The sequence below is a fragment of the Medicago sativa genome, chromosome 4, assembly GCF_051527215.1.
Source record: "Medicago sativa cultivar Bolivia chromosome 4, Bolivia_mono, whole genome shotgun sequence".
NCBI classification, from domain to species: Eukaryota; Viridiplantae; Streptophyta; class Magnoliopsida; order Fabales; family Fabaceae; genus Medicago; species Medicago sativa.
In genome coordinates this window covers 59,289,267-59,361,355 of record NC_140752.1, presented here as the reverse complement: position 1 = coordinate 59,361,355, position 72,089 = coordinate 59,289,267, and the positions used below count along the sequence as shown (strand labels likewise).

The window sequence follows — 72,089 nt, the reverse complement described above, 5'->3', positions numbered from 1 at the left end:
CCAACCTCCTCGAAAAAGCCCAGGGGTAGGCCAATTGGCTCCAAGAACAGAGCCAAAGCACCCATCATTGTCAAGGAAAACACTGACAACCTCATGGAATTGATTGTCATTGAGATCCCTAAGGGCAATGATGTTGTGGAAACTCTAATCAATTTGTCTTTGTATCGTCAAGCTGGAATCACAGTGTTAAGTGCTTCTGGTCTTGTTTCGAATGTCACATTTTTGCACCCGATATTACGTACACCTAATTTTCCAACTGAAGGAACATACAAAATGACATCCTTGTTTGGAACTTACATGAATGCGACATATGGTCGTGTTCCTCCCCAATTAATAGTTGGGCCAGCATGTTCCTCCTTTTCTATTTATGTGAATTCCAATTGTGGCAATTACGTGTTTGGTGGAATCGTTGGGGGTAAGGTCAAGGCTGCCGGTACTGTTTTCATTACAGCCGCTCTTTTGAAAAATCCAGAGTTTCATAGGGTGGCTGTGTTCAATGGAATATATCAGGAAATTGAAGATGAGAACACAAGATGTGTTGGTGGTGTCAACCTAACCGCTGAAGATTTTGCGCCAAATTTTGGTGTCATGGGTGTTGATTTGGCTCACCTGAATCAACAAATGCCCCCTCTTCCAACTGATGTGATTGGCATGCAGTGGGATATCTCCCCTAGCACTTAGGTGTTCGTCATCGTATTTTTTTGAGTCTTTTTAATATTTGAATAAATGAACTATGTGTTTCACATCGTAATTTTTAGGTCTTTTTCATGTTTAAATAAATGAACAAAATTTCAGTTATGTCTCATTTAAAAAGAGACTAATAATTGAAATTGTTCTGTCACCATTGCATGTTTTCATCATGCTGTTTAATCTTCATTTTATTTCTTGTCTATTTTCTTTTTGTTTTCGTGTTTTTGATAGTGATATACTAAATATTTTAAATATTTTTCATAGTTGTTGTTGATTTTTTTTTGAAACAATGGTTCTTGTTGATTTCTGTATTCTTGAATTAATATTTTTCTAAATAAATTTAAAATATGTATCCCACATTGGTATATTGTAACACTCAAACTTTTAAAAAAAGGATGAACAATAAAATTTGAGTTTAAAAAAATCAAAATTTAATTAAACTTTATATTATTTACGTATTTTGATACAAGCAGTGTCGTTCCTAATGTTTTAGAGGTTTTAGCATAATATGATAAAAGTGCCCCTTATATAATTCATCATAAAAGTAGATTGGAATTTTAACACTCGAGAAAAATAGTGCAAAAAAAAGGAGAAATTGTTGTATCAATATATTTTCGATTACACCAGTTTCTAAATATCATTATGGTACATGAGATCAATAATTGAAATACATAACATGAGAACAAATCAACAAAACTAAAAGCGCCTGAGAAGAACAATAATTGCACCTGAGAACAATAGGCAACCGAAATCAGCAAGTTAAACAAACCGAAATCAACAAATCAAAATACCGTACTGTACGAAGAGAAAAATGTTTTGTCTTTTCAGTTACGTTTTTGGCTTTTCAATTGAAGAGAAAAATGTCACAAAGAGTTATTTTTTAAAGAGAAAAGGCCAGAATGTACATCATGGGCCAAGAGAAGGGTTTGAATTTGGGCCCATTTATACGATTTAATAGATGCATCCCATTTATAAAAAAAACAATTATTTTGAAACCGTAAAAGTTGTACATTGATATATGTGAAGATGTTGACTGCGACATGTATTTTGAAACAGAGAGAGTAGTTGTGTAAAAACTCAATTTAGTTAGTTAGTAAAAAAAAAACAATTATATCGTTTTGCCAAAAAAAAAATCTTTAGTTAAATTGTAAATGACATTTTTTTCCCCATGCATTTAAGTAGTTTTGTAAAATGGATATTGAGTTTTGGGAAATGGTAACGAGTTTTTAAGGACTTTATATGACAAGTTTTTTTTTTTTTTTAGAAAATTGTGTATTCAATATATTGAAAATTTAAATATTCGACTTTTTTAAAAAATAACTTCACAATTTGAAAATTTTAAAGAGTGACCCGGAACACTCGTTGAGTTTTTGGTTAAAAGTAAGTGGAAGTAAGTTAACATCACACACACACACAGACATACATACATACATACATGCATGCATGCATGCATACATCCATCCATACATACATACATACATACATACATATATTGACACCTGGTGTAAGTCTAAAAGACTTGCACCAAATCTGACTTTACACACACACATGCACGTGTTCCTTAAAAAGGTACTCCCTCCAGTCATTATTATAAGCAAAATTCTACTTTTTAGATACATTGAATAATTTATGTATCTGGTCTTTATTATCGGCTAGATACATTAATTATTCAATGTATCTAAAAAGTAGAGTTTTGCTTATAATAGTGACCGGAGAGAGTACTAATTAGTTGTACTATCTGTTTTGAAAAAACAATTATCTAAAATAGCATATATGACTTATCAAATACTTTTGGCTTCACTTCAAATTTTTTTTTTTGGCTAATTAAATTAAAATTAGCTTATTAGTGTCCAATACTTTTTTATTGTAGTTGTGTTGTTACTATTTGAATGTTATTTATTGTAGTTGTGTTGTTACTATTTGAATGTGAGTTAACTATATTTTAATTCCTTAACAAAACTATATTTTAATTAATAATTAAAATTCTTTTTTTTATTTGATAAAGAATAAAAGTTTAAATTCATATTGCAGTGGTGTTGTGCCTATTTTAATGAGATTCAACTTATTTTTAATTAATAATTTAAATAATGTTATAATAAAAAGAATACGACCAAAAGAACGTTTTTGTCTCATCTCCAGCAACCCTCAACAAATTGTCATTAAACCATCTCCCAATCGCGTACCCATCACCCCTACGAATTTCTCCCATCTGCCTCCACCAAACTTATCATAACCGTCCGCCTTCTCTAATACAATTCCCATTCGCCCTATACTTCGTTTCGAGCACCTTAACCCATAAACTATCCCTATCAACATACAACGTTCAACACCTAATAATGACAAGTTGAATTCCCAAATCATCTAAACCTTCAATCCTCCGTTCTCCTTTTCTAAGCAAACAATTTCTCATTTAGTCCAATGTATTTTCCTAATTTTCTCCCCTGCAAAAAAAAAATTAAAAATAGATTCAATAGAAGAGATGATACATGTGGAAGCCTTGCAGAAGGAAAGAAAATAGAGGGATAGAGAAGACAATGCAAACTTCAAGAGAACCAGACGATCTTCCATTGATAAATAGCGAGTTGTCCATCCTAAAAGCAATTCTTTAACTCAGCCAAGCAAAGGGCACAAAAACTATAAACGACGAAAATCTCCCCAAATCGTCAAGTCTAAATACATAAAATGGCATGTTTCCCAGTTCTGCAGTTCAACACCAAAGCTGCCTAATTTAACCACGACTCAGAAACATTTACCTCCACCAACATACTTGTATGGAAGTTAACTTTCAACCTCGATATTACTTCAAACATATTAAGAACCTCTTTTAGAGTTCTAAAATCTTGTGTGTTTTAAGAAAAAGAATCATACACATGTTTTTGTAATATTTTTTCGTACTTGTGCAATCTTACACATAATCTTTATTAGTTTTTTTTTTGTTAATCCTTCAATTCACAAGAATCATAATCGGGTTCTCTTAAACTATTCATCGTAAGGGAAGCTCATTAACCACTTGAGTTCCATTAGTTGGTTAATTTTTTATTGGTTTTAATATAAATTTAAAAGACAAAAGGACATCACCTGTTTCAATTTGCTTGAACAATAAGTGAGTGGCTCTGCTATGGTGAAGGTTGAAGTTGTAACTTCAAGTTCATCTTATTTTTAAAGGCCAAATACCTCCCTGGGTCCTTTAAGTTTCACGTTTGTAACAGATAGGTCCTTTAAGTTTCAAAGGTTACAGATAGGTCCTTTAAGTTTCTAAGGTTTCAGATAGGTCCTTTAAGTTTCGAGTTTGTTTCAGATAGGTTCTTTCTATCAACCTCTGTTAAAGGACCTATCTGTTACAAACGTGAAACTTAAAGGACCCAGGGAGGTATTTGGCCTATTTTTAAAAGTTCACTTAAGGTGGTTTCAAATACTTACAAAGAAGTGGGTTTATTTACAATATATTACCACTGCACTAATAGAAAACAATAAACCAATAGCTTGCAAATTGTATTGCTCAAGTAATAACTAGAATATCATTAAAATTGAGTAAGTTTTTTTTTTTTGAAGGAAAAATTGAGTAAGTTATACAGTAGTGAATTAAATGGAAGGATGCTGCACAAAAAATAAAGTGAAATTCATAAGGGATAATACTCTTCTGGTCTCAAATTAAGTGTCATTTTTTAGTTTTACATGGTTATTTAGAAAATAATTAGTAATGTTGATTTTAAGTAAATTGTGTTTCATTTATTGAAACACCTTTTATTTTGTGTTAACATTTGATTTTTAGGTGATTGGAACTCTAGTAATTCAACAGTTTGGTTTGAAGGTAAATAAAGTCCAACAAAAAAATTGTTCAACCTTAAAATTGAATTTAGGTTCCCCTGAATAATTTTGTCTTTAGGTAAAACTTATTAACCACTTGAACCCAATTGACCTTGTTTTTAATTCCGATACTTTTAAATTACTTTAAAATAAAAATACTCTTAAATGACTAGCTGGGTTTTCTTAAACTCGATATCCTTTTTGATCACTTAATCGTCCAGTTTAAGTGTCATATTTAACTTGCTTATAAAACATGTTATTATTAACTAAAACATTAATTAATTTTAGAATAGCAGCAATGCAAAAAGTAAATAGATTTAATATGATATATAATATTTTAAAACATATTTGAAATCATCGAAAAATTTATAAAAAGATGGATGGAGGCAATAGATAACATTCAAAATTGTAATAAAGAAAAGTTTTTATTTATTTTTGACGAATATGAAGAAAAGCAAAAAAAAGTGAAAATTTGGGAATCACTTTTAATTTCACTTGTTAATTTGAACCGTTGTATCGGATAAAAGGACACTGAAATATTTGAAATTTAGCTTCGAACAACACAACGGTTACTTTATTTATATTCTTTTCTTTTCTTTTCTTTTCTTTTCCTTTGCTTCCTCTTCACTCCTTCTCTCTCAATTCGTAACTTATTATTTTCTTTTCTTCGCACTCTGTTGAAACAAACAACTTAACAAGTGTTGAATTTACAGTTACAACTTATAACGGTACTAACTAACATGCCGACGGAGAATCAGAAAATGGCGAAGAAATCAATTGGAAACTTAATGCGAAAAAGACTTTCGGATATCACAAATTCTTCTTACTCGTCTCAACAAGAAAATAATAACAACTACAACACACTCTCACTCGATAATGATTCCATTCAACAACTCCTCAAGGTAACAATAGCATACATTAATACATTACTATATAACACTTTCTCTTCTTTTTCTCTCTCTCATTTTTCTGTTGTTGAATTTCGTTACAGGAACGAGCGAATTTAATCAACCTCCTTGCAGACAGAAAGTATCCTTCATTAATAATGCGAGACTTTCGTTATTTTAAGTTGAAATTGCGTGTACTCGTTGTTACAGTCTAGTGGTTTGACTCAGGATATTTTATGTGCAATCTCAGTTTCGAACCTGAGTCACTACATTTTCCACTCCGTGTTTGTTTATTTGAGTATGTGTTGGTCACTGAGAAATAAAAATATTGAAATTGCGTTGTGGTCCTTGTGTAATTGAGTTTCTGTTTCATGAAGGGAAAAAAGTTATTAGTTTTTGTTTGTGAAGGAGAAATATATATATATATATATATATATATATATATATATATATATATATATATATTTTGATTCCTTGATTTAGTTTGAACAGTAAAATGATAGAAAGGAGTGGAGCTGAATTGCAGAGATTGAGAGCTGATATGAAGAAGTTGCAAATGCAAAACTGGAATCTTGCTCAGTCCAATAGTCTCATGTTAGCAGTAAGTTTTTTAAGCACCTGCTTAAATGAAGCACCGAGACTTCTTATGAAAGGCGTGTCTGGTGTCTGACAATTCTCAATGTCCGACACCGACACATTTGATGACATTGAATCATGCCAACTTCTCTATTATTATCATCAGTGTCGGTGTTTGTGTCCGTGCTTCATAGGCTTTTAGTCCCTGTAATCATCTTCAATTTTGTTTTTAGTTCTTCTATACCCGTCTTTCGGTCCTACAACTTACAAAATTGTATTGTTTTAGTTCTATGTAGGGATTAAAAGCATATAGTTTTGTAATATATATACTAAAAGTGGATATAAATTTGACAAATATGTTAGGGACTCTGGACTAAGTAGTAGAGATAGTGATAATTGAGGGGCTGAATGGGGAGTATACTTGATTAATATTGAATATATCATATTGACTTTGAGGGTGAGGATAGTGATTTTATGTTTCTTGCGGTTGATTTTGCAGGAGCTTAACTTGGGGAGGGATAAAGTGAGTTCATTCCTCCAAATTTCTTTTTCTTTTCCCTTTTGAACTTGAATTGGTTATCTCACTGAAGATTTTTTTTTTTTTTAATTTGATTTTAACGGTACTCGTGTTTCAGATAAAAACGCTGCAGCATGAACTTTTGTGGAGAGCTGCTTTGATTAATGGAAACAGCTTCAAAATGCAGGTGTGTTTTTCAGCCTGATTTTTGGTTAAAAGTGTGTTTTAGGTTATGCATGACAAAAATCACGTTTGGAGGTAAAAGCAATTAATTTTGATAGCAAAAATAACTCAATTTATTAATCTCCAAACATATTCAAATCAATTTTATATTTCTAATAGATGAACTTCAATAATGGGAAGTTTATGTGCTATTGTGTAAGAAGTAGTGTTTGGGAAGAAAATGTGTAGAAAGTTTGTCTCTTGGACTAAATATTCTTGTCCTTGTTTTGATTGCTGCACTGCTTAAGGAAAATTTGAAGAAAAAGTATATCTATTATTTTCCCTTCTTTATGGAAAGATTAACCGCCAAGTTATTTTAAATTATGATTCAATAAGCATTGAAGAGTGTTTGTCCTCAGCTGAAGAGTGTTGCTGTTTAATGTATCTTTCAATGGTCTTTTTATATGTTCTTATGAAGTTTACCAATGCGGTCATTCTATGTACAAACGACCTAGGAGCCGTTTTAGATTGAGTACTATGATCCAAATTCAATGTATCGATGTGGTATAAAACACTCACCTGCAATGTGCAATATAGGCCTAAAACAACGGTCTCCCTTCGCTATTTTTGGCCGTCTTCTAACAACCCGTTTTTGCAGGAAAAAGTGGAGATAGACACTGAAAAAGTGGAGATAGACACTGAAAAGAATGCATCATTATCACAATTACAGGTGCCTGATCTATAAACCCTTCACCAATATTTCTCATATTGGAGGCATTGATGGATGGTATTCCTCATTTTTTCTTTGTTGTATAATTTGGTTGGCTCAAGGAAGAAGATGAAAAAGAAGTACAGCAATCCCCTAGAGTTAGCAATGATGATGAAAAACAATGTTGTTTAACCAGGAGACGCGTTAGGAGTAGATGTAAGTGCTAGGACTTTACCTTCTTCATTAACATATTTTGCTCACATTTTCTTAATTCTGCTTAACTTTGTTATGGAACTTTGCAGCTATTGGTTCTTCTACTGCTTCCAGAAAGAATAAAAGCAAAGAAAAGGTTAAAGACAATAGGTTAGTTCTTACGCTCATTGGATACCTTAGCATAGCTCATTGAACGAAGCACCTAAATATAGTTTTGATGAGTGCTCGAAATTAATTACATCCATGGGATTCCAGAGTTCCAAAATAATAATCTAATATGAAAAATTGCTGTGTGAATAAACATTAGTAGAAACTAGTATAATAGTCAAAATAGTCCTTGAATTGTGAACCAGCAAATATGTATGTGTGGCACATAAAATTCATGCATTTCATATCAACTATAAGGCTGCTACATCGCGCGATTCAAACATGTTAAATAATTTTTACCTCGTAAGTTTCTTATGCAATTTAGTCCCTAGTAATGTAACATCGACAGTAGGTTTCATGTGGAAGGCTACATGTTCATTTGGCACCTCTACGTGTAACGTCATAAATTAATCTCTAGCAGAAGAAGTTAACTGAGACCATTTTGACTGACACGCTGCAACTTTAGGGATGTATTTTCTAGTTCATAAAATTCAGCGACTATTTTGATCGATGTTCGCAATTTAGAGGAACGATTGACTAATAGCTCTAAAATTTCACTGTGATAAGTTCCTGCCTTTTTGTTGGTACACAGGAGAAGTTTGAGGAGACATTCTGCGGTGTCAAAGGTCCATGTACACGAACCTCTAGAAAACTTGTTTGAGATAGAGGATGCTCAATATGCTATCACTCAATCTGGACATAACAAGCTGAGTACTCCGTCTGTGAAAACTGAACGAAGAGAAAGCTCTGGTTTAAGAAATGAAGCACCAAGGCATTCTTTTGGAAGACCGTTGCGAAGGGCAGCTGAGAAGGTTCCATCCTACAAAGAGGTTCCTCTAAATATCAAGATGAGAAGGCTAGCATAAACTAAATATAGTAGGAATATATTCTTCCTTTAGCCATTTCTGATTTTGTATCATACATTGATGTTGATCTATGCATGTTGTATGTATCTTATGTTGTCATTTGTGTGTTAAGTTTTCATTCATGAAGTTTATACACCATTGTATTTTTTATGAAATGAAAATAGTTGACACATTAGATAAGTTTTACTATTTTTTATGGTTTGAATTATGTTTTTTTTTTTTTTTTTATGTTTTACTAATCAGTTTTTTAATACAGAAACGGATCAGAATCACAGGCCCAATGTGAAACACACCCATCTTATCTTATTATAAAAAAAAAAGATTATTGCTTTAAGCGAGCTTCTTTTCCCACCCCTTGTGATTCTTAAAAACCACCATCGTGCGGATAAAAGCAAAACAATACCGTTTTCTTTTTCCGGATTTATCCATCCGGACGTGAGAAAAAACGGTGTTTTTACCTCGTCTGGATTGGTGAATCTGGAGGGACATGGTTTTTAAAAAATCACCGGAAGGTAAAAGTAGCTCTCTTAGTTTAAACAAAAAATTTTTTGGGGTTACGGAATTAGAGGGTCACTTACTGGTAAAATTTCTGTTTATAAGGTTGATGTTTTTTTTTTTTTTTGAGCAAAATAAGGTTGATGTTAAATGTTACAAGTTTTGTATAAGGATATATTTGAGCCTTAAGCAGTCCAATTTTTAGGCTCAATTCTGTTGAAATTCCACTTGCAACTCAAATTTTAATCCTAAGCTAGAGTCCAAATCTGAGTTATTTAAATTTTACCATAAAGAAGTTGGTCCCAAATTTAAAATCAAAAAGTAAACAAAACATTAAATTAAAGAAAATGACACAAGATATAATTTTCAGCTTTAAGGTCTTAAAGCCATGATAACTTTTTCTTGACAAGGATTTCTCACCAAATCGAAATTGTGCAACCATGTGACACTAGACTTATAGTCAATAATTCCACAATTCTTTGGTACTTTGTGTGAGTAATATCATCCATGTTCTTCCAAGAATCAAAACCCTTTATAGAGAAACCGTGTGGGGCCTACTATTGGTCGTTTTTCTTTCCATTTTTATGCATAATTACAATAGTAATCGTTTTCTTTAGGTGTTTCTACAGAAAATGATGATGTGCATCGTATTATATTATTATAATTTTCAAAGCTCTTGATCACTGTCTTTATGATGGATTACTTTATCTATAAGAATCAGAATTCACCTGAATTTTCATATGCTTTTTCCCCCACTAGTCTATTACAAAATTAGAAATCAAATATAAACTTGTTGGATGAGATGACTTAGTAAAAATGTGTTCATGAATGATTTTGTATGGTTTTTTTTTTTTAGGGAATTTTGTATGGTTGAATTGTAAGTTCAACCCAAATTTTAAGATGCTATTTAAGCTAATTTAAGATCGGCTGAGTCGTCTGATATTGATCTATTTGTGTCACGGCCCATATATTCAATCATGCATATATTCAATCACGTATACGAGGGAAAGTGTGTTGAAAACCGAACATTAGATAAAATATGAAATTAAAATGTATTTATAAGTGGAAGCGACAAGATGTATAAAGGGCGGGTTATGTCGGGTTGTATGTGAGCCAAATATGATCCTCACATTAGATCGGGTCAATTTTTGAACCCGACCAAACCTGATGCGGTTAAGGTCCAGCAAGGATGGGACAATACGAAGACAAAATCGGGTTGGTTCCAAGACAAGTCACCGATACATACATTTTTGTTTGAAAAAAGAATTAATCAACATTTTTTTTAATTATAGGAAACAACAACATAATCAAAAGTAGCAGTCTTACAAACTAACTGAAAGAAGTTGAAACACTGTGTTATAAATTAATTAACAGATTGTATTTTATATAACCCAAATAAAAGGTGAATAAGTTAATAGTGGGAGGAGGGTGGAGATGGTTGGGTGTGGAGGCGTCGTTTACTGGCGTGGGAGGAGGATAGTGTGAGGGAGTGTGTCATTCTGTTAAATAACATTGTTTTGCAGGAAAATATTCAGGACCAGTGGAGGTGGTTACTTGATCCGATTCACGGCTATACGGTTAAGGGGACATATTGTTTCCTAACTAATTTAGAGGCTCAGGTAAATGGTGGCACTGATCTTGAGGTGTGGCACAATTTGGTTCCTTCAAAGGTTTCGGTGTTTGCTTGGCGTCTTCTCCAAGATAGAGTTCCAACTAGAGTTAATTTGGTGCGTCGACAAGTTATTCTACCCACTGACAACTTATGTGTTAGCGAATGCGGCTTCCCTGAGACGGTGGATCATCTATGTATTGGGTGTAATCTTTATGGGAGTGTTTGGTACCGGGTATGTTGTTGGCTTGGCGTCCCTTGTGTTTTTTTAGGATCGGTTAAACAACATTTTGTTCAGTTTATTCATCTGGCAGGTATGCCGCGTGCTTCTCATGTTTACTTCAAGGTTATTTGGATGGCTTGTATTTGGGCAATATGGAAGGAGAGAAATAACTGTGTTTTTAATAATGTGGTTAGCGATCCTCTCAGTATTGTGGAAAAAGTGAAGCTAAACTCTTTCCTTTGGCTTTCTTCAAATGTTGTCCCTATTTCTTTTGGTTTTCATGACTGGTGGAGATATCCTCTTTTGTGTATGGGTATCATGTAATTTTTCTTCTTTTTTTTTTTTGGTGCGGGCACCGTTGTTAGGTGCTCGTTGTGTGTATCAGACTTTGGGTGGTTCATCACTTTAGCACACCTTGTGCGGAGTGAATCACCTTGCTTTTGAGCAATTTAATCCATTTTGATTTGTTCAAAAAAAAATTTTAAATAGTACAATTGTCACTCAATTTTTTTAATAGTTTATGGCAATTGTCACTCAATTTTCTTAGAAATTCATTTATAGAAAAAGAAAAAATTGGGGAGAAGGGGGAAAATAAAGCTATCCCAGTAAAAGAAAAAAGGCAAGAAAAATAAATAAATCCTCATATTACATAAGGATTTCATTTCTATATCCTCAAATATGAATTAGCATTTTCTCCATTTAACACTTATTTTTATAAATAAAAAGGATCTTTATACTCATATGATAACACATACCACAATCCCTAGGTAGAAATACCCTCTTTTCTCTTTTGATTGTTGGTTTGGAAATCAAATTGGGCCATGAGGCACACGAGGCAGTATCTAAGCAACACTCTTTTTTTATTGTTCTAACAACAGTTTTTTTTGTCGGTATTTTAGAAAAAAGTTGTTTTACTATTTGATTATATATAATTTTTAGATTTTAATATTACATTAAGTTATCATATTATTTATTTTCTATTTTTTTGTTAACTATGTGGTTCTTAGGTAAATGAAACTCTGATAATTCGGAGTTCGACCGTGACATAACTAACTATAATTTAATCAAAAATTGTTTCATCCAAAAATCATACATGAATTCTTCCAAACGATCACCGTTTAGTGAAACTCATTAATCATTTGAATTTAATTACTTAGTTATTTTAATTTCTAATTTTTTTTATTTCAAAACGTGTTGGATATTAAAAATCTTCAAATCTTGATTTTCTATAATACTATTACAAGAGTTGGGTCACTTCTGCTAAATCAAACATACATCATTCGGTCGTTATTATAAACAAAAATCAACATTTTAGATTTATTTGTTAAATGATGTATATGGTTTACGAAAAAAACCATACACATTTTGTCAAAAAAAAAGACCATACACATCATTAATTGAATAAACTTAAAATATAATTTTTATTTATAATAGTGATCGAAGTGTGCATGTTGATAATCAAATTAATTTTTAATTTATTTAAATTATTTTGTTCACATGCAAAGAACATTCGGACAAAGGGGGCGGTCGTTTTATTGGTGAGTTCACATCAATGTTAGAATAAGTGTAATAAGTGTAACCAAAAAGAAAAATATAAGTGTAAAATTACAATTGTCGATTGCTTTTTAGAATTGTTTTGTGAAAAAAGTTATAGAATTATTAAACTTAACAAATTTTTTGACAAGTTAAAATTAACAATTATAACTAAACTATATTTATGTTTGATTTTCAAGTATATTATTTGTTTACTAAACAATATTGACTTAAACAAAATATTGACTTGAAGGGGATCTACGGACTATTTATGTTAGTTCTAATGATCGAATTCAAGACCTTCTTCAAGGTCATTTTCCTCCCTAACCAAACTACATACACGAGGTTGTTTACCACTTACTCCAAAAAAACAAACAAAAGAATGTCTACTTAGCTCTTACACCCATCATGAGTTATTTAGTAGTATTTTTACATAAATTATGAAATGAAAAATTAATTATTAATAATGGTTACACTAATAAATTATGTCCTTGAAATTACAAAATCAAATTGTTATTAGAAAACTGACATATTGAAAAATTTGAACGTGTCTCTCCAATTATTTAATAATTGATTTAAAGTTCTTCCTAATGCAGACACTTTTTAAACATTTAAATTAAATAATTATTTTTTTAACATAATGGATAATTTTAATTTTCAATACATTGAATATACCAACTTTTATAAAAATTTACCTTTTAAAGTCTTTAAAAAGTGTTCCGATAATACTCGTTAACATTTTCCTTGATTTAACTGTGCTATAAAAAAAATATATGAGTTGATTTAATTTAATGATAACATTAGTTAGTAGGCCCTCATTTTTGGTTTTGACGACTGCTTGGGATTCCAAAGATCAGCAAAACACGAAATGATTGGTGATGCAATTGATGACCAACCAAAAGACTTTAAATAAATAAATAATAAATAAAGATTTTGGCTTTTTTTTATGGGTCAGGTTAACTTGTGCCCTTATGGTACAAGTTAAGGAGCCTAAAATGGAAATTAAAAATAATTTTTATATTGAAAATATAACTTATGAAACTTTTAAGACATTGAATGCACAATTTCCAAGCAAAAACTTTTATATTTGTCTTCTTAACTTATGCCCAAAGGCACAAGTTAACATTTCTCTTTTTTTATTAATTAATTTTCTACCTGATCTTATTTTCTTTGATTTAATGGAGGCCACACGGTTTAAACAAAGTTGGCAGCCATGATTCTCTAGGGTTCCTCACCCGACAGTTATTAACCGTTAGGGACCCTACACATGGAGGACTAAGTACCCCTCTTTACGTTTTTTTTTTTGTTTGAGGGAACCCCTCTTTACGTTATTACTGGATGGTTAATGCCTTTGAGAATAAAAAATATTGGTATTTTTTTTTTAATAAATTGAAGAATAAATTTGAAAAGTAAGTGTAGCAGAGATGAGGATGTTGCGATGGATGAGTGGTAAGACTATACATGATAGGATTAGAAATGACACCATTAGAGAGGGAGTGGGGGTAGCACCTATAGTAGAAAAGTTGGTAGAAAATAGGCTTAGATGGTTTGGACATGTAGAGAGAAGACTCGTAGATGCCGTTGTAAGAAAAGTAGATCAAATGGAAGAGAGTCAAGTTAAAAGAGGTAGAGGAAGACCTAAGAAAACCATTCGAGAAACCATTAGAAAAGATTTAGAGGTCAGTGAGTTGGATCCAAATATGGTTTTTGATAGAACACTATGATGTCATTTGATCCATGTAGCCGACCCCACTTAGTGGGATAAAGCTTGGTTGTTGTTGTTGAAGAATAATTTTGAACAGAATATACATACATTAATGACAAATTTAATATAACAACTATTTTTTTCACCCTATTTTTTTCAATTTTGTACTATGATGTAGAGATACATAAAGAGAAAGATGTGGCAGATATTAGTACTATCTATGTATATAAGTTTCTCATTTAAGCTATTTGTGATTTTTAATAAAATATACTCCCTCCGTCCCAATTTATCTGAGCCCTTGGCTCATTTCACACAGATTAAGAAAAATGTATAAATAAAGGGGAAAGTGGAATATATTGTATTGGGAATGATAAAAGTTGTATTGAAAATTGAAATGACTCAGTTATTTTGGGACACTTTTTTTTAGAAAATGGGTCAGATATTCCGGGACGGAGGGAGTAGTTAGTAAAGTAGTTTGATAAATTAAAATACAATAAATAAGAGTATAAGTAGTGGAGAAAAACTAATAATATTTTTGGCTTAAATGCTCTTTTGGTCCCTTAACTATTTATTTGGTATCGTTTTGGTCCCTTAACTAAAAAAAAGAATGATTTGGTATTTTATCTTTTGTTCCGTTACCTGTTTTGGTCCTTCTGTTAAAAAAAAATTCAAAAAACGTTTCAGGGCACAGGTGGCAATTTAGGGCTGATTGGGCAAGTTAGTGAGTCAGCAGTATACAAGGCTTCTATTTTTTGAAGGATTTCATGTGTGTTCATCTTTTCCCCCAAAAATTAGGGTTTGTTCTTCATCTCTATCCCTCTTATTCAAGCTGATTGTTCCAATCGAATTTCTTCTTCTTTGTATTCAGTTTATACATTCACCATGTCTAGTGCAACATCTCGTTTTACTCGCAGAAGCAACAACGAAGTTGGGTTGAAAAGTGAAAGGGGGTTATCAGGATCTGCAGGTTCTGGGGTAAGAAGACGAATTCGAAAATGTTCATGTGGTCAGTTCTTGGTTTTGCGAACTATCACTGATGAAAGTAACCCTAGATATGGTGAAAAGTTTTGGGGCTGTAGAAATTGGAGGAACCGAATTGATAATGGCTGCAACTACTTCGAATGGGTAGACAATGAAGATGATGTTGTAGATGAACGTGATGTGAAGATTGCAAAACAGAAGAAGAAAATTGGCAAGCTGAAACAAAGTGTCTGTTTTCTAAAGGAAGAGTTGATAAATAATAGGAAATCTTGCAAGATTGCTGTAGCATTTGGCATTGTATCTTTTGGATTTAACATGTTGTTAATGTCAGTGTTGTTGTCAAGTTATGTAAAGTGAGTGTATAATGTTGAAGGTATTATTTGTTTAAGGTATAAGGTAGTATGTGAGTTAATGTGACTGTTGAAGGTATTATGTGTTTAAGGTTGAAGGTAGTATGTGTTAAAGGTAGTATGTGTTATGTCAGTTTATGTGAGTTTAGTTTATGTGAGTCTATGTGAGTTAAAATGTATTGTGAGTCTTTAATGTAATGTTTGACGAATTGAATGGAATGGTGAATTTAGCCTACTATATTTATGTTAATATATGTTTGATTCTGTGTAATTCTTGCAGTAATCATAATGTACCCAATGCATATAATCATAATAAAAAAGATTGAGACAAAGTAGTGAGACAATTGGACATGGAAATAAGTAATAGCTTTAATTCAAAGGATTGAGACAGAATATTGAGACAATTTAACATGTTCTCAATTACATACACAAACATGAATGATAAAGGTGAGACCAATTCAAAAGGTGTAAAACCATAGGTTCTCAGTTACACTTCCTGTCATCATAAAATTGAGACCATACTCAAAAAGGTATTGCACAATACCATAGGTTATCATTGCATAAACATAAACAGAAATGGTATCAAACCATTATCATTACATCAGTTCAATTCAAAATACTAAAAGACTTAAATATTTATAAGTAGGCTAAATTGCTTCAGTTGGTTGCTGGTCCTGCTGCACCACCTGGTGGACCCCTGATGAATGGTAACTTCTGCCTTTTTGTGCTTGCTTGTGGGTTGGTGGCAGCTTGTGACTTTGCAGCTTGTTTCTTAGAACCTTGTGTCTCAGCTTGTCTCTTGGAAGATTGTGACTTTGCAGCTTGTTTCTTAGCACCTTGTGTCTCAGCTCCTTGTGTCTTGGAAGATTGTGACTTTGCAGCTTGTTTCTTAGCACCTTGTTTGTTGGGTTGAGAAGAACCTGATGGTTGAGCAATGGATGAACCTTGTGTTGCAACAAGTGCTTGAGAGTTGGTTGAAGCTTGTGTTGCAGATTGTTGTTGACTGGCAGGAAAGGGGTTTACATCAGTTTGGTTTACAGAAGTAGTAGGAGGTGGGTTGCCAGCAGGTTGTGGGGGTGGGTTGGCAGTAGGTGGGTTTTCAGTAGATTGGTTAGTAGCAGGTGTGATAGTAGCATCTGCTGGGTTTTCAGGAGGTGGTGGGGGTGGTGGCATTTTACAGGTTGCCTTGTTGTGGCCAGGCTGATGACATCTGCTACACTTTGTTCCATATGATGCTCTCTTCATTTGTCCATCATCTCTTAGCAATTCAGATGGATCCTTGTTTCTTTTTTTCTTAGGCCTTCCTGGTTGTCTTTTAATAGGGGGTGGCTGCAAGTCAGTGTATGCAGTTCTTTCCCAAAGATCCTTACCATTAACAGGATGGAAGATGGGTCTGTAACATTCTTCATACCTTTCCTTCCTATAGAAGTCAGGAACAAACTGATAAAAGTCAAGTTCCATAAACCTCATTGAAGCAATTGCATGAACACAAGGTAAACCAGTTAAAAACCATTTCCTACAAGAACACTCCCTTGTTGTTAGATTAACTGACAAAGTATCAGCACTTAGAGATATGTGTCTGACCTCAAATTCATCTTCAGTACAACGCCTGTTCACATATACATACAACATGTATTCAGTTCAGTGACAAATAAATAGACATATGCCATCATAGTTTCAGCAGTTACTCATCCTACCATTTTACAAAGTTTAAGGGACCATTTTAATACCTATATGAAAAGTTAAGGGACCATTTAATACCCATATAAAAAGTTAAGGGACCACTTTAATACCTATATGAAAAGTTAAGGGACCACTTTAATATGGGTCTTGTTAACTTGTGCCCTAAGGGCACAAGATAAGAAACTAAATGTAGAAACTTAATCTTAGAAATTGTGCATTCATAACCTTAAAAACTTCAAAACTTATATTTTCAATGCAATATTTATTTTTATATTCTATTTTAAGATCCTTATCTTGTGCCCTGAGGGCACAAGTTAACATTTTCCCTTTAATATCTATATGAAAAGTTAAGGGACCACTTTAATATAATTATAAAAATTACCTGACTACATAATTGCTGGTATATTCAGCCTCCTTTTCAAGTTTCTTCTTAATATTAGGTAAAACACTGTCAGGGTACCTCTGGATTTTCTGCTATTATTCTCCCATCTATCCATTAGATAGATCCTAATCTCCTCCAGCATAGTGATAACAGGCTTTGACCTTGGACCGACAATCACTGAATTAAATGATTCAGACATGTTGTTCACCAAAGTATCACATTTTGGATCACCCTTGAAATAAAACATGCTCCAATGCCTAACTGGTATCTTGATTAGGTATTTGAATGCTTCCTCATTAATTGCTTTGATTTCCTTCATTGCAGCCATCCATGCATTTGGATATGTAGCTTTAGCAGCTCTCCACATAAGTTCTTTAAGCTTCTTGCCAGGGTATTGCTTTCTGAAGTTGTTGTACAAGTGCCTGACACAAAATCTGTGTTGTGCATCTGGGAGTAACTCCACAAGGGCTGGTAATAGTCCCTGCAGTATACAAACATTAAAATATGCCACAATTTTCACAGTTTTAAACAAAGCAAGAACAAATTAAAAAGTAAGCATTGATACCTTTTGTTGATCACTTATGAAAGTATAGCTATTACACAGTCCTCTTCCACCCAAATCATTGACTAACAAATCCAAAAACCATGCCCAAGTTTCCTTAGTCTCCCCTTCAACAACAGCATAGGCAATGGGTAGCATTTGATCATTTGGATCTGTACCAATAGCAGTTAGAAGTTGCCCACCATAATAACCTTTCAAGAAACAGCCATCTAACCCAATGATACGTCTGCACTTAAAAAAACTTTCCTTGCATGCATTGAAACAGATATACACCCTTTGGAAGTGAGGAAAGAGAAAAACATTAGGGTCTTCTAAATCAGCTTCTGTACCTTGATAAGGTTGGCTAGTAATTTTCACTGTTGACCCTGGATTTGATCTTAACAACTCGTGGCAGTAGTCATGCATCCTAGTGTACTGTTCTCTGAATGATCCATCAACAGCATCAAATGCCATGGCTCTTGCTCTGATGGCCTTTGTCTTAGTTACTCCAGTCTTCCATTTCGTTTGTGTTTTGGTCAGAATGTCAGTCACCTTCATACTAGGATTCTCTCTAACACTTGGCTGTAGCCTAAAACCTAACCACTTGGAATTCATCATACTAATCCTCTTGTCCCTACTACATCGATGCTTGCCCTTATAGACCTTCCTTAGCTGCCAAGTTTCTTGATTTGGTATTTTTGCACAGAAAGCATTCCATGGACAATTTGGTTTACAACCAACCCTCACCCTCACTTTGTCACTCTTTTTGAACTTAAGTTGCCTCCCATAATGTATTGCATATGTCCTCATTGCATCTTGAAACTCTTTTTTACTAGCAAAATAGGTACCAACTTCCCACTTGTAATCTTTCATCTTACTTGGTAACTTAAATGTTGGAAACTTAGACTTTGTAGAACCATCCTCATCAGTATCACTCCCACTGACCAATTCATCAGAATTATACTCATCTTCATCATCACTCAGTCCTTTGTCTGCTACCTTACTTGACTCACCATCAGCTTCTGTTTGCAAATCTTCATTATCCTCAACAGATTCTTCCTCTTCATTGAGTTCTTCCATGTCTGGCTCACTAACTTCTGGTGGTGCAACATGTACTTTCCTAGGTCTGCCCCTCTTCTTTCTAGGTGCCTCTGCAGCAGTTCCTGCATTTTCATGTACTTTCCTACGTCTGCCCCTCTTCTTTCTAGGTGCCTCTGCAACATGTCCCTCTCCTTCATTGTCAACATTTTCTGCATTTTCATGTACTCCCTCTCCCATATCATCAAATGCATCATTCAACATGAGTTCATCATCTGAGTCAAAGTGTATGTCTAAGGCACTGTCATCATTGTCTTCATTTAGCTCAATACATTCCTCTTCACATTCACTTTGCACTCCCTTGTCTTTACTACCTTCTTCAGTGGTCCCTGTTTGAACACTCTCTCCCTCAACTTGCTCAGTGGGCCTAGCTTTCCCATTTTCCAGATCAACCCCATTAGCCCCAGCATTATCACTTTCCACTTCAACTTCAGTGGGCCCTTCTTTTCCAATTTCCACATCAGCACCATTGTCCCCACCTTTTTCACTTTCCACTTCAACACCAATGTCCCCACCTTTTCCACTTTCCACTTCAGCACCATTGGCCCCAACATTTACTCCTTAAACACCAATGTCCCCACCTTTTCCACTTTCCACTTCAGCACCAGTGGCCCCAGCATTTACTCCTTCAACATTTACTCCTTCATTTACTCCTTCATCCACAGTTGCATTTAATCCTTCATCATTCTCACTCTCCAATTCAACACCAGCCATATTATACTCTAAGTTCTCAATAATATCAGGTTGGGAGACATGGTGAACAACATATATATGAGCCTTTCCATCACTTTTTGCTATAAACCGAACCCTGTCACTACCATTGTCATCATTTAACAAATGCATTCCAGGTGCAACGTAAGGGTCATAAAACCACATAGAGTCGATCTCAGTATACCCCATCACCTCTAGATTACCCAGCACTTCAAAGTATGACCATCTATCAGGGTCACACACCCAAGTTATCTCAAGCCCCTCATAACCAGTGTGCACAAATTCTTTAAAAACACCCATATGATGCACAACCACTTCGAATTTTTCCTCCATTACCACTCACCAATCCTAATTAACAAATATGCACAGAAATCAACACACATGGACCACTACTATTTAAATACTGACAAAATCAAACCCAAAATTCAAATCCACATACATAACAGGTTAAAAATTCGTATTTATTGAAACCCTAAACCAGAAACCATTTAAAAAACCCTAAACCATATACCAGCAACAACAACCCTAGAAACCCTAAAAAAAATTTCAAAGATGATGATAAAGGATGTAGATGATACCTGGATTCAGTGAGTGATGCGATTTCCTTTTCCTTCCCTTCTAACCAGCGTAGCACGATTCTTCTTCTTCTCGTCTTCTTCTCGTCGTCGCGGATTGAGTTTGTTTCAGGAAAAGAGGAGAAAAGTGGTGGAAAAGGGGAGAAAAGTGGTTTCTGTCTCTCTCTCTCTATCCTGTTTATACCTCATCTCTCTCCTTTCCATCTCATCCGTCACTAACTTGCCCAATCAGCCCTAAATTGCCACCTGTGCCCTGACTTAACGTTTTTTGAATTTTTTTTAACTGAAGGACCAAAACAGGTAACGGAACAAAAGATAAAATACCAAATCATTCTTTTTTTTAGTTAAGGGACCAAAACGATACCAAATAAATAGTTAAGGGACCAAAAGAGCATTTAAGCCAATATTTTATTAATATTCTAAATTGACAATTAATTTGAGATAAAAAAAAATAATACAAATGAAACACTCATGCAGTAAATGGATGGTAGAGTTATCTTCAAAGATCTGGTCTGGTGATATAAGAACAAGTCTTGAATCTAAGATGTTTTAGATTCGAGCTCCGCTAATATCTTTAAAGAAATATAAATGTAAATATTTTTTCTAATGTCGTTTAAACCTAAAAGTCTTATCTGTTTTCGATTTAGACACCATCCCCTCACCCTAAATTTCCATAAGAAAAAAATGGAAAGCCAAAATTGGCATTGCTATGTTAGCCGGCCGGCAAAGTACTGCTCCTAATATCTGAAAATCGTGACCCAATGGTGGCCCCTAAATTCGTATTTGGATGCATATTAGATATTTTGTAGGCTTTTCAGGGGATCAAACTTATCACTACTCATCAATACCACTAGAATTATGCACTCCTCATTTCCAACCGGATCATAGCCTTCGATAACTTATATACCCATTACATTACAAGTATATATGTGCTTAAAGAAAGGGGCACCATAATACACTATTGTGGGGGCCAATTATATGAATGGGTCTCGCACCCACCATAATAGATATTGTAAATCTAATGCTTGTAAAATGATATAACAATTTTGTTTACTTTACGTATTAAAGTATTGATAATGTATTGCAGAGTGACCAACTTTCTTAAAGATTTCTTCTACTATATTCTTCAAAGGCTAACCAAAGATTAAGCTCAATTTTCTTTTCATTTCTTTTAGATTTAAAGAACTATTCCTTAATTAAGAAAATATAATTGAAGAATTATATATAATGGTACACGTAATCATAAATAACCTATTAATAAAAACTACTATTTACAATGTTACATGTTTTCCATACCGACATTCAATAGGGAAGTGTGGTTAGAAAGCGGACTTACCTGTAAATGTCGGAAATTTTTATTGAATATTAGTGTAAAACTTTAGAACAACGATCAGTTTTAAAAGAGAGAAGAAACCATAATTGTAATTAAATTGCAGACAAACAAAGTTTGATAAAAAAAGTTTAGTCAATTGTGCATACAACTCTATCGACAGAGCAGTTGTAGTTCCGTTTTGTTATTAGTGAAAAGATTCAGATTTACAGTCTAGAAGTCCTAGCTCAACTGGCAAATGCCGAAATTGCAAGGTCGGATGTCGTGACCCGGGTTCGAACACGTATCCTCACAGTTGTGTGTGAGTTTAATTTCAGCGGTTTACCACTTCATCTAAGATCGAAAAAATAAAAAGATTCATATTTACAATGTATAACTTGTGCTTAAATACTATTGTCCAAATTAGAACATGGAGAGTGATAGTTTAAACCAAATTAAAAATTTACTCTATTAGAAACAATGTATTGATTCAAATAGTAGGATATTTGGACTCCTTAAGTAATGATTAAGTAAGTGATCATGAGTCTGATCTCTATCTTTGAAATATGGAGAAAACTTGATTTGGAAGAAAAAATCTCACTTTATATGCTTTACAAGTTCTCCGATGAAAGTTATTTGTAACACTCATACTAAATGTATCTAGAAAGTCTAGCATGTGCATTAGTTTAGTACTGGATACATTAAAAATTTACAACATAAAAACTTCGAATGAATATATTATACAACAAAACACGTTCGTACATAATCAATACAACATGTCTTGTCTAAGCTAAGATAAATACATCCTTGAATCCCATGATCTTCTTGCTACGTGTACGAACGAGCCCTTGCTGAAATATCCATCCGGCTACTACCTTGACGTCCAACCTGTTTATCTGAAACAAATAAGGATTGGGATGAGACATAATGTCTCAGTGAGTTCCCCTAAATCCTAGGCTATAGGTAACCTCATGGGAAACCTGCGGTCACCACGTGTCTACAATACAACCTGACGGTTGATTATACGTGTGTGGTCATGCTATCCTAGACGGTAGTGCATGCTAGACCCGTCATAGGTTCATCTTACTTGTTATAGGCTTCACTTCTTATACGTGTCATGACGGCCAAGGGGAATCTAAGACCGCATTGCCAAGATTACGCTCTACGTATCGAGGCTTAAACATAACATATCATGACACGAATCTAAACCGGACGATTAGGGGAAACCTAAGATCCTCATCGGTATCATGTTCTTTACTTGTTCTATACATGTCTTGTACTTGTCTTATAACATCTAATGCTCTTGCTCTTAACTTAGTCATACATGTAATCATTCTTGCATAAACATAATCATAACATACATGATCGTGCACAAGTTCATTCATTAGGTTAGCGTTGAACAAACAGTCATTATCTTGATTCATTTTACGGAGAGCCTCGGGTGGAGTAACCCCGAGAACAATCCCATACATGACCGATGTACGTACATCGGACTCCCTCGGTGTCGTGCAGGTCCCTTACGGCTTGAATCGTTCCCCTTGGATCGAGAACCTCCCGTATCCCCCTGGCGTGGATAACAAGAGACACGAGTTGCAACGCCCGTCGTAATTATTTAATTATTTTAATGAGTTTTAGCATATATTTATATGAATTATGTGATTTATGAGAGATATATGATTTATATGTGATTTATGTGATTTTTAAGATTTATGTGAATTATATGATTTTTTTGTGAAGTTATAATGATGGTGTGACTTATTTTATTATTAAATAAAATAAGATTCGAAAATAAAATAATTATAGAGAAGTGGGGCTGTTTTATAAATTTAGAGAGTTTAGTGGTTAAAGAGGAAATAGAAAAGAATAGAAGAGATATAAATAAGAGAAGTTAGGTAGAAAGACATAGTACGTACGTTTTTGGTGAAAAAGGGAGAAAAAGTCAGAGAAGAGGAGAAGACCTGGAGAGTGTCGATTTCATCTGTTATAAGGTAAGGGTGAGACTAACTTTCAATATTATTAAGTCTATGATTCTGAAAAATAGATTTAGCATGATGTAGGTAGAGTTTTGTGAGAATTGAGGATTAGGATTTGAGAGCGATTTTAATGATTGAACCATGAAAACTTGTTAAATTAATGTAAAACTTGTGTACAGACCTTAGATATTCCATAGGGTGATAATTAGATGTTGTTTTGATGTTAGAACCATGAGATTAGGTGATATTTTGAGAAAATTGGAATTCTGGCCGAGCTGACATTCATCACTCGCCACCGCGAGCAGCAACACTCGCCTCGCGAGCAACATTGCTCGCCATAGCGAGCAGCCCGGTTACTCGCCACAGCGAGCAAACCAACTCGCCTCGCGAGCAAGTCATTTTAGGAGTTCCAGAGAGCATGTTTTGGTCGCCCTTGCGAGCAAAGGCACTCGCCTCGCGAGCAATGCTGTTAGTTGCCCAAATTATTTCCTTGCGATCCTTTTGCACGTGTAGTCTTGAGTTGATCCTAGAAGTAAGAATGAAGATTGTTTAGAATAAATTAAGCTGTCCAGTAGCCTGATTTAGTTGACTGAGATTATTACTAGTGAAGTGAAATTGTTATATATGCATTATGTGATTACTATGATGAATAAGTTGATGTGATTCATTTCTAAGATATTGATATGATATTTAAGCACTGTTAATTGCTGCCTTGTTGTTGTTTGCTGTTGTTGACCATTAGCGTCATGAAGTTGTATATGTCGGTCTAAGTTGTAAAGATGTAAGAAGTTGTCCATATTTATGGAGTCGTTAAAGATGTTCACGAGGTCCTAAGTTGTAAGAAGTTGAGTCCATTGCATACTCATTAAAGATGGGGGCTTGATTCCCCGGAGCTTTTGCTCAATTATGTTGGGGGCTTGATGCCCTGGAGCTTTTGCTCACTTTTGTTGGGGGCTTGATGCCCTGGAGCCTATTTACGCTCATATATGTTGGGGGCTTGATGCCCTGAATGGTACCACATGCATTTGCATATCAAGAGGTTTTAAGATGATTTAAGATGATAAGAGTTGCATAGTCGAGTTGAGTTGCATTGTCGAGTTGAGAGTCGAGTCGATTATGAAGTCGATTAAGAAGCTATTTATGATGATTATAAGATGCTCAATGATTATTGTTGTTGATGATTATGATGTTTTATGTTGTTAAATGTGTTTTGATGAATTATATGCTTAATATGTTGTTTTTGAAATCTCACCCCTTCTGCTTGAAAATGTTGCCCTTCGTATGGGTAACTTGCAGGTAATCAAGAATAGGCGTGGTCGTGAGTAGACTCCTCACTATTGTGTCACTAGGTGCTCTGATACGTAATGGGATGGGAATTATGCTACTGTTTTCTGTTCCTTACATATTGCTTTTGAATTTTCATGAAATAAATGATGAACAAAGACTTTATGAGATTTTTATGATGAGGCCTGCATGCCAAAGACTTTTATGATGTTGAACTAATTTCTGCTGCGAGGTTTTAGATATTATGATGTTGATTTTTGAAGGATAATTGTTTACTTGTCCATTTTATGACTTTTAAGAAGTGTGACATTCCGGTTATGATTTAAATACTCTGATTTTTATTATGAAATTTTTATGTTGAGAAAACGGGGTGTTACACGAGCACCTACATCTTGTTTACTCAGTGACATGCAGGTCTCTTGCGGCTTGAACCATTCTCATCATGAGAACCCCTCATATCCCCCTGATGTGGATAACAAGAGACATGCCACCTACATTATACTTGTTATGGTCTTGTCGTTCATGAAGGTTAAACCTATTCATGCTTACATGTTTACCTCGGAACCTTGATCGATCCGATTTGCAGTAATTCATACTTGTTCATGCTTGTACATACTTAATCATGCTTGCTATATAATTCTAGCTCATGTGCGAAGAGATCACACTTCACGTCTTATCATTCTAGGGATTCTTGCTAAACATGCTAGTTCTTGACGACTATGTCGAGGCTCTAGTTTTCCCTTGCTTAATGAATAACTTGCTACCCCAATACATATCATATCATGTCATTCTCTCATTTGCCATGCTTGACTAGCTATACCAACTACTTGCTTCATTCACATGAAAGCCTTGTAAAAGATTATCATTTAGGACCTTGGTTTGAGGGGTTATTTAATAAAAGACTGCTTGAAGAAACTTGAGCCGGAACTTGTCAACATTACGCGAAACAAGCAAATAGTGCAAGTGCACTGTCTACTCGCCTCGCGAGTGAGCTTGCTCGCCATGGCGAGTAGCTGCTCGCAGCTGCGAGTTGGAGGCGAGTAAACACCCTTCCCTGGAGGTCTAGCTCGCTTCGCGAGCTATCTGCTCGTTGTGGCGAGTAATGACAGTCCAACACCTGCATAAATGGTGTTTTTGACCCAAAATCTTCAAAACCAAGTGTCTCTATGCATGTTATGACTCTAAAGGCCATAGGAAATTTGTAAAACATTTTTATAGCAAGTAATGGCAAGTATAGCAAGCAAAGCTAAAAAAGGGGACTGAACATAATACTTGAAAAGCCTAGAATTTTCATGTTATCCTTACAAGACATAAACATATCCCAAAGGGTAGGATAAACTATCTATGGAACTCACCTAAACAAAGCTGCACAAGATTCCTAAGCTTCCAAGCATCACTTCCATTTCACACCTCAAAACCCTAGCTCTTGATCACTTGCTTTTCCTTGGCTCAAACCATTCATTCTTGCAAACTAAGACATCATGATCCGTGTTGATTATCAATCCTTAAGTTATATTCCAACTCAAAGCTTCCCTTTACCAAAACCCTAATTCCTCATGAACTTCCCTTGAGGAAGAAAAGTAGTGAAATCACTCCATTCCAAACTTCATGTTGCTTCTTTGCTCAAAATGAAACCATAACATGTACAACATCAAGCTTCAAACTTCATCTTCACTCAACACCAACAAACCCTTATTTCTTTGAATCCATTCTTGAGTGGAGAAATAGAGAAATCAAACAAATTTCAAGCTTCCCTTAACTTAAGAGATCTTAAGGAAACATATTCTAAAAGCTTGCCATGAGAGGAAGAAGGTTTGGAAGATTGGTGAGAAGAAGAGAGAAGAGTGGCGTGAGAGAGAAGATAGAAGGAAGAGAATTCTTTCCAACATAGAGAGAGAAAGGATAAGGGAAATGAGATATTTTCCCACCCAAAACATATAAATATCCTTTTCCGTGAAATTACAATTATACCCTTGCCTCAAGCGTGTTAAATCCGACACTGATACTTTACCCTTATTAAGCTGACATAACATAATAAATATTTTCCATTAAACTTACTTTCCATAAACTTTAATCCTTTAACACGATCGACTAGTAATATTCCGATACAGACAAACGGGATATTACATTATTTGTCTTTAAACTCCTATCGATAACATTACATGATAACTAAAAAATTACTCTATTATATTGTATCATATTCAATGAAAAATGAAAAGGGAAAATTCAAGGTGCATATACCTCTAAACAATACTTCAAGTGTCACAACTTACTAATAAAGATCAAAATGAGTCTCAAGAACAAGAAAGTCTTAGTGCCTGTTTGCCATCACGGTGGATACCCACCAAAACCACGTTTTGCCAAACTCTACAATTTCCAGCTTCACATTTTTCACGGTGGAAATACATTGGAAAGCGCAATTTCAGTTAAAAAAGTGATGGCAAACACACTCTTAGATGGGTACAACCCTAAATCAAAATGATTTGGGCACACTCACAAAACATAGAAAAATTTAAATGAGAATAAAATTAAATGATATTAATTGATGTGACTGATTTATTTTTGTTTTAATTTTTCAATTTTATGTGAATATACCTAAATATTTTTTATTTGGAGTTGTGACTACATTAACATAACTATGGTTTTAATACCGTTTTGTCTGGCATTTCACCTACCTAGCTAGCTTGCTTATATATTTACGGATTATAAGGTGCACTTGCGCTATCATCCTTTTCTATTCCTTCAATTTGCCGCATCCTATGCAGCAATAATCCACACTCTTTTAACAAGCAAATAATAATTAGAGAAAAGGTACACCCAAATTGGAATTGCAGAGAATCTAATCAAATTTAGATTGGACATAAAGGTTTTTGTACCCCACTCAACTCCTTTTGGATTTTAAGGTATGTTTGGTTGGGGGATGAAAGTGAAGGGAAAGATGGAGAAAGGAAAGATTGTATGAGGAAAGTAAAAGAGTAGAAAGTGAGGGGATTGTTTTAGTTGTTTGGTATAAGAGAAAGTGAAGTAGAATGTTGAAGGAAAGAAAGATCTATATTTAATAATTGACAAAAATACCCTTGAGCAAATATAATATATATATATATATATAACACACATATGCACACACGTCTATATTGTTTCATTGCAAAAAGAATGTGTAGCTAATGGTAAGTGTTAAAGCATTTGTAGCATTTGTAAGACAAGACAAAACAAAAACAATGCCGTAAATTGAAAAATTAAAAAGAAATGACAAATGAATGGTAAAAGATATAAACAACAATAATAGGAGGGGTATTTTCGACTTTTCCATCAAATTTTGGTGTTTCCCCAATCTTTCAGTGCAATTGAGTGTGGAAAGGTTTTATAAGGTGGGCCCTACTAAAATCTTTCTTTCCTTAACCTTTCTATAGTGTTCCAAACAAGGGAAGATGCTTCTTTCCCTCAACTTTCTTTCCTCCCCACTATCTTTCTTTAGAAACAAACATACCCTTAGTTTTTGCATTGTCAATTTGGATTTACTCTTTTCTTTCTTGAAAGTAGAAAAACATTGATAATATAATTAATGATATTATATTTTTCCATAATAGTACTACTATAATTAACTTTGACAAAATGAAGTACTCCTAAATTAGGTAGCCTATGATAATAATACATCATGAAATTAACTAATTTTCCCTCATCATAGGTTTAACGGTCAAAATGAACAAAGTATCCCACCCTAGAGGGTAGGGGTATGTTGTAGGATTACCCTCTAATCAAAATATAATTTGATATTTCTACAAGATACAGTGTTGAGTTATTATTGATTTCGTCAAATGCAAGCATTCTTTTCCATATAGTAGGACTTTTTCCAAGGGGTGCCTCATCTTTGGGCAAATAGTAGTGGGAAGTTTGGTTACCAGCTCCTTTTTGTGACCACTAGAGCCCTCTATCACTTGACCACTATATCATCATATTACCATGTTCATTGCTTAGTTAGTTGCAGTACTATTGTTCTTAAAAGAAACGTGCATCTACAATGTACAAATGTGTTTCATACTAAAAATCTTCTAAATTGGTCCTTGTACAGTATGGGTAGAAGAAAGAAAAGAAAGAGGGGATTAGTGAGAGAATACATAAATGATGTAGCACATTTGAATTTTAAGTGGTTAAGTCATGATACAAATTATACTATCTTGTAAATTGTTTATGGAAAATGATACATAGATGCCCTTTATTCCCATACACCCTTGTACACCCCATGCATTAGGAAGAGAGAAGAGGAGAGGAAAGAGAAAGTGTGCTTGTGCGGGGTCTACGTGACCATGTGTCATATTTGTGTGTGGGTGTCAAAGAGTGTATTGCCACCTTAGGGTGTCTATGTATCATTACTCATTGTTTATAGCCAGAAAAGAAAAATCAAATGAGGCACTTATGTCATGTCATGTTGATATAATTGAACCGTTTGGAATTGTGCAATAATAAAAACAAAATAAATGTTTGGATTTACTGCAAAATGCAGCCCACGCGTGAGGAAAAAGAAAGAGCCAAATTAGCTTAAATATAATATAAATTTCAAATTAAAAACAGTTGCTGTATAAAAAAAATGTTAAATTTAAAAAGTTTGCATGACTTTAATCTTGCAATGTTTAGAAAGTAAGGTTGGAAATGTTTGACCAACTACAATGTTATAGTAACAAAGATCTAAAGCTTAATATTTTTCCAATAAGAATTTTCATCCAGAGTGTTGCCATAAGACGAAACTTGGGTCACGGTGTTGGGTGTGATTCACTCATTCCCAGTCTCTCTGCTAGGGTTCATTGTTGGGAGACTGAGAGAGAAACGAGTGAAATGAATGAGTCCGTAAAGTGTATGTTTGATTTAACCTAGGAATGTTTTTAGATCAAAATGATATTGTATTCCCTATAATATTGAAAAGACGTTGTATTATATATAAAAATAACTTCAGGTGGATGTAATTCACGACGGTCCAAATCCTTTCATTCAGTCTGATATTGTATTCCCTATAATATTGAAAAGACGTTGTATTATATATAAAAATAACTTCAGGTGGATGCAATTCACGACGGTCCAAATCCTTTCATTCAGTCTGACCCACACTTGTCCACCGAGAATGGAATGGGCTACCTGCCTTACTCGTCTAACTGTTTGATTCAAGTTCTTTTCTTTATTTCTTTGGTTTTCGAATGGTTGGGTCGGGTTCGGCCCACATGTCCACCCTTGGTGTGTGTCTATATATATACATGTGTGTGTGTGTGTATGCATGGTGTGTTGTAGTATCGAGTTCAATTTCTAGTCATAAAATAATGTGGATTAACTCATTAAAAAAATAAATGTTATTTTGACAATTTATTTTTTGTCCGACACCATACATATATACAGTGTACGTACGATTGCAGTTTTAATTAATGTGTTTTAGAAATTAATGGTGTATTTTTATAGTGTTGTAATACCGTGTCAAAATATTTATGTTTAAATAACATTACTATAAAAAAAAAACCTAACAAAAATACTTCTTAACTTTTGTGTCTTTCTAAAAATGAGTAAAAAAGGAAGGAAGGAAGATGATTTTTAGTATAATTGGCCTTTAAGTTACATGTGTTTGGTTATTATCGTTATTTTACAGTTGAAAAAGGTTACCACTGTTTTTTACCGTCACTTTCCAAGTTTTGAAAATTGCTGTTGACACATTCCATTTGGCTGGGACACACATGTAAAATACGCTTTTGCCCCCTCGGCAGTTAACTGCCGAGGAATTTGAAATCCGGCTGCAGTTAACTGCCGAGGAATTCCTCGGTAGTTAACTGCCGAGGAAAGCATTTATGCAGACAGCAGGTTCTGCATTAATGCTAAGCATTTCCAAGCCATTTTTCGGCCAGTTTTTACCTGTAATTTTACCAGAGCATTTCCATATGCAATTCAAATTATACAACAATGAAACTCGGTCATAAACAAGAAAAATACAATATCTTTTACATATGTCCATAATTAAATCAAACCGACATTTGGTTCAAACCACACAAAAGTTTGAAATTCATCAAAACGGAACATAGTGTCCATAATCAAACAACACATTACAAGTCATTACACATCATTACACATCATTAAATTAAATCCCTACTTACATTCATTACAATTGCATATGGAACGAACATATATATATAATACATTATTTTCCACCATATTCCTAAACATAAATCCGACGTCGCTATCGTCTTTAATAAGCCAAGGCATATAGCTTGCCGTTTTCCATGTGAATTCATCTCTATCTTCTCCTAGGTCTATCATTGGCATTAGAGCAGACAAGTGACGTGTATATTGATTTTCACCAAGATGCTCAAAATAAGTGTTAAGTTGTGTCTTCAAATCATCAATAGAGTCCGTCGGTGTTATCATAACCTTAACCGTCTTTTTAAACGCGCAATACCTAACACGCCCTTCAATTCTTGCAACCTCTGACATGTTTCACTTGACAAAAGCTTTAACAAAATAATCATAGATTAGAACAAAATTAAATGGAATGTAATAGCGAATAAATCAAATGCGCAAACATTAATAAGCTATAAATAAGTATTGCACTAGTTTCAAGTCAATAAAAGTCATGTTATCATATATATCAATATAAATTACATAATGTTACTTATATATTGGCCACAAAAAATTGGCATTACAATTTTGACCCCAAAATATACGTCGGTGTAATTTCTACCAAAAAAAAGGACTAACACCGACAAAAAAATCCCTTGTTAATTGCCAAGTGATTGGAGAAGATCAAGTGACATAAAATCTTCCTCATCTTCCGCAATAACTTCAAATTGTTGCTTTGGTTTTTCGGGAGTGTCCAACAAAATAGGCGCCGCTTTGTTTGATTCCTTTTGTGGTTTTGGCGGTTTGTTCCCACTTTCAATAGCCATGAGCTTTCGGAACAACTCATGTTGATCCAAATACTCATCTTCCCAAGTCACCGCATCTTGTTTCTTGTGATTGTGCCACTCCGTAGATGATGGAGGTAGTGGACAACCATTCCTCAAGTAAATAAGCACAAAGTGATTAGGAATTACCCCAAGGCACATGATGGGAGTTTTTTGCTTGCCCGGCGGTGGTGGCCCTCTTAGTGGGAAAAAAGATTCTGAGTTACCAACTTCAAGATTTGTCAACACAACCACACACCTTTTGTAATAATTAGCAACAATGTGCCCCATGTCCGGAAAAGTCAACCACTTATCAACAAGATGTGCACAACTTTTTGTATTTGCGGGAGGATGTAAGCCATTTAAAATGTAGTTATAACGATCCTCACCCGCAAATACTTCAACATAATCATCTCTATGATCTTTCAATTCTTGAATAAGATATGTACGAATCATGAGATGATTTTGTTCGGTTAAGCCCATGAACTCGGCTATAGCCCGGAATCCACAATGTCCATCGCCAATAACATCCACCACTTTTTCAATAAATGGAAGCATGAAGCGTGGCATATAATCAATAGGCCTCATAACCGGGATAGCCTTAGGCTTTGGATACCGAGAAGGTGGTGGAAGTGGGGAAATTGGTGCTTTACCAAGACGAGCACCTTTTTTCCTTTTATATGATGATGTTGTTGGTGATGGTGACGGTTGACTATCCGGATTTTGGGAATCAACAACCTCCCAAGAAGAAGGGATCCGGCTAGTGGATGTAATTCTTCCTTTAGACCTCGCAATGTCCACTTTTTTCTTGGCTCCCTTAGTTGTTGCTTTTTGTGGTGGTGGAGACATCATGGTGGTTTCAGGAAATGCCAATTGCCGCAAAGCCTCCTTGACTTCAAGCTTCATTTGGAAAGGGAGTTTCTTGAGACGTTCTACAATACCCTTCAACTCATCATCCACCGAAAAACCAAGTTCATTACTTTCTTCTCCCATGCGTAACCTTTGCCAATGGTGGTGTATCTCATCCAATAAAATTGGCTTTTCTTCAAGGAGTTTAGTTGCAATTTCGCATGCACATGGTAAGCCGTAAGATGTCCTTTGAACACAACCACAAATTTCCTTGTTCATGCACAACGTTTCCCTACAACGTGACTCTTCCATAGCAATGTTGTCCAAAGCATATCTAGACACATGACCACCTAAGCCGGAGTACAAAGTGACATCTTTGAATCTATGTTCCAACACGGTAACGCTCTGACCAAAGGCTGTTTGTATCGCAGTGTGTTGAAGCAACAACATGTTATGTATTTTCTCCCAACAAGTACCCAAATCACCCACACTATTGTCTAAATATTTCTTCACCAAAGCATGAGCCGATTCTACCCTATTGGTGGATCTACAACCAAGATGCAACACACGGTCTGTCCATACCCTCACTATTTTCTCCTTCACTTCATTCAAGGTGGTCATGGCATAGGCTAGGAAAGGTGGGAAATCACTACAAGCATCTTGGAACTCCACTAATGCATTTGCATATAACTCTTGAGTGGACGATTCAACCATATCTTTCCATGCCCTCATGATCTTCTTGACAACATCGCGATTACTCACCTCTTTCCCATCCTTTTTTCCCATAGGATATTTACAATCTAAGACGCACCTTTGTTTAACATTTGCTTGCACATTGAAAGTAACAATTCATACCATAACTTTCCGGGAAAACAATTCCAACCGCTTTCATCAAAGACTCATCTCTGTCGGTAACAATCACCTTACGCATATTCATCCTTGAAGTAAGAAGTTTACGCAACATTTTTAAAACCCAAACAAAGTTTTCCTCTTTCTCATGCATCAAGAATCCAAACCCAACCGAATATGTCAAATCGGTCGAAGTTACCCCAACTACCTCAAACATTGGCATCTTATACAAGTTGGTTTTGTAGGTGGAGTCCATAACCAAAACCGTTGGAAAATTGTTAAACAACTTAACGGATGTTGGATGAGCCCAAAAGATATCTTCGATTGTATTACTTTCACCATGTGTTCTTGAGTAATAAGTATAGTTGTGCTCCTCCAACTTCGAGATTAGATATTGCAACGGCTTCTTGTCACCTCTATTTGCCTTCCATATTTTTTGACGTTCATTGTACACTTGCTTCACATTTGTCATGCAATGTGGTCTTTTGTTCTTCAAGTGTATCAAAATATTTCTTGGAAGCATCTTGCTCTTGGTCAAGTCATGTACAATCTTCTTGTCATCCTCCTTTAATCTACCGGCAAGAATGTGTCCTTCTAAAGCCGGCTCCATCGCATGGTTGTGAACTCCATTAAGAATGTTCAATCCCCATTCCTTTGTTTGCGTACTTTGATATCCACTAATCATGAACAAGCACCCGCATTTTCTTGAGCCCGTTGTCGCATGCTTTGGTTTTTTTTAGGCACTTTGTGAGCTCCACTCCTTTCACACACTAGGCGCAATATTGGATGGATCAAGCTTGATCTTTGTGTAACAATTGTAAATCCCGCCTTATTTGCTTGACACCGTACCCACCCAAGCAATTCTTCTCTATCTTGAAACTTAATGTCGTCAGAAAAAAACCTAGCCGTGTCCACTTCGTGGGCTTGAAGTGGGACGACACCGGGGCTAACATATTTAGAAGCTTGTTCAATGTTTGGTTTGACTTCAACCTTAGGCGGCTTGACATCTCCGGAAATTTGGACAAAATTATGTTTTGTCTCTTCCGAAACATCTTCCGCGTTCTCGGTCATTACTATAATTAAACAACACATAAATATGAATTAACAACTAACTAATGCATAAACATCAATGCCATAATGAACTAAAACAAAAAAAACAAAAAAAAACAAAGAAAAAAAAGTTTGGAAAAAATGGCAGTAGCTGCCATTTTTTCGCACCAAAATTTTTTCCCAAGAGTTCCTCGGTAGTTAACTACCGAAGTTTTCCTCGGCAGTAAGGTACCGAAGATTTCCTCGGCAGTAAACTGCCGAGATTCCCCATGCCAGTGTTATGTGACTGACGTTGTAAACCAACCATGACAGTGTAACATTTCCAAAAAATAAACCGAATAAAATGCACAATACCTGTTTTTTTACGTCAAAAGTGTGTTGAATCATCCTATGCTTGATGCTTGAATCATTTTGGAGCAAGATTTGATGGAAAAAAATTTAGGATTTTGGGTTGGATTGGAGTTGTATGGAAGGTGATGAGAAAATAGTGTGTAGGGGGAGCAGGTGACTGTTTCATCTGATGAAACAGCTTTTCTCGGCAATTAACTACCGAGGAATTCCTCGGCAGTTAACTGCAGCCGGATTTCAAATTCCTCGGCAGTTAACTGCCGAGGGGGCAAAAGCGTATTTTACATGTGTGTCCCAGCCAAATGGAATGTGTCAACAGCAATTTTCCCAAGTTTTTCTCGTTCAATAGTGACCTGAATAGGACTTTGTCCATGAAAGGAAGTTGATTAAAAAACGAAGAAAAAAAAAACATATATGACTAGTTTTGTATAGTTCTGCTTTTTATTTCACAGTTCAATTTGGTTCCATATATAGTAGTTATGCACATACATAACATAACATGTATACAATTTACAAGTGAGATAAATATTACATCATACATAAATTGTTTTTCACGATTAAAATAAATGAATTTTAACATTTGATCATGTGAAATATACCTTAGAATTTGAGTTAGGTCTAACTCAATACTTACAAAAACGACATATAAAATTAGGATCACCCTCACGATCAGAATTATAACGAAGTTTATTCTAAATAGTATAACATACCTACGATTAAACCAGTTAATCTTGTCTTATTAAATAGAATTTGTATGTGTTATTAAATAGGATTTTGTAGAGCATAGGGTAGGGAGATAGGATTTGGCCACAGATTGCCTATTGTCTGTTTTTCTGTTTTTTTCTCCAACCCCCGGTTTATAAGGCAACCTTCCTTATACAGTTACTTGGACTCCTTCTTATAAGATACCTTCAATTCAACCATCCCTCATAACACTCCTAACACTCTTTTTCTCCCCTTTTCTTCTTTTCTCATTTCTCTCCCACAACTCTGTCTCTCTCCCACTCTTTCTAAGAACATGGACAATCAACAACGTACCCCTCTTCTATCTTGGGCTTACTACTGCCAAGGAAAGGTACCTATACTTCTTTTCTTTCGTTACAAATATTGATTCTTCATAGTTACATTTGAGGACCAACTATTCATCCAAAATGTTTATAAGACTAACTTGCATTTTATAGTTACCTTTTAATTTTATGAGACTAACTTCATATCCTGTCAGAAGAACCGTTGTAAAATGATCATTAGTGTTTTTTTAATAAATTTCATTGTGATTTTTGTGATACAGTCAATGGATGAGTTGAAGCAAACCTTGATGTACACAACAATGGAGCTAGAACAAACAAGAGTAACAGTACAAGAAGAACTAAGAAAAAGAGATGAACAACTACATAACCTAAAAGAACTTTTCAACAAAGTTGTACGCGAAAGAGATGAAGCACAAGAAAAATGCCAAAGACTTTTCTTAGAAAAGTTACTTTTCCAACAGCAACAAAAACAACAACAAAACCAAGATCCTTTGTCTGGAATCTCAAGCATTGAAGATGAACAACAACAACAACAACAACAACAAAAGAGAGGAATTGAATCTTCCAACAATGGAATATCACTATCAGATTGTGAAGAAAGCATAGTATCCTCCCCACAACAAACAAGAACAGAACAACCAATGATGATGATTGATTCAATAGCAAAAGATAAACCTTTGCCAGAAAAAGGTAAACTTTTACAAGCAGTGATGAAAGCTGGTCCTTTGCTTCAGACCCTTTTGCTTGCAGGACCATTACCTCAATGGAGACACCCTCCACCACCATTGGAGTCCTTTGAGATTCCACCTGTGACCATTCATTCACCACCACAACCACCACAGCATCAGCAGCAGCAACTACTTCATCCAGAGTCCTTTGTTAACAGTAACTGTGGAAGATTCAATAGTAGGAAAAGGGTTTTTTGTGAAGGTTCTGATTCTCCTTCTGCTGAGAATAAGTACCAGAGGATTGTACTCCATTGACTACCTAGTACCTAGCACTGTTACTATTGACTTCATTCAACAAGTACTAGAGGATTTTATTACTGTGTATTCTGAACCGTCTGATCTTAAATTAATGGTTGAGATCGCTTTCGACGTGCAACTAGATCCAATTTTACCAACTTAGTTTTTAATTGATATATAATATGTTTAAGTTAATTAATAGCATTAATGATTAGCATTAGCAAGATGGTACTCTACTGATCTAGCATATGTATAGTGGTGGAGGAAGAATTGAAGAAGAAGAAAAAATTCTTGATTTTGGGGGGGTGAAGGGTTTTCCTTGGCTTTTTCCTCCATTCACATTCTAGTTTTGTTTCTTTGTGAAAGGAAAAGGTTTTTGTAATATAATTGTAAGGTAACTAAATTAATGTAGTGCGGCAAGTGATTTGAGTGTGTGTATGGGATTTAGATTCTTTATTATTGTTGCACGGTGTAATAGCTTTTACAACCGATAGAACTAGTTCTATTGATCGTAAAGGTCGTTACACGATACAACAATGTAGTAGAGATCTTTATAGGTATGTATGTCAGAGAGATTTCAAGTTTAACGTTAGTATATTGATGGTTGTTTGATTGAAACCGAATAGTATGTATTTAAATTTCAACATGTTAACTTTAAAATCTAAATTGTCTGAACTCGACCAGACAGTCATTTATATGTTGATTGTGTGAATGCGTCAAATTATTATATGAGGTAATCAAAATCTTGTGAGAGGGATTGATCTACTAGACTATAAGATCACATCAACAATTAAGAAGAATAGTTATTGAGTGTGTAGTCGTTAGGATTGGAAGATGGTATGGCCAACAACCAAAGGGTGAAGTGAAGGCCCTTAGCTCTGCATGTTGGGACCACAAATCAGAATCAGGATCTAGTGTTGGTGTGATGTATGATTATATATTAAGCTTTTGTTAGACAAGTTATCATTATTCAATTTCTAATTATTTATAAAGATATTTCTTTTCTTCTCTCTTGCAGTACTAATACTAATTATTATTCCCTAAAGCCTCTTTAATTTTATTTATTTATCTGCTCCCACTCAATCTGTTGATTCTTCATTCTGAAGAGACAGAAGAAGAGAAGTAGAAAATGTTGACTAATATATCTCCATTTTACCTATCATGTTCCATTAAAGCATGACAATGAAAGCAAAATTCATAGACTCCCCAACAAATGAAGCATGCTTGAATTCTTATGGTATAAAATAAAAAGTTTAATTATATTCAATAGCCCAAGAAATTAATTAAAAGAGAGGTTATATTTAATTTGAGCTAGATAATATATTATTATCCCTCTAATTCACGTGTGTCATTTTTGGTCAAGTAAGATAGTTATCCAAGATCATTTTGTTGTTACCCAACTATCATAACTGTTTTTTGTCCTAGTTTTACATATTTCAAGATTCAATAGAAGTGTGTAGCATGGAAAGCAGCACAGTTCATACTTAAAATGTTTGTAGCCATGTTCTACAACAGTTATGCTGCTTGCTCAAGGTCATATAGTCAAGGACAGGTAAAGAGAGGTCACATGGATAGTCTTCTCCATAGGAGACAAGTAGATGAGGAGAGTGCATGGCATTGTTCAAAAATAGTTTGCAAGGTTTTAAATTGTAGGAATGGCCCTATAGCTATCTTTGATCATTGAAAAAATTGTTGTGATCGAATACAATTAATAAGGACTCAATTGCAATCATGTTGAAGTTGCAGCGACATCGAAAATCTAATGTCAAGGCCTAAATCACACCTTAATCGCAATCGATGCGACAACAAAAACCCTATTGTTAAGACTCAAATCATGCTTCGATTGCAGTCACAATGTAGTCGTGGCGACAACAAAAACTTTAATGTCGTAGATCTATTTTTAAATGATTTAATTCATATGCATTATTGGTGCAGAGTTTTTACACCGTCAATATCATAATCATCAAATTATGAAAATTGTTTATTTTAATCATGACTATTTTAAAAGTCACAATATAAATGATTGTGATTTGTTTATAGTATAAAACTCTTGACACCAACCGCATATCAAAATTAAACAAGAATGTTACCAACATTCACTTTAACACACTCTTTGTGACACACGCTTTCTTATTTGAGTGAAATATATATAGGTCATACCACTTTAGAAATGAATTTCATATAATATAACAGGACTACATATATTTCATCCAATAAAACAGTGAGTATTAGAACGAAAATGTTAAAATGAGTTTTGGTAGCATTGCTTAAAGTAAACACATTTTCAAAACATGTGAACCACACTTAATTTCCAAACACGGGTCTTATAAACCCATATCAAACTGTTGCTAGCATTTTGACTACACTAATCACTCTTGAAAGATATACATCAAATTGCTTTCTTAGTCGTTAAAAAGAACAAAAAAGGGTTACTTTCATCCAGCTAGTTTATCTCTGGTAAGGTACATAACATTACATCAAATGCATATTCCCTTTCAGTAAGGGTAACGATGAAGTCCAATAAAACACGCTAACACACTTATGAACGTTGAACACGGGGTTGCGCAAATGACGCGTTTTATCCTTATAAGACAAATTTAATTGGAGGTTTAGTCAATTCCATCCATGGACTTAATTAAGATCACACAAATCATGATCATGTAAAAGCCCAGCGCCATAATTAAACAAAGTAAAGAGCTTATATATGTTCAAAGAAGGGAAGAAAATTAAGTCATTAACCAAACAATTAAGTCTAATTACAATAATTCTTAATAAAATTTTACTTACCTCATCTAAACTCCAGATTACTAATAATACAAAGTTTTTTTTTTCTTTTCGGATGGGCACATCAGAAGTGATATTAGAGAATCTCAAAAATTGAGAAAATTCAAAATTTTAGTTCTTAGAATTGTAAGAAATTGTCAATTTTGTGGTCTCTTAAATATGTAAAATAGTAATAGTCATTTAAATTCAATAATGTCAATCATCTAGTCACTTTTCCAAATTTAGTACCACGATTTTAAAAGTTATGTGTTGTCTTGATGTAGACTATTCAAATCAATATATGGATCATTCATTGGTTTTGATGGATGTTTGCTAAAGAGGTATTCAAATCTTGGTGTAAATTTTAAACAAGAAATTGTTCCATGTTTAAACTTTGAGGGCTTAAATGTTAATTTGCACCATAAAAATTAGATGTAACCAATGTTAGAACCTTACAAATACAGATTTAGATTTAGTGCGCAGCTACTTTATTTTTGTTTCTCAACCATCCAATCTCAAATTAACGATCAAGATTACTTTATATTAATTTTATTATTGTATAATTTAAACTACCCGATATTAACGGCCGAGATAAAAAATTGTATGTAAATACGTGCTGTAAAGTGAAAACAGTTTAAGGAGGCTTATTGTACAAAACGCGGAGGCTTGAAAATCGTCACTATCTTGACTAGACTAGTAGCAGTTACTATACACACCCCCATAGTTCAAAACATTAGGCAGGTTTCTACTAAAAAAGACAGGTTTCTATTCACGGCAATCATTGAATTGAACCTAGTCCATTTTTCTTTCTCTAACATGTTTCCAGAAGACGCAGGACTCGTCCACCACTCCATGGTGGTGGGAATATATTCAATCTTATCTTCCAAGTCAAGTTGTTCACTGGAGGGAGCTATTTGAAACAGTGACATCTACAGAATGAAAGGAAGCACAATATAGAACAATACAATTGAAAAACCAAAGATAATGACTCCACGAGACAATGAAAACATGTGGACATTGGATAAAAGTTTTCAATACTCCCATTATACTGCGAACCCTTTAAAAACGAAGGCTTAGTAATACTTTTAATGTAGGAAATTTCAAGGGTGCGTGAAACCGTGTGGTTTCAATTGCTTAAAATAAATTATTTTTTTCAACCGTGTTTAGATTGACTACTCTACCAATTCACTTTATAGGGTAACTTAGGGCATCTCAATCATGGATTTTATTGAAAATTTGAGATGTCTTTGTTCTCTAGGGTGAACTATTCAATTTGAGGAACCAAATCATTAATTTGAAAAAAGTTTGAGGAACTATTCAATTTGGATTGGCTGTTCTTCCAACTCGATGAATACAACATCCAAGTTTTTATCTAACTAAGTGAGGTCGGCTTTCCAACTAAAAATGAAACGTGAGGAATTTATTTAAGCAATTAGACAGACGAAGAATTGATTTAAAGCAATTATTGAAAACGTAAGATTGAACCTTCAAAAAATAACTGCCAATTATTTTTATACTGGTATTTTTTTTTTTTTTTCTTTCACTTTTCTCACGGATAAAGTACATAAGTTGTCTTTGACAAAAAAAAAAAGGTACATAATATAAGAAAAAATAACAAAGGTAGGATCATGATAAAGGACCTACATATTGAGATGCCATGAGCATGCACAAAATGTAAGCTGTTATTGTCAACGCTAGCCTTAAGTGCAGTATCATGATAGAGGAACAAAACTAACTGTTTGGAAAAATGAGAAAACACTACCGCCGCACAATTTGCTAACTCTAGGAATTGTAAGCTTTAGTAAACCTACATTGAAACATTATCGGGAAGCGAGAAAATAAAAGATAATGCGCATCCAAACACTAATACATACACAAGCAATACCAGGCACATTGGGTCCCTTCTGAAAAAAGACCCAGTTTCCAAATGGCATGCTTGATGCACAAATACCTATTGTTTGGAGCCTCCATTAGCTTAATTACACCATGGTGTATGCCAAATACCTAATCATGTTGGATAAGAAGTAATGTACTCTGACCTAGCTTGAAGGTAAAGGATTTGCATCTTAACATTTACTCACATGGTATCAGAATAATGCTCAGATTTCATAGTTTAACAGTATGAGAAAAGCAAGGAAACTTTTTCCCTCAATCATCTTCATTGTCATCCTGTTTGTCATTGTGATTGTGTTTTTGAGCATTATACATTTCAGCAACCTGAAAGAAAATGGTTAAAGAATGACCAAATAATTCAATTTATTTCCTGCCTTACTCTTTCTCAATCTCCTATGATATATAGTTAGTCGGATAATGAAAGATTGGACTGTACTTTACCTGCTCAGACGAGGAGGCCTGCTCAGGAGCTTTGTCAGGCCGAACTCGAACTAGACGGGGAAATCGAAGAGATATACCCTTTATTCAGAAAATACAAAAGTACCATCAATAGAAGTTAAAAGCTATCATTATCAACTACACAATGTGAACAGGCAGAATTCCAAATTAAGTTAATCCTTTTATCATCAATTCAAATTTTTTCAAATACCTTATTAGAATCTACTATGCCCACTGCAGCTCGGTAAACAGGGCTAATGGTCAGGTCTGCAGCTTTCACCTCCCACACCTAAACGAAAGAAGATAATAATATATAACTAATGCAAAGAAAATTGCTTGTAAGCATAATGCAATTTTATAGGATAATATTAGGGTTAATAGTGTTTTACCCCCCTGTAATATAGGTCATTTTCGGTTTTACCCCCTGTAAAATAATTTTTTTGGATTTCGTCCTTGTAATTTGAAGATTTCTGGTTTTGGACCTTCATGAATTTTGACAGTAAAAAATCGAAGATATGGCAGGGGGTAAACCGAAATTTGCTCAAATTAACAGGGGGGGTAAACCGAAATTTGCTCAAATTACAAGCGGGGTAAACCTAAATTTGCTCAAATTACAGGGGGTGAAATTTTCCATGAAGGTCCAAAACCAAAAAATCTTCAAATTTCAAGGATGAAATTCAAAAAAAAGATTTTACAGGGGGAAAACCGGAAATGACCTATACTACAGGGGGGGGGGGGGGGGGGGGGGGGGGGTAAGGCACTATTAACCCATAATATTAATAAACAAAAAAAAAATGAGATGGCATTTGCAAACAAAAAAAAATTTACCTCACTCGCATCAAACCATACATCAGGATTGATTGATTCTCCACATTTATAGTATGTCTGAAATAAAGGATCAAGTTTGAATTAGTTCATAAAATACTAAGCAGAACTCAGAAATGGTAGTTCGGAGAGAAACAAGAGCCAGGGACCTTTGGTTTGGGAATCACTTTAGAGCGAAGGCTAGTAGAACGTTCTTCAAGCACTTCTTCTTTGAATCCAGTTCCTACCCACCATAACATGAAGTATAAGTGAGAAGCTATTGGTAAAAAAAGTGAAAATTAAGTTCAATAAGCAAGAGAGCTCTATACAACATAAAACGCTCACCTATCTTACAAATGCTTTGAAACTCTTCGTTATCGTTGTCATAGCACGCAAGGAGAAAAGCACCATACACTCCTACAAGACATCATGTCACTAATTCATTTCAGACCACTGAGTTAAATGTATAAATTAACAGCACAAAAAAATCTCCCAAGGCCTAGCCATATTCAGATGTAGTTGAAATATCGGGTTAAAAATGATAACAAAAATAGGCATCACCACATTAAAGAGTATGTTATATGATTACCTGTACGTTTCCCACGACCATGGAAAGCACCAATAGGTACCAAATCTAGTGAGTCCCCTATACTGCAAAGTAGAGCCGATAAATAAATGCAAACACATCAATATAAAAGTAAAATAAGAAAAATAAATATCATGTCCCTTACTTTTCCATATAATCTTTCTTCAGTTTCAGCCAGTTGAGTGACCGCTTGGAGGGTTCATATGTGGCGTCTTCATGTAATGTTTTAATAATTAATCCCTCACAACTGAAAATCAAGAGATAAGGCAAATGATAAATGATAAAAATAATTGTTCAAATTATTGCAAGAGAAACCAAATTTGGAAGAGCTGTGAGTTAGATATACAATGACGTGTTACACTATCAAATGTTTTTGATAATAGTGCAATCACATGAAAACAACAACTAAAGAGTATACTAAATTAAGTAGAAATGGTGCCCCATAACTTATGAGCAGCCTGGTGCACAAAGCTCCCGCATACGCAGGGCCCAAAAAGGGGTCCCACCATATAACTACAGCCGAAATAATGAAATTTCTATCTACATCTTGAATTTAAATGAACTAGAATTGAAATTAAAAAAAAAACTATATAAAAAAAAAACCTTGCATCAATGGCTTTGTCAAGAAATTTTTGTATCTCCTCAACATCATTTGATGTTGTTGATGTTGCAAACTGAAAGAATCCAGATTCTTCGTCGAAAGAGGTATAGAGATGCTGCAGAAAATTAGGCACTTGTCAACATACAGTTCTTATTAAAAAAAATGAGAAGACCGCTCATTCCAGATGCATGATATACAATAATGAACTACTTAACATTAACAGTAGAAAACAGATTCAATCGGCCTGCTTCCCTCAAAATAAAAAAGAAAAGACTCTTCCCATGGGATAATAAAGTTCTTGCTTGGTCCTCTCAAAAATACTATTTCCTCAATGCTTCATTTATACTATTTCTCAAATTGAGTCTCCTTTAACTAACTGCCTTGACCTATCTACTTTAATTCCTCTTTATTCTAAACTTCTACCTAACACAGCTCCTCTTATATTTCGTGGACAGTAGCTACAAATATTGTCTTAGAATGCAGAAGCTTCATCAAGGTTTCCACCCTTCCGCCAACTCTATCATGGATTCAACTGCTTAATAAAGAAAACAGAAATGAAACTATTAGCAACGCAAAGATAAAAGGTGTTACCTCTCTACGGATTTTCAAGTTTTCCTGAAGAAGTGCTTGGCCATTAAGGTACAACAAATCGAAAGCAAAGACACAAACATCAACCTTTATGTCACTCAAAGCTACATTTTTGCGGGCACGAGTACTAAGCACCTGTCAAGATGTAAGGTTATTATAACATTATCGAATCTCAACTCAAACACAATATCAGAAATTGGAAAGCTGAATCACCAATAAAGGTAAAACAACAGAGACATTAGTGGCAAAAGGATCTTATTTTGATCGCTTGATAGTATAAAAGTTTTCAGACTATAATTAAATGATGTTTTGCCACACGTAAAAATAAAGGACCGGCAATGAGATTACCTGGAAAGGAAGGATTCTCTGTTTTGTACGATCATATGCAACAAGTTCACAATCAAGGATAAATGATGTTACAGATGATTTCTTTAACCTGTTCAGTGACAGCAAATATCAGAAACTATGATGTTGAAAAATTCTATTTGAAAGCAACTGGCATACTTGTTTGAATATAATCAGTAGTCCTATAATTAGGATTCGGAATCTGATATCTCAACATGACATCCAACATGTCACTCACAACAAATCAATTATATTATTCTGATTCTGAGTATTAATTTCCTCCCTTTACATCGAAAGGACTAAAGACTATAATTTCAACATAGTATCATATAGCACAATCCTATATTATCTGTCTTTGTCACAATTCCACTGCCAAGTTTCTCCAAAATCTGAAACTCTAATATCACAATGTTCTAATCTATGATTCTTTTTTTTTTACCAGACGTTCATGAATTCCAATCACCCTTAATATACATTTATCCCAAATAGCCTGTCTGCCCTCTTTTAGTCTGAGTTGACTTTCAATCATGTTTTGTCGAGTCCATATACATTTTTCTTTTTATAGCTTAATGAGCTTTGCTTTAAGGAGGACTGTAAGAATAAATTAAAAAAACTGCAACACAACAATTTTTATCGTAACACATATATTAGAGTATCTCAAATTACCTCTTTACGATTGATTTCTAAATTTCCTTATATATAGTTTGTCGAAACATCACATGTATCATTCAGACCATATCTGTATTATTTTATCATTCCGAATATTATTTTTTCTCCATTTGCAAGGCCAAGTCTATGGTGCACAAGGGACATATGTCATTTCACCATACACAAGGTTGTTTCTACCAATGGATCAACAACTCTCGCTATTAAATTAATAAAATATTAGCAATATGATGAGATTTAATGATCCAACGGTGGAAAACAAGCTTATGCATGGTGCAATACTAATTTGCTTGAGCACATTACACAAAGCCCTATTCTAATTGAAAGGTTAAACCCTAAAACTTCAATAATTTTGTTAAAAAAATACAAATTCAAGTTGTTCGGAAAATGTTCATAATTGGCATGAGAAGATGCTATCAGATCTCAAACATAATATTCACAACTCAGTTTGATAATTTTTACCTTGAAACTGCAGCAACAACATCAGGAAACTTCCCAGTGTTCCGTTCAGCATTTCTACTGTAAATCTCTACTGAGCCATTCTCTAAGAAATGTATCTGTCTCAATACAACTAATGTTATTGCACATAAAAAGTATCATAAGCATTATGTTTCTAATGGAATGTATGACCATGAAGCATCACCTGAGCACGCTCTCCATCGTATTTGTATTCACACGTAAACTCTACATCCTGAAACTTATTTAGAATTTCAGATACACCCTTGGTTGCTTTTGACAGCATAGGCCCAACCGGAACACCAGGAGTAAAATCACACTTCTTTGGAAGTTCCCATACACCATACGTAAGGAGTGCAGACACAATTTTGTCATAATCAGGAAGAACAGAATAGACTTTTTTAACAATTTTAGCAGCCTGATGCAAAATGAAACAAAAAGTCAAAAACATATAGAGAAAAGGAAAATATTGGTATCATCACCAACATCATAATGCATTGACACCTATCTCAGCAGCAGCTAACCGTCTCCAACTTATTGAGCTGATGCACCCGAAAGGTTTTAAACAAAGCACATATCACCATTCACCCTACTTCAATAAAATTAACTTACCTCTTCAAAAGGAGACTGAATTTCAGGAGGCGGTTTAGAATGTTCTTCAGTGTACACAGCAGCTTGGCCTAAGGCAGCTAAGAGAGTTTGCTCGGCATATCCAATTCGCAATTTTGTCTGGAAAACACATCCAAGTAATTAACATAGTGAAGTATACCCACAAAATTATTTGTATAGCAGAAGAATTGCAACCTGTAGCAAACGGATTATATATAGAGGTTCACAGTCAGTTGCAGCAACAAGAAGCGACTTTATGTGGTTCTTTTTCTTCTCTTGACTGTCTTTTCCAGATTCCTGTGAACATTTATAGTAAGGGCAAATCAGTAGCAAACTCTAATAACTCTCAACTAAAAATTGTTCCAAATTCCAACAAATCCATCTTTTCTTATCTAATATGAAATAGACCATGCATATTAACTTGCAACATAAACGCAAGGGATAATTACACTAACCTACCCTGAGGTCTCTTTAAGTAACACAAAGTCCACCTCTAGTTTTATAATAGACACCAACCTCCCCTAAATTCACCTAAAATTGGCAGACACCTCCCTTTTTCCTTTTTGACTTAACACTGTTATCAATATCATTACTTTTCAATGGACCAGATGAGGTTCATCTTCCTCCACTAAACCACCAAATATTAATGCCGTTGTTGTAAGCTTTTCAAACCTTTTTTCCCTTCATTTCAAATCTCTAGTATCATAGTTGAAACTACTTTCATTGAAGATAAACCCCCACAAAAACATTGCAGAGTGTAGGCCGCTTATTCCCATGTGAATCATACACACACCCCATAAGAAAATCCACAACATCCTATTAATTTGGTTTTCCCCAATTTTATCCCAAAACATGATTGCAAAAAAAAAAAAAAAAGTGAGTAGATGATATGCATCAACTTGTGATATGAACATTAGAAACAAAAAAAGAATCACAAGAAACACACCTGTAGGAATGGAAACACACAAGAACCAAAAAAACCCACTGACTCATATTTAAGTATTGTAAGATGCTTCCATGGTGGAAGAGAGTGTGAGTATTCAGAATTTTTTTGAACGGACCTAGACGGCTCTAACAACAGGGGAGGTATTTGTCAAGTGAAAAGATAGAGGGGGTCTGAGTGACATATGCAAAAAGTTTAGGGGAGGCAAGTGTATTTTTCCCCAAACACAAACAAAGAACAACTGATTTAAACCACTAAAACTAACATTCAGCAAAAAAATCGTTGAGCCTTTGCTTTTAGCAAAAGACATATGCCTGCAAGATTATAAAACTACAACAAATGAAGCTCTCATACACATTACATTGGTGCGTGCAATATAAAATTTAAATAAACTCCTAAACGTGATCGAGTATCAACATAGCAAACTGAATATGGTTTTGTTTTAATGACAAATATCAAAAGGTGAAGAGATAAACAGTCCAAGTCTTCAAAATCAGATTATCTCAAACTAATATTTGTGGATTCGATATTTTAACCAGTGGCCACATTACAACTAATTACCAAAAAATGGCATGTGCTTCAATTTGTTTGTTCAAGTTCAACCAATTCCAAAAGTGTAGCCAGTGTTATCAATAGAGGATGGAAGACCATGGCAGAAAGCTTAAAATTCAGCAAAAAACACCATAGCACCACCATCCTTCACAAATTGACTGAGACGTTTGTCAAAAAATCCACCACTGCAATCCTCCATAGCCGATATTTGGCTACACTGATAGTATAATCTAATAACTTAAAGGTTTATCCCATGCATATAAAAACCAACTTTCATTGATAAAGATTGCACTTCTGTACACAGCACTAAACACCAATATCTCAAACAACAATCCCACTTAAGCTCCAAAATTGACAGTAAAGTACCTTTGCAATAAGATGAAATGTTTTGAAAACCTTCCTAATAGTCAAAGCATCAGGCTTCCGCATCATAGACTGAGAAGAACGGCTAGCTTTCGCAACTAAACCTAAGTCACCTTTGTCCTGTCAACAACAAAACAACAATTAGCATCTTCTTAGATAACATAACAACAATAACAATCAAGCCTTATCCCACTGAGTGGGGTCGGCTACATGGATCAAACGACGTCATAATGCTCTACCATATGCCATATATTTATTCAACTCATTAAACTCTAGATCTTTCTTAATAGTTTCTATTATAGTTTTTATAGGTCTTCCTCTGTTTCTAATGATTTGACTACTCTTCTTCTTATCTACTCTCATTACTAAGAATCTAGGCACGAAACACCTAAGCCTAGTTTCCAGTTTCCACCATCTTTTCCAATTTCTACTATAGGTGTTACCCCAACTCCCTATCTAATATTGTCATTTCTAATCCTATCTCGTCTAGTCTTACAACACATCGAAGGCAGTATCATCACCTTTGCTACGCTTAATTTATCTCTGCGTTTGTTCTTGACAGCTCAACACTTTGTCTCATACAACATCGTCAGTCTTACACAATTGTCCGGTAGAATTTTCCTTTCAACTAAAGTGGTATTTTAACCTAGCAACAACAATAAAATTAAAATTGGAACATACAAACAACCTTATACTGAATCTTAATCTGCTGCTCAGTCCTTCCACACGCCTCAGCAAGCGCCTTAATAATCGAAGCATCACCAATTCCCAATTCCAACCCTTCATGCGCCGGCGCAATTCTATTCGACGACAAATAAACAACCGGAACAAGATCCTCCGGTGTAGCATGTATCACAGTTCTCAACAAATTACACACAATGTCAGTGATCACAATTCTACCACTCTCTTCGTTAATCATATCAAACGCCAAACAGAGAAACAGAAACGGAACAGGTTTGTCTTTTTCCCAACAAACAACCGAACTCGGATCGAAACTCGCCGGTTTCTTCTTCAGCTGCGGAACCTTTTCCTTCAATTCAGCGACTATTCCCTTCGAAGATGATGATGTATTTCGGATCTTGCTCGGTGGTTCTTCATGAACAGCTTCTTCGGGTTTTTGAACGGTTTCTAGGGTTTTGAGGTTGTTAGGGTTTTGAACGGTATCTGGGGTTTTGAGTGGCGATGGAGGAGTAGGGGATTTTCGTTTTTTGGGAGATGATGAAGGTGGAGAGGGTTTTTTCTTGGCGGCGGCGCGTGCGCCAGACATGAGTTTGTCGAAGGCGGAGGGTGGTGGTTTTGACGACATTGCGCGGCGAGGAGTGGAGGAGAGAGGGAGTGAGAGAATGGAAGGGAAGAGTGACGAAGAAAATTTGACGGAAATGCGAGTAGTGAACGGAAGAGAGAAACACGATTTGAAATGCAATGCTAACATCCACTCTGAAATGGTGTTGCGGCGGGATAGATGTAATTGGCGGGAAGATGGATTTGGGGGAATGTGATGTGATTACTTGATTTATGTGTCAAGTAGCGATGGAGATAGGTCGGACCGAGTTATCTATGAAAATAGGTCGGATCAAGTTATAATTTGATTTAGATATTTTTTTTTTTTTGGAAATGTTAACTTGTGCCCTTGAGGCACAAGTTTAAAAACTAAACATAGAAACTTTTTCTTGGAAATTGTACATTCATTGTATTAAAAGTCTAAAACTTTATATTTTCAATGCAAAAGTTGTCTTTTAATTCTATTTTTACTTTCTTAACTTGTGCTCTAAGGGCACAAGTTAACATGACCTTTTTTTTTTAAAACCTATGTTTGTTTTAATGGTAAAGTTCAATATCCAAATGTTGTCCAGGATAGACTTATTTTTAGGCTTGAGTATGGTCATGGCTTAGGAGACACACCATGTGAGTTTATTGCGGGAACGTGCAGAGAGACGTTGTGGCTCGTTTGAACCAGTATCGCTCGCTCCGTGCACCCCCCCCTCGCGGAGAAGGGGTGTGTCGCAAGTAAAGTAGCCAAACGTGGAGTTTGGGCTTTGGATTGTATTGGACCTAAGTAAATGGGCCAAAGATCCTTTTGGCCGGTCCATAACACCAATCAAGGTTGGAATTGAGGTCGCAGTTAAAAAATCGAAGGTGAGGATGATCTTCTGAGACGCGTACGACTCTAATCTCATCATTTTATTCGTGGAGGATCCAACAAGGCACTTTTTTTCTTCCATTTTATTATTAATAAAGTTTTTATCTAGTATGTAATCCCTAGTGTTAGCCATTCATGATCAATCAAAAGAAACGCTCAGGTGTGATATCTAACATCGACACCCTGATGTTACAATCCACAATGGGTCAGTTATTTAAGTCTGATGTATGACATAGACATCCTGATGTGATAGTCCATTAATGAGTCAATTATTTAAGATGGTTGCTCCTTTGGCTCCCCATAAATGTGCAAACCGTTCGGGAGATAACTCCCAAACAACATTTTTTGTGTTTTTAATGGCTTCGGGAGATAACTCTCGAATGTTGTTTTTCAAGATAAAGAGTAAATCGGTGTCCAAAAGAGCACGACTCATTATTTAAGCCCAATGTCTAACATCAACACCTTGAGCACACTCCGTCTATGGGTCAATTCAATAAACAAGAAAAGTTCAAACTTGAACTCGACAAAAATTCATCACATCACTAATATACATACACAAATTCAATATTCCATTTATTTATTTCAATTTATGTAACCTTACAATGTATGAATTTACATCAACAATTATACAAACAAAAAATACAATGTACTAGTTCCAAACCCTACAATTTCTAGATGAAGACGTGATATTAAACATGACTACCTCAGATCCTCCCCAATGTATCCACCTTAGGAGTAAAAGATGAAGCACAACAGTTCCACATTCACACTCTAGGGATCACTGTCAGGGAAGAATTCATTCACAGCTAGAAAAGGCGACGGGACATCCCACCACTTTTGAGAAAGGCTTCATCAGTTGTTGTTTTTAAACAAACCCAAGAGTTTTTCTTTGGTCAAGCATATTGTTCTCAAACATATGGGCACAACGGTTTCCCTGCTGATCAACATATTGTTCTCAGGATCACCATTAACTGGTGGTAAGAACAATATGATTGACCGACAACAATCTAGGCCAATCTCAACTCACAGGCTTCGTACATCTGAGGAAATCAAGTAATGAAAAGTTGGAAGATGGAATGAGTGTGTGACACATACGGAGAAGGAATTAAAACAATATGACAGTTTTTTTTTAATCTTCACTTCTCTCACGTCACGGATAAAGAAACTAATAAAGAAAAATAAAGAAAAACAAAAGTGTCACGATTTTAGTAACCTACAATGAGAGGTTTTAACACTTGTTCATGCCATGGTAAATCAATTTAACAAATGAACCACAATATTGAGATACCATGAGTATGCGCTTAATGTAAGTTGTTCTAGTCATGGCCAGCAGCCTGGAGGGTAGTGTAGTAGTAACATGATAAACGAACAAAACTAAATGCAGAATCATGATAAAAGTGAGGAAACAGGGTAACGCCGCACGGTACGCTAATTCGTGGATTTGTAAATTTAGTAAATATGCGTTGAAACCTTATCGGCGTGCGAGAAAAGAAAAGATAGTGTGTATCAAAACACTCTATAATACCTACACAAGCAGTACCGGGCACATTGTGTCCCTTCTGAAAAAAGACCCAAATTCCAAATAGCATGTTTTAAAGCGCAAATATCTACTGTGTGGAGTGTGGACAGTCCATGAGCTAACTGTATGTTGTATGCCAAATTTCCAATCATGTTGAATAAGCAGTTATGTTCTCAGAATAATGCTGAAATTTCCAAGTTTAACAGCACGAGAAGCAAGGAAACTTTTTCCCTTAATCATCTTCATCTTCATCGTCATCCTGTTGGTCAGTGTGATTGAGTTTTTGAGCATTATACATTTCTGCAATCTGAAAGAAAGTGGTTAAAGGATGACCAAATAATTCAATTTTATGTCTTCCAGTGCTCTTTCTCAATCTTCTATCAATATATAGTCGGATAATGAAAGATTGTTATGTAATTTACCTGCTCAGACGAAGAGGCCTGTTCAGGAGTTTTGTCAGGCCGAACTCGAATGAAACGCGGAAATCGAAGAGATATGCCCTTTATTTAGAAAATGTAAAAGTACCACACCAATAGAAGTTAAAAACTATCATTGTTCAACTAAACAATTTTGCAGGCAGAATTCCAAAATAAATTGAGACACTTGTATCATCAGTTCGCTTTTTTCTAATACCTTATTGGGATCTACTTTGCCCTCTGCAGCTCGGTAGACAGGGCTAATAGTCAGGTCTGCAGCTTCCACCTCCCACACCTTAATAAAATAAGATGATATATAACTAACCCAAAAATATTTGCTTGTGAACATAATGCAATTTTATTGGATAAAAATAATAAGATAAAAAAAATAACAAAGCATTAACAAAAGTGCATGCTAACTAGTCAAGGATTTTGTTACCTCACTAGCTTCAAACCAGACATCAGGATTGATTGATTCTCCACATTTATAATATGCCTGAAATAAAGGATCGGGTTTGATTTAGTTCATAAAATTATTAATCAGGCTTTAGAAAAGGTTCAGAGAGAAACAAGAGCGAGGGACCTTTGGTTTGGGAATCACTTTAGAGCGAAGGCTGGTAGAACGTTCTTCAAGCACTTCTTCTTTGAATCCAGTTCCTACCCACCATAACATGAAGAATAAGTCAGAAAATTAAGTTTAATAAACAAAAGAACTATATACAACATAAAACGCTCTAGCTTAACAATACTTTGAAATTCGTTGTTTTCGCTGTTATAGCAAGCAACGAGAAAAGCACCATACAATCCTACAAGACATAATGTCACTACATTAAAGAGTGTGTTTACATTAACAGCACATAACAAACTCCCAAGGCCTATAGCCTTATTCAGATGTAAGTGAAATATGAGCTTTAAAAATGATGAAAAAAGTACAAAAATAGGCATCACTACATTAAAGAGTGTGTTTCATGATCACCTGTGCGTTTAACACGACCATGGAAAGCACCAATAGGTACCAAATCTAAGGAGTCCCCTAAACTGCAAAGTATAACCAATATATAATTGGAACCACATTAATACAAAAGTGAAATACGAAAAAATGAGTAAATTAACATTTTAGTCATTGAAGTTGCCAGAGTCCGTCAATTTAGTTCATCAAATTTATGATACAACAAGCTAGTCCCTTAAATTGAACAACATCAATCAAATTAGTCCTATTTCCAAATTTAGCACCACAATTTCAAAGGCTTTATGTTTGTATTGATGCAACAAGAGATTATTATAGTCAGTATATAGGTCTTAAACTAGTTTTGATAGATGTTTACTAAAGAAATATTTTGATACAAGGACTAAATAGATTGGCGTTCTTCAATTTAAATTAAAGGACTAACTATTTCGTAAATTTGAGGGACTAAATTGGTCAAACCTTGCAATTTTGATGATTTACTATGAGAAAAATTAATATCATATCCTTACTTTTCGATATAATCTTTCTTCAGTTTCAGCCAGTTGTTTGATCGCTTTGAGGGTTCATATGTGGCGTCTTCATGTAATGTTTTAACAATTAATCCCTCACAACTAAAATCAAGAGATAAGATAAATGTTAAATGATAAAAATTATTGCTTCAAACTATTGCAAGAGAAACCAAAGTTGGAAGAACTGTGAGTTAGATATACAATGCCTATCAAATGTTTTTGATAGTAGTATAATGACATGAAGACAAATAAAGAGTATGCTAAATTAGGCAGAAATGGTGGCATATATTTTCAACTGAAATCATGAAATTTATATCTACATGAATTTAAAGGCATATATTTTCAACTGAAATCATGAAATTTATATCTACATGGATTTAAATTAACTAGAAGAATTTAAATAAACCTTGCATCAATAGCTTTGTCGAAAAATTCTTGTATCTCCTCAACATCATTTGATGTAGTTGATGTCGCAAACTGAAGGAATCCAGATTCTTCCTCAAAAGAGGTGTATAGACTCTGAAGAGAAAAAAATCAGGCCCTCGCTAACATATAGTTCTTAAATAAAAATATGAGAAGACAACTTATTCCAAAGACATGATATACAATCAGGAATTATTTCTTGTCACTAAAATTTAATGATAAATTATAAAATCTGAACGGTCCCAATCTCGTGTTTCCCAACCTTTTCCACCGTTCAGACAATTCTATCATGGACTTACCTACTTAATAAAGAAAACAATAAAATGAAACTATTGGCAATGCAAAGATAGAAGGTTTACCTCTCTACGGATTTTAAGGTTTTCCTGAAGAAGATCGTGGCCATTAAGGTGCAACAAATCAAAAGCAAATACACAAACATCAACCTTTATGTCACTCTTTGCTACATTTTTGCGGGATCGAGTACTAAGCACCTGTAAAGATATAAGATTACTATAAACTTATCAATTCTCAACTACTCACATACAATACCAGAAATTGGAAAGCTGCTTCACTAATATAGGTAAAACAGCATAAATTACCTGGAAAGGACGGATTTTCTGTTCTGCACGGTCATATGCAACAAGTTCACAATCAAGGACAAAAGATGATACTGTTGTTTTCTTTAACCTGTTCATTGATAGAAAATATAAGAAACCATGATGTTGAAAAAATTGTATTGGAGAGCATCTGGTATACTTGTTTCAATAAATCAACGGTCACTAAGATTGTTTCTGTCAGAATATTTGAAAAATATCTCAACATATTATCTCTTAAATTTGGTTCTCATATTTCCCTATATATCATGGTTTGTTTCCTTATATCTTAACATAACATCCAACACATCATTCACATCATATCAATGTTAATTTTACTATCCTGGGTATTAATTTCCTCCCTTTACATCTAAATGACTAAATATGATAATATCAATATAGTATCAGTATAGTACCATCCTATATTATCCGTCCATGTTACAATTCCACTGCCAAGTTTCTAAAAAATTTTAAACTATCATCACAATGTGCTTACCTATCTGATTCTTTTCTTTTACAAGACCTGCATGAATTCCGATCACCTTTAATATAGATTTATCCCGAATACAGTGAAGCCATGGTCTGCCCTCAATTTTAGTCCAAGTTGACTTCCAAGTGGAGTCCATATACATTTTTCTTTTAATAGCTTAGTGAGCTATACTTTAAGGAGGACTGTAAGAATAAATTAAGAAGTATCTCAATGCAACAATATTCTTTTTCTTCTTTTTGGTCAAGCAACCTAGTGACTAGAATTCACCTTTTAAGGTGAATAAGTGGGGTGTCTGGGGTTCGAACCCCGACCCCTGCATATAACAATGCATTGTCTCTACCAACTGAGTCATGGTCACGAGGACATGCAACAATATTCTATCATATAACATGTTAGAGTATCTTAAATTACCTCTTACGATTGATTTCTATATTTCCTTATATAGCATAATTTGTCGGAACACCCAATGTATCATTCACATCATATCAATAAAATTTTATTATTCCAAATATTATTTGTCCTCAGGAGCGGAGGGTTTCATGACAATGTGGTAGCATTATCTACCCCAGAAGAAAAACAAATCTTGAATAAGTAGCATAGTTTTTATATGTAGCTACCTCATTAATGTATGTTTGGCTATTCGAAACAATTTTGTTTGTTTGAAGAAATATAATATTAAAAAAATATTGATAACTATGTAGTAGAGTCAAATATGGATAAATTTGACTTCTTAATTAAAATGCCGTCAAGCTCAACTTTTATAAATAACTATTGTTCGTTTTTATTTTCTTTGTTTCCGTTTCATTTAATATAAGTAAAATTATTGTGAATTTATTTTGCTTATTGATATATCAGACTTCAAACATCATATTTAGAACTCAGTTTGATAATTTTTACCTTGAAACTGCAGCAATAACATCAGGATACTTCCCAGTGTTCCGTTCAGAATTTCTACTGTAAATCTCTACCGAGCCATTCTCCAAGAAATGTATCTGTCTCAATACAACTAATGTTATTGCACGTAATAAGTACCATAAGCAGTCATTTCTGATGAAATATATGACTATGAAGCATCACCTGAGCACGCTCTCCGTCGTATTTGTACTCACACGTAAACTCTACACCCTGGAACTTATTTAGAATTTGAGGTACACTCTTGGTTGCTTTTGACAGCATAGGCCCAACTGGAATGCCAGGAGTAAAATTACACTTCTTTGGAAGTTTCCATACACCACCCGTATGGAGTGCAGAAACAATTTTGTCATAATCGGGAAGAACATAATAGACTTTTTTAACAATCTTTGCTGCCTAATGCAAAATGAAAACATATACATAAAAGAAAAAGGTTAGTATCAGCATCATAATGCACGGACACCTAGGTTTAAAACTAAAGCACATATCGCCATTCGTAAGATTAGCTTACCTCTTCTAAAGGAGACTTAATTTCTGGAGGCGGGTTAGAATGCTCTTTTGTGTACACTGCAGCTTGGCCTAATGCAGCCAAGAGAGTTTGCTCAGCATATCCAATTCGCAATTTTGTCTGGAAAACAATTCCAAGTAATTAACATCGAGAAGTTAACCCACCAGATTATTTGAATAACAGAAGAATTGCAACCTGTAGCAAACGGATTATATATAGAGGTTCACAATCAGTTGCAGCAAAAAGGAGTGACTTTATGTGATTCTTTTTCTTCTGTTGACTGTCTTTTCCAGATTCCTGCGGACATTTATAAATAAGGTCAACTCAGTAGCAAACTCTATCTCTCGACCAAAAATTGTAACAAATCCCAACAAATTTATTGTTCCCTATTTTATAGAATACAGACCATGTTTATTAACTTCCAACATAAACACAGAACAGATTTAAACAACAAAAACTAACATCCAGGAAAAAAATTGTTAAGCCTTAGATTTTAGCAAAAGACATATGCCTGCAAGATAGAAATAGAAAATCTATAACAAAGGAAACTCTCTGAGACACATAATTTTGGTGCATGCAACATATAAATCAAATAAACTTCTAACTGTGATTGAGTATCGACAAAACAAACTGAAAATGGTTGTCGTGTTTTAACGACAAATATCAAAAGACGAACAGATAAACATTCCAAGTCTTCCACATCAGATTATCTCAAACACATTTGTGAATTATATATTTTGACCACATCAGAGAAATAAAACTAATTACCAAAAAAATGGCACGCACTTCAATTGGCTTCTTCAATAGTTGTCAATTGCTGATAGTAGCTGATTGTTAAAATTCCGCTATACAATAGAGCTATAGCCGCTATTTGACAACATTTTGTACTAAATAGTGTGTCTCGGAGCAATAGCAGTTTATCTAAATACCGCTACGCTAAAGCAGTATATCGCTGCTATAGCCTCTATTTAACAACATTAACCATTTACTAAATTGTAGTAAGTGTTATCAATGGCGGATGACAGAAAGCCAAAAATCCAGCATAGACACCATAGCGCTGCCGTCCTTTCACGTATATACCGTGACATTGTCAAAAAAAATCCGCCACCGCTATCCTTCATGGCCAATATTTAGCAACACTGACAGTATAATCTAATAACTTAGGTTTATCCTATGCATTGAAAAACCAACTTTCATTGCTTACTGTTCAATACTGAAACAAACCATTAATTATCTCAAACAACAAACCCACAAACTTAAGCTCCAAAATTGACAGTAAAATACCTTTGCAATAAGATGAAATGTGTCGAAAACCTTCCTAATAGTCAAAGCATCATGCTTCCGCATCATAGGCTGTGAAGAACGGCTCCCTTTCGCAACTAAACCTAAATCACCTTTTTTCTGTCAACAAAAAATAAACAATTAACATCTACTTAGGGTCTGTTTTACAAGACACGTTCTTGAGCTTATAACTTATGTCTTATAAGCTCATTTGACTAAAAAAGACACGTTTGGTAACCATCACTTTCTCATGAGCTTTATAGCTTATTATTACTGACTTTTAGCGTTTTTTGATAAGCTAATTCAAGTAGCTTATAGCCTATCATTTTTTATCTCATTTTTATCCCTTTAATCTGAATTAAAAAATATTAATTAAATTATCTTTTCTACAACATTTTATATTTATAAGCTAGTTTAATCGCAAATTTCACCCGACACTATAAATTCAATCAGTTAGTTTATCCGCAATTAGCTATAAGCTAGCTTATCAGCTATCCACCATAAGCTAATTTATCAATTATTCACTATTTTTTACCGAACAGAGTCTTAAACAATACCGCAACCACAACAACATCGAAATTAAAACAGCAAAAAACCTTATACTGAGACTTAATATGTTTCTCATTCCTTCCACACGCCTCAGCAAGCGCCTTAATGATCGAAGCATCACCGATTCCCAATTCTAACCCTTCATGCACCAGCGCAATTCTATTCGCCGACAAATAAACAACCGGAACAAGATCCTCCGGTTTAGCATGTCTCACAGTCCTCAAAAGATTACACACAATCTCAGTGATCACAATTCTTCCACTCTCTTTGCTAATCAAATCGAACGCTAGAGAGAGAAACAAAAACGGCACAGGTTTGTCTTTCTCCCAGCAAACAACCGAACTCGGATCGAAATTCGCCGGTTTCTTCTTCAGCTTCGGAAGTTTTTCCTTCAATTCAGCGACTATCCCGTTGGAAGAAGATGAAGTGTTGCGGATCTTGCTCGATGGATCTTCATGAACGGTTTCTTTGGGTTCTTGAACGGTTTCTACGGTTTTGAGGTTGTTATTAGAGTTTATAACGGTTTCTAGGGTTTTGTGTGGAGATGAAGAAGGGGGAGGAGTAGGAGCTTTTCGTTTCTTGGAAGATGATGAAGGTGGTGGTTTCTTCTTGGAGGCGGCAGAGCGTGCGTCGGACATGAGTTTGTCCAAGGCGGAGGGTGGTGGTTCTGACGACATTGTGCGGCGAAGGGTTGAAGAGAGAGGGGGTGAGAGAATGAAAGGGAAGAGTGAAGAAGAAGATTCGAGGGAAATGCGAAATGTTGACTGAAGAGAGAAAAAACGGTTTGAACAGCATTATATAATTGGCGGGAAGATAGATTTGGGGCATTGTTGCTGCTGACTGAGAAACTCTACGCAACCCCAGATAAAAAAAAAGATCTAGAGTGTGTTTGGTAAAATTAAGTTATAAGCTAGTTTAGTTGATAACTGATAAATTGATAAACTTGTTGATTTAAATTAAAGTTTTTGGTAAAATTAGCTTTTGAAGTTACTAATAAATATAAAACGACTTAAAAGTAAATATATGTTAAATATAGGCCACGTGTGTAATTAATTAATTAAAAAAATAAAAAATCGAAAAAATCAATTTTTAAATAAAGTAAATGAAAAAAAATCCAGAAAATCAATTTTTAAATTAAATAAATGAAAAAAATAATAATAAATAATTAAAAAATAATGAAAAAATTCGAAAAAAATACGGAAATTTTTTTTAAAAATCTGGCAAATTTGAAATTATTTTTTTCGAGTTTTTTCCAGAATTTTTTTCTAATATTTTTTTCGAAATTTTTTTTTCAAATTTTTTCCAGAATCTTTTACAGAATTTTCTAATGTTGAAAATTTGACATTCTAAAGGCGCAAGGAAACGAAAAAAGTATACACAAAAACACCGACGATAATACAACTTGGCCACAAATTTGGTACATATTTCTTCTTTAGGGAAATGAATGTTTCCATGACATTACTTTTTCGAATAAGTGATTCTTGGAATTTTCCATGAATTTTTGTGAAAATTTTTTCGTTTTTTTAATCATTTTTATTAATATTTTTATTTTTCAAGAATTTATTTCATTTTTTTTGTAATATTTTTTCGTTTTTTAAATTTTTTTATTTTTTCATTATTTTTCATTTTTCCAAAATTTATTTCATTTTTTTGTAATATTTTTTCATTATTTTTTTCGTTTTTTAAAAAATCTGGAAAATTTGACATTTTTTTTTCGAATTTTTTCATTATTTTATAATTTTTTCATTTATTTAATTTAAAAATTGATTTTCTAGATTTTTTTCATTTATTTAATTTAAAATCTGGAAATTTTTTATATTTTTTTCATTATTTTTTATTTTTCCAGAATTTTTTTATTATTTTTTTCATTTATTTAATTTAAAAATTGATTTTTTCGATTTTTTATTTTTTTAATTAATTAATTACACACGTGGCATGCCACGTATGCGTTGACTTTGTCAAAATTGACCAAAAGGACCAAATATGCAAAGGGGCTAAAACATAGGGGACCAAAATTGTAGTTTTCAAACTTAGGGAGCCAAAATCGCAACTTTTTGAAAGATAGGGGGCCAAAGTTGCACTTTAGCCTTAAATATATTATAAATTTAATTTATAAAAAATTTTAACTTTTTTTATACCCATAAATATTTTAACTAAGAATTTATCTATGTTTTGCGTTGTCTTCCTTGCTAAAAAAAAAAAAAAAATCCAAGTTCATAGATATCATTTGTTACCAGCCTTATTTTTGGATTTGACCCCGACATCTTTTGAAAGTCTACAATGACATAAAAGTCTATTTTATGTTAACATTCTTTAAACTATAAATGATTTATCGATTTAATTTCCAACAAATACGAAGGGGGATTGAAGGATTCTCTAATCTTTGTTAGACTCATGAATCACAAAAACTCAATCTCGCATTGTGCATGACGATTAAAACCCTGCAACCACTCCAATCTTTACTTTTATTTGCTTTTCTAATAAATTCCGCTAATTACCGAGTTGAACACAATCCTCGCGGAGACGATTAACTTACTACTTTATTACTTGATAGGATTTGGTGCACTTGCCTAAATTATATCATTAGTTCATAAACACTTTTTAACAAAGTTGTCTGAAAAGGACTAATTTATAACAAAAAGTAACTTAAAAGACCATTTCGTAACAAAAAGACTTAAATGACTAATTTATTATAAATATCCAACTCAAAGGACCGCATGAGGTATTTTTTTGCCTTTAAATAACTAAAAAACTTCTTAAAAAAGTAGATTGAAACTAAAATATAAATACAATAACGATAAAGGAAACAATTTCCTCTTTCTACCCTTTCTATGAACCTCATGTTCTTCATCTTCCTAACCACTTACATCTTTATAATGAAACGATGATGATGGTGATCTTGTTGTCTATGAATTTTTAGGTTTTTTAGGGTATTTACGAAGATTGATGAAGGTGATGTTGAAGAAGAAGAAGGAATAAGATGAAGAAAAGAAAGAAAAAAAAATATTAGTTGTTGGTGGTTCACCGTAAGATGCAATATACATGCGTAATTCGACGATCTTCTTTTTAACAAAAAAATAAATGATTAAAATTAATAAAAATTAATAAGGTCTTTGGTGATCCACCTTTAATCCTCATACATATTTGAGTTTTTTTTTTTTTTTGGTAAGATGGATGAATAATGCACATTTGAGGTTAAAATTAAAAGAATGAGATCAAATTGATTGATGGAAGCGAAGATAAGGGATTAAATTGAACATTTTAATAGTTGAGACCAATTTAAAACAAAGGAATAAGTTAGGGAAACATATGATCAATTAAGTAAAAATTTACTAATACTGAAATATGAAGGGTCTGGCTTTGGTTTTAAGAGCCTTAGAACATTTTCAAAGTTTCGTTCTTCACATTTAAGAGCATACAAATTTGTTTAAGAAGCATTGAAAAATTTTGGGAGGGTAGAAAACGATTGCAATGCTATAACATATACACTATTTTTAATAGGGTCTTGCTAACCAGTGCCCTCAGGGCAATAGTTAAGGAAACTATAAATATAAAATTTATCTTAAAAATATAAGTTTTGACTTTTGATTAAGTAATAATTATATCATTTTTTATAATTTTGGTTGTTTAACCAATGCACCGAGGACACTGTTTAACATTCACCTTTTTTAATAATATAAGAGCATACAAATTTTTTATATTTGCAAAGACTAAAAACAAATTTTTTTTTGCCTCCACTTGAGTACTGACTCTTTCTCCGTCTTGTGATTGTTAGCGGGCTGTTATGCTCGAAAGAGCTTTTATTCCTACTGCTTTTTTAGGGGTTACTTGTACGTGGATCTTGATACTGTATTGACGGTTGATCCATTCACCACTTATGAACCGTTTTTTAATCGTATGGATGCTCACTCTTCATTTTTTTTTGTAACCTGGTTTCGTGCTTGTGAGCGGGCTCGCTGGGTTACGTTCGTGACAAATGCTTACTTTGTTAGGATTAATTAGGGTTGATCCACCTCGTTCGTATTATCATGTTTTATTCACATTTGGGTTGTACCAGAATTAGGTTTAATGTCTCCTTAGTCTCTGCATCTCTTTATTTTTATTTAATCTATTTCTCTTTTTGCCTAAAAAAAATAACTTTTTTTAGATAGATTAAAAATTAAAAGTAATAGATTTGTTAGGATCAAAAACATATTTTTTTTTGTGGTGGCGGAGGTTTGAACCCCGGATCTTGCATATTTCATTATAAAGATTTTGTAAGTATTTTTTTTATACCTATTTAAGTATTTTTTTTAAGGCAAATGTTAACATGTGCCCCACGGGTATATATTAGGGAATTTAAAATAGAAATAACCGTCTTAAAAGTTGTGCATTCAACTTTATTCAACTTTTCAAAGTCAAACTTTTGTTCTTTTTTATACTCCATCTGTTTCAAAATGAGTGTCGCTTTAGCCAAAATGATTTGTTTCAAAATGAATGTCACTTTACATTTCCAACAATTTTAAGTTTTTTCTTCCAACTTTACCCTCAATAAATACTCTAACTTTTCTCTCACATAATTTCCAATGCAACTTTAAGTTTGTCTTTTACTTATAAAGTAATGGCAGTTTAGTAAAAGTGTTATGTCTAATGATTATTTCATTCTGTTTCTTAATCTGTGTGACAAAATCTTAAACGACACTCATTGTGAAACAGAGGGAGTAAAAAAGTTCTAATTTTAGATTCCTTAACTTGTGCCATAAGGGCACAAGATAACAAGACCCTTTTTTTTAATTAATCAACATGAAATACATAAAGAGTCGTGTTATTTGAACAACCATATGCATGTCAACTTATGTGACAACCATAAATATACAAAGAAATGAAGATATTGACACAAAAACTAAAACAGAAAGAAAAAGTAAAAACATAATGTTAATATAAGAGAGAAAATTATCACAAAAGTTATAAAAAAAATAGTTGAACAAATGTCGATTCTCATTTTTTTAGAAATCATTTCTCATACTTAAATAAGTTTATTTATAGAGTTGTGTTATTTAAACATTTATATGACAACTTTTAAGATAATTAAAATTTTACAAAGAAAATGAAGTATTGACACAAAAACCAAATCAATAAACAATAAGTAAAAAGATAATATGAAAATGAAAGATAAAGTTATCACAAAATTATTAAAAAATAATTGTTCAAATATATTTTTTTCTGTTAAACAACGTGTAAACTCTTTTCTTACCGCACATATTTTGATTTTGAAGTCAAAAAACAAGGTAGTTAATGGAAAGTACAAAAAAAACCTAAAAATCAGGTAAACATTATAAAATGCGGTGTCATAACTCATAACACACATCAAAATCAGAAAGACCAAACACAAGAAACAAAAAAACATATGAACTCTCAAATCAAATCCAAAACAACCAAATCCAATTATCAAATCCAGCCAAAAAACATCCTTTACCCACACTCCTGTCTCTGTTTCTTCCTCTTCCACATTCACTTTCACTGCCTCACTTCAAAACCCAGTTTCTAATTCAGCTTTTCTTCTTCTTTATTATAATTAAAGTTTCCACCTTTTACTAGCTACTTAGATCTTCAACTTGACCCAGTTGAATTTTTACATGAATTGAAGTAAATGAGAAAATGGGGTTGATTTTTGTATTGTTTTAGGATGTTGGAGTAGAAAAAGGTTCAATTTTGAAGTGGTCTTGTAGTATAGTGTTGTTGTGCATGTGAGAATGGAGGGTAGGATGAAGAAGTATAGACAAGTGAGTCCAGATAGGGCTAAGGTTTGGACCGAGAAATCACCAAAATATCAACAGAATTTGAAGGTGCCAGTGATTTATTATCTTTGTAGAAATAGGCAACTTGAACATCCTCATTTCATGGAGGTTCCACTTTCTTCTCCAGATGGGTTATACTTGAGAGGTACATAATTGAAAAAACAATAATTTTTTTTTTTTTTGAATTTTGGAATGTGGTTGTTGATTTTTATTCTTTATGGATGATGATTTTTGAGGGATTTTTGTGTGTGTAGATGTGATTGATAAACTAAATGCATTGAGAGGTAGAGGCATGGCTTCCTTGTATTCATGGTCTTCTAAGAGGTGAGCAAGTTATTTTTACATTCTCAATGTTTTTATGTAAGTTCAATTTGTGTGTTTGTATGTTGAAAAAAAGATAGAGAAAACGGATGGGGAGAAGATGAAAAAATAGATTTTTTTTGGGTCCTAACCCTCCGGTTCCTATAAGAAAGGACTTGGTAATTCAGAGTTTGACCAAGAGGTAAATAAAGCTTGATCGATGGCTGTTTAAGCTAGAGATTGAACTTGGGTGCCCTTGATGATTAGACCTTAGCTGAAGCTCATTAGCTTCAATTTGGACTTAGGAATGGAAACTTGATTGGATTTATCTTTGGCCCTTGTTTTCTTTTTGAATGTTAGCAATTTTATTATTGCATATAATTCTCAACATTTATATATTTGTTTTTCCTGTAATTCAGAAGCTACAAGAATGGATTTGTGTGGCATGATCTTTGTGAAGATGATCTTATTCAACCGGCCCATGGAAACGAGTATGTCCTCAAAGGCTCTGAGCTCTTTGATGAATCCAATTCAGGTGAACTAGATATCTAGTTTATTTATCTTCAAAAGACAATAATTTACTAGGTCCTCAATGGTATTGAATAATGCATTTTTCTTTGTAGACCGTTTCAGTCCCATTAACGATGTCAAAATACAAAGTGTGAAGATGTTACCGGGGCCATCCTCCTGTCGGAGTCACGACGAAGCCTCATCCTCGTCTAGCATGAATGGAAAAGAGACAAGATACTCTCAGGATGACGAGCAATCCCATGAACAACATACGGGTTCCTCTGATGTTTCTCCGGAGTCAAGAGCTGAAAAGACCGGTTCACTAAGCTTGGCACTGACAGAGTACACAATTTATAAGGCTGATGGATTGGCAGATGCTTCAACTCAAACAGAAGATAGTATGAACCGATCCAAAACTCGGAAAAGTTGCACAAGAGGTGTATCGACCGATGATGGGTCGTTAGTATCTGAATGCCATGAAATATGTCAAACCGAAGTTCCACAATTGAAACATAATCCAGAAATCTGCAAGGATACCATTTCTCATTCTCCAACAACTTCTAGTCCCTTATCTTTTGTAGGGAAGATGGAAACTTTGGAATCTTTGATTAGAGCTGATGCTAGTAAAGCGAACAGCTTTCGGATTCTTGAAGAGGAGGATATTCCTATGCCAACCAATACAAGGCTGAAGGCTTCAAATTTGTTGATGCAACTAATCTCTTGTGGTTCAATATCAGTGAAAAACCACAGTTTTGGCCTTATTCCTTCCTATAAGCCTAGGTTTTCGCATTCGAAATTCCCTTCTCCGTTGTTCTCAACATCTTTTGTGTTAGGCGAATACGATTGCTTAGCCGAGAATCCAAAACTGATGAACGTCAGATTGGAAGACAAAGAATATTTTAGTGGGAGCTTAATTGAGACTAAACTGAAGGAAGGTGATGCACGTAATGTTCTCAAACGCTCTTCTTCGTACAACAATGAGAGGTATGTTGTGTTTTAAACCTTCTCTTATTCATTGCGGTTTGTTTTATTTTTACAAAATACAATCGTGGAAATTTATCATAACATGCCATTGAAAATGACTTATGGTCAAGAATTATTGTAGTTGGTTTGTTAGATTCATGTTTAAGAGTTCTGTAGTTGGTTTTGATTGGCATTAGATTAGAACATGGTAATCACGACATCTTTGCCAATTCACGAATATGCAGGACAAATAAAGAACAGAAGCCAAAAGAAGACGAAGAGGAACCGTCCTCAGGACATTCAAAATGCATTCCACGATCAATTAAAGCTTCACTAACCAAGCATCCAAGAGGAGAATCCATGAGATCCCCTATTTCCGATGGACCAAGAACATCATCGGATAGAATCGATGGCTCCTGCATATCGGCAATATCATCTAACAGCAGCAGCCAAAGAATCACCGAACCTTCGTCAGGGAAAAAGCAACCAAAGAGGGTAGATTCATTTCGAGAAAACGAGGTCATCAAAATCGAAGAAAGTTAAGTGTTGAGTCTGTTTTGTTTATCATTATGTTCTTATAGCTTTCATCATCATAAGACTAATAAAATTGATGTTTATTTCACAACAGGCTGGCTTCAGGAGCTCGGGTTATAATCCAATCTAAACCTTTTTGCGACGCAGCGTCTAGCAGCCATTAAGAGATTAATTTTATTGTTTATCAGGTTTACTTTGAACTCTATGATTGTATATATTTTGGTAGGTTCATGTGACTCATGGCAAGGAGAGCTAGTAGTGCAGGTTGGTCCCAGTGGTCCAGTTCTTATAACTATATTGTGCTGGCTAGAGAGGGACTTGTGATACTCAAATGAAGTTATTGCACATTTTGTTGTAGCTTCAAGGCAGTTTTTGTTGTGGACCACATTCATAGGTGGTCAATAGTAGAGTACAATTTCTAACCACTAGATTGATATCTAGACTGTAGTTCTATCAGATCTAATTGTGGGTCCCCTACATTGAATCATTCCTCTACTTCTTTCCTTTTCATCCTTGGTTGCTGCAAGTACGCTTCGCCCTCACACATGCTTTCCACCATGCTGCGTTGTCTTCATTGGTGGTGCCACCGTGCATTTCTAGTTCTTATTCGTTGTAAATTGGTTTAATGGTTCTGATAAATTAGTGATTTTTGTGTCGTAAAAGAAGCAATGATTGGAATTGATCACTTTATATGCAGAGTAATGCTGTAAAACATATTAAGGGCGTTTTGCTACAAGGCATTGATGGCCACTAGAAAATATGGAGAAGATATGGTATAAAATTTGAATTTCCTGCGTTCAGAAATCTCACATAGGCACCACATCGGTGTCTGCTGGATTGACATCGGACAGTCAAGAATTAGGTAAACATTTTGACATGTTTTAAAGATAAATAACCGAGCTTTAAATTTGAACCGTTCGAACTCGATCCAACAATCATTGATGTGGTGATTGTGTGGATGACTGCATGATTTTTTTTTACTAAGATTTATTATAGATGCAAAATACTATTCCTTTCGCTTGGGCACACCCTTTTTACTTTGCTTGAAATGTTGGTTACCAACCTACATAGCTTCATCTCTTTTTAGGGCAAAAGATGTGGTCATTTTCAAACCCATCCCTTTGCACAATTGGCGCTGATGTTGTCAAATGCCATGATTGTGATTTGTGACATAAATTAACATTGACTTTGACATTGGATGCGTTTGTTTTAAACTTCAAACTAACATTCCCTTAGATCCTAGATTTAATTATCAAAGCTAAAAGACCGCTATAAAGCTACTTTTATTTACGACCCTTTTCAAGCCCTAAAGTCTAAAAGGGAGTTTGCTCCATATAGTAAATTCAAAAGCTGAGGTTTTCTTTCTCGAAAACCAAAATGTCTCTATTTGAACCAAAATGCTCCATATAGCATTTTCACTCTTCTAGCTTAGAGGGCCCCCATTAACTTTGTGCACAAATATTAATAGGGGTTGTGATTGGATGTGCCATTTGAATTATTGTCATGCTTCTTCCAGGGTAGTTTGTGCTTGGATTTGAATTTGAATGCATGAAGGTATCAAAATTTAAAAAATTGAACGCACATTGAATTATCGAGATTTTTGAGTCATTGTTCAACTGGCTTTACATCAATGAATTGGGAAAACATTCAACACCCTACCCCACCACTTTTTATTTCTTATTCTTATTTAATTTTTGTTTTTATAATTACATAAAATTATAATTATCGATTTAAATTAAATTAAAATAATACAATTAATTTTTTTTAAAAACAATATTTATTTAAATAATTTTTTTTCTTAACTTAAAATGCAATACATAAAATTATAATTATTGATAATTGTTGGGATTTTGGTAGCTAAATGGGTAATCAGAAGAATTTTGGGTGTTGAATTGATTGTTATTGGGATCCATTTCACTAATCAAAGACTAAAACTTTAAAAGAAAGACTAATAATGAGATTAAGAGAGTGAAAAACTTGATTTTTTTTCTGTGTCCAAATGAAATGATCCAAGTCTCTATTTATAGAGAAAAAAAAATGACGAATTTTGGTAAAAAAAAAATTATTTGCAATGAAATAATTGAGTCCAAATTATTAAGAAGATAAAAATCCAAACAGCCAATCGTAGCAAGCCACGTGGCAATGTTTTTATCACTTCCCCTTTCTCTTTCCGCGTTTCCTGTTCCTCACAGCCTCTGTCAGCGAGTGACGTGCACGCGCCATTTTCGGCCAATCTCGCGAAGCCACGTGGCAGGTTGGACAGCATTTCAACTTGTTGAATTAATTCACCATCTCTTTCCTCCATGTCATGTTCAATAAGGGCACTACAATGGTTAAACATGTTGAATGTGGGATTCAACAACCCCATTGCACATGGTCTTATTGTTGAGATCTTATAGTGACCCTTAAAATCATTCCTTCCCCAATGAACAATTCTTGGACTTCACTCAAAAGCAAAGGACAAGTAGACTACTATTAGAGGAAATTACAATGACCTCCCCTGAACTCTCTTCAAACGACATAAACACCCCCTCTAGTTTTAAACTTGACATAAACCTCCCCCGAGATATCTTATAATAGATACATACATCCCTTGCAACTTAACACCGTAATTGTTCCGTCAAAGCTAGAAACATCTTATGCATCGAAGTGAATTTGGTTTTGTATGATCATCTGTTTCAATGATAGAGCTCAATCCCCAAATCAATTTGCATTTCTACTGTGGTCGCATTCTCTCTAGCGCCAATATCTCCTTTTCTTGTGGCCCTTCTCTTTGTGCAACCATTTTCATACTACCTTGCTCTGCATGCCACTCATTGAAACAAAATTTCTAGAATTGATTAAAAAACGGTTTCTCACGATTTCAGTAGATGAACTTGAAACAAAAACAAGGGTTTATACTCTTAGGGTTGCAATTTATGAGTAAGGAATTCACACATAGTTTTTTAGTCTAATTTACTCCAATTTTGTGTGTTATTTTTCCGTACACAGATTTTTCATACACAGATCAAGTGTAGCCCCATGATTGTTTATAGAATTATCCATCCAATTGTGAGAAACTTGATCCAATAAAACACACACTGGTAACCCCGAGAGTAAATCAATTTGTTCAAGACAGTAAAAAATGCAATGAAAAATAAATTGCGATCCCTGGACTTGTTTTGTGGCCTCTTCCACGTCTATGATTTTCAGGGCTATTAATATATCTTTTTATTGTTGGAGCTGTGAATCAAATGTTAAAAAGAGAAAACGATGTAATTTCAACTTATTGTTGGAGCTGTGAATCAAATGGTAAAAAGAGAAAACATGTAATTTCAACGGATTTGTCAAAAAATAAAATGTAATTTTAACGGAAGGTAACAACAAGGGGTGTTGTTGTTAAGTGAACAAATAGAGGGGAGGTGAGATATATTAACATAAACCTTAGGGGATGTTAGTGTAATTTTCCCCTACTATTATTATTAGTATTATTGCTGCTAGTATCTATCAAGAATTTGCGTGTGTTCAGCAATTTATAGCTAGACGCCTAGACCTGTAAATTCCATCCGGGGTAGGTATTACATAATTTATTTATGGGATGAAGATGATGCGGTAAATAAATTAATTGAAATGAAGAATATGATTGAATAATCATCACTTTAAAATATTTCAACCATGTACCAAAAAAAAAAAAACATTTCAATTTCAACCAAATGTGTAGATACTAAATTAAAGTTTACCTTTTATAAAGATTGCACATCACTATCAAATATATCATTATACGATACTACTAATTTATAGAACAATAATTACTTCAAATTAAGGATCAAAATATGTGGAAAATAGGAGGAAGAGATTATGAATTCTGTAAGGATAATATGCAGGCAACTTCATTGTAAGAGGAGATTATTATAGCTACAAGCAATAAAAGCTAACCTAACAATTGGTGATATTTTTGCTATCCAAAGATAATAGATAATTATATAACCAACACTAATTAGAGGACAACCCACTTGCGTTGTTTGGGTGGTGTTCGCTTGAGTTCTTAGAGTGTATTCTTCTCAAGATTTCAGTTCAATTTTCTCTGGTGTCAATTTCAGCGGGTTAGTTTAACTTCTTAAACAAAAAAAACACTAACTAGAGGACTAATTTATACAACAATAAATAGAGGACAAACAACAAATTCTATAATACTCCCCCCCCCTCGATTTGTATCAAGATGACTTAATGATCCATGCTTGGATAATAGGTGTGATGAAGTTGTGTACTTGTCAACATCTTAGTGAATAACACCAACAAGTTGATCATGACTCCGGGTATAGGCGTTTTGGAAATCATGATTTTTAACTTGTTAACGACCAAAATAACAATCAATTTCAATATATTTTGTTCTTTCATGAAACATGAATTTGGTTGTGTGTGCATACTTATCTAGTCGTCACACAAAAAAAAAAGTCCTAGGTAGAGTACTAGGAAAACCAAGACCCTTGAGCCATATCAGTTAGCAAGCAACATTCATATGGCATGCCATGATATTCAACTTCGACACTAGAACGAGCAACACATGGTTTTTTGTTACGTCAAGAAACAATATTTCTACCAATAAATGCGCAGTAACCAGTAGTATATTTTCGATCAAGTGCATTTCCAGTCTAATCAAAACACTATAACCAATTGTTGGCATGCGCCTGTTCTTGGCTAGGACAATCACACGTCCAAGGACGTGGTTAAGTGGCTGAAGTCTTTGATTGGAAAACAAGTCTAAAATGTGACATTGAGTAGAGAGATAGCATGATTACTATTTTTATCAACAATAAAATCATCAATATAAACAAGAACTACCACAGTTTCATTTGTAACAAGTTCATTATTTTGTTGGCTAGATTCTTAATTTCGTGATACTAATTTAAATTTGTTGAATTGTTTGTGTTGTTTTGCTTGAAAATGTGCATGTTTAATTAATTAGATTTGATCATCCAATCCATTAAATGTGACTTGAAAAAAAGAATTAATAACAATCTCTTAAATTTCAATCTAGCTTAATCTATTGTGACCGTACATCAGATTAGATTCATTAAGATGGTAG

General features: G+C 34.3%; 6 protein-coding genes, 1 long non-coding RNA gene and 1 pseudogene across 7 annotated transcripts in view; 4 read left to right on the top strand and 4 right to left on the bottom strand.

Moving 5' to 3' along the window:
* LOC146930288 (AT-hook motif nuclear-localized protein 28-like) overlaps nt 1–681 on the top strand; it is an 819-nt gene extending 138 nt beyond the window's left edge. Inside the window, exon 1 of the mRNA XM_085707523.1 lies at nt 1–681. This exon is cut by the window's left edge and continues 138 nt beyond it. Coding sequence (XP_085563649.1) covers nt 1–681 — 681 coding nt within the window.
* A 4,321-nt stretch (nt 682–5,002) lies between these two features.
* LOC146930287 (uncharacterized) lies at nt 5,003–8,754 on the top strand. The gene is made up of 9 exons (XM_085701856.1): nt 5,003–5,399; nt 5,489–5,526; nt 5,877–5,985; nt 6,460–6,483; nt 6,596–6,664; nt 7,298–7,369; nt 7,471–7,564; nt 7,651–7,711; nt 8,301–8,754. The coding sequence occupies exons 1-9, from the start codon at nt 5,238–5,240 to the stop codon at nt 8,572–8,574; spliced, it is 903 nt and encodes a 300-aa protein (XP_085557982.1). The 5' UTR covers nt 5,003–5,237; the 3' UTR covers nt 8,575–8,754.
* Nucleotides 8,755–16,127: 7,373 nt separating this feature from the next.
* On the bottom strand, nt 16,128–18,964 carry LOC146930286 (uncharacterized; annotated as a pseudogene).
* A 12,066-nt stretch (nt 18,965–31,030) lies between these two features.
* LOC146930285 (uncharacterized) lies at nt 31,031–35,348 on the bottom strand. Its single transcript, XR_015006323.1, has 2 exons — nt 35,040–35,348; nt 31,031–31,505 (listed from the first exon to the last, which is right to left on the bottom strand). It is a non-coding gene; the product is annotated as an uncharacterized LOC146930285 (long non-coding RNA).
* Nucleotides 35,349–35,959: 611 nt separating this feature from the next.
* LOC146930284 (uncharacterized) lies at nt 35,960–37,464 on the top strand. The gene is made up of 2 exons (XM_085701863.1): nt 35,960–36,108; nt 36,322–37,464. The coding sequence occupies exons 1-2, from the start codon at nt 36,052–36,054 to the stop codon at nt 37,042–37,044; spliced, it is 780 nt and encodes a 259-aa protein (XP_085557989.1). The 5' UTR covers nt 35,960–36,051; the 3' UTR covers nt 37,045–37,464.
* Nucleotides 37,465–41,415: 3,951 nt separating this feature from the next.
* LOC146930283 (DNA ligase 1-like) lies at nt 41,416–50,069 on the bottom strand. The gene is made up of 17 exons (XM_085701862.1): nt 49,322–50,069; nt 48,637–48,753; nt 46,971–47,072; nt 46,779–46,895; nt 46,354–46,584; nt 46,173–46,267; nt 45,048–45,135; nt 44,703–44,834; nt 44,114–44,226; nt 43,656–43,757; nt 43,514–43,575; nt 43,270–43,341; nt 43,095–43,168; nt 42,949–43,005; nt 42,332–42,409; nt 42,124–42,201; nt 41,416–42,006 (listed from the first exon to the last, which is right to left on the bottom strand). The coding sequence occupies exons 1-17, from the start codon at nt 50,063–50,065 to the stop codon at nt 41,938–41,940; spliced, it is 2,331 nt and encodes a 776-aa protein (XP_085557988.1). The 5' UTR covers nt 50,066–50,069; the 3' UTR covers nt 41,416–41,937.
* Nucleotides 50,070–51,325: 1,256 nt separating this feature from the next.
* LOC146930282 (DNA ligase 1-like) lies at nt 51,326–59,704 on the bottom strand. The gene is given in 18 exon segments (XM_085701860.1): nt 51,326–52,599; nt 52,715–52,792; nt 52,926–53,003; nt 53,148–53,204; nt 53,292–53,365; nt 53,440–53,514; nt 53,685–53,746; nt 54,185–54,286; nt 54,591–54,703; nt 54,967–55,098; nt 55,207–55,294; nt 56,588–56,709; nt 56,712–56,734; nt 56,737–56,998; nt 57,114–57,230; nt 57,306–57,407; nt 58,395–58,511; nt 58,988–59,704. Coding segments are annotated over 18 exon segments (2,307 nt in total). The 5' UTR covers nt 59,618–59,704; the 3' UTR covers nt 51,326–52,524.
* Nucleotides 59,705–64,283: 4,579 nt separating this feature from the next.
* On the top strand, nt 64,284–67,508 carry LOC146930281 (protein SOSEKI 3-like). The gene is made up of 6 exons (XM_085701859.1): nt 64,284–64,862; nt 64,972–65,041; nt 65,437–65,552; nt 65,641–66,511; nt 66,736–67,028; nt 67,119–67,508. Exons 1-6 carry the CDS (start codon nt 64,673–64,675, stop codon nt 67,142–67,144), a joined length of 1,566 nt encoding a protein of 521 aa, XP_085557985.1. The 5' UTR covers nt 64,284–64,672; the 3' UTR covers nt 67,145–67,508.
* Nucleotides 67,509–72,089: the final 4,581 nt, after the last annotated feature.

Excerpts from the sequence above, each read along its gene's own strand:
- LOC146930287 (XM_085701856.1), top strand. The coding sequence starts at position 5,238 with ATGCCGACGGAGAATCAGAAAATGGCGAAGAAATCAATTGGAAACTTA. Across the intron at positions 7,370-7,470 it reads CATCATTATCACAATTACAG|GAAGAAGATGAAAAAGAAGT; the intron begins GTGCCTGATCTA and ends GGTTGGCTCAAG. Across the intron at positions 7,712-8,300 it reads GAAAAGGTTAAAGACAATAG|GAGAAGTTTGAGGAGACATT; the intron begins GTTAGTTCTTAC and ends GTTGGTACACAG.
- LOC146930284 (XM_085701863.1), top strand. The coding sequence starts at position 36,052 with ATGGACAATCAACAACGTACCCCTCTTCTATCTTGGGCTTACTACTGC. Across the intron at positions 36,109-36,321 it reads CTTACTACTGCCAAGGAAAG|TCAATGGATGAGTTGAAGCA; the intron begins GTACCTATACTT and ends TTTGTGATACAG.
- LOC146930283 (XM_085701862.1), bottom strand. The coding sequence starts at position 50,065 with ATGTTAGCATTGCATTTCAAATCGTGTTTCTCTCTTCCGTTCACTACT. Across the intron at positions 47,073-48,636 it reads CATTTCATCTTATTGCAAAG|GAATCTGGAAAAGACAGTCA; the intron begins GTACTTTACTGT and ends AAATGTTCACAG. Across the intron at positions 46,896-46,970 it reads ATATAATCCGTTTGCTACAG|ACAAAATTGCGAATTGGATA; the intron begins GTTGCAATTCTT and ends TGTGTTTTCCAG.
- LOC146930281 (XM_085701859.1), top strand. The coding sequence starts at position 64,673 with ATGGAGGGTAGGATGAAGAAGTATAGACAAGTGAGTCCAGATAGGGCT. Across the intron at positions 64,863-64,971 it reads AGATGGGTTATACTTGAGAG|ATGTGATTGATAAACTAAAT; the intron begins GTACATAATTGA and ends TTGTGTGTGTAG. Across the intron at positions 65,042-65,436 it reads TATTCATGGTCTTCTAAGAG|AAGCTACAAGAATGGATTTG; the intron begins GTGAGCAAGTTA and ends CCTGTAATTCAG.